The sequence below is a fragment of the Canis lupus genome, chromosome 32 (genome assembly GCF_048164855.1).
Source record: "Canis lupus baileyi chromosome 32, mCanLup2.hap1, whole genome shotgun sequence".
In the NCBI taxonomy this organism is placed as follows: domain Eukaryota; kingdom Metazoa; phylum Chordata; class Mammalia; order Carnivora; family Canidae; genus Canis; species Canis lupus.
Window position 1 is genome coordinate 3959617 of NC_132869.1, and position 72089 is coordinate 4031705.

At 37.7% G+C, this 72089-nt stretch overlaps 1 protein-coding gene and 2 pseudogenes across 1 annotated transcript; all 3 read right to left on the reverse strand.

Annotated features, from left to right (window-relative positions):
* Positions 1-28474: 28474 nt before the first annotated feature.
* On the reverse strand, positions 28475-29405 carry LOC140623228 (olfactory receptor 4L1-like; annotated as a pseudogene).
* Positions 29406-44963: 15558 nt separating this feature from the next.
* Positions 44964-47252, reverse strand: LOC140622659 (olfactory receptor 4N5). The gene has a single exon (XM_072808295.1). The coding sequence runs from the start codon at positions 46798-46800 to the stop codon at positions 45874-45876; it is 927 nt and encodes a 308-aa protein (XP_072664396.1). The 5' UTR covers positions 46801-47252; the 3' UTR covers positions 44964-45873.
* An 18252-nt stretch (positions 47253-65504) lies between these two features.
* Positions 65505-66438, reverse strand: LOC140622581 (olfactory receptor 4L1-like; annotated as a pseudogene).
* Between the last annotated feature and the right edge of the window lie 5651 nt (positions 66439-72089).

A 72089-nucleotide genomic window follows, 5' to 3' on the forward strand; every position in this document is an offset into this window, starting at 1 on the left:
TGAACAGGCCAATAATCAGGGAGGAAATTGAAGCAGTCATCAAAAACCTCCCAAGACACAAAAGTCCAGGGCCAGATGGTTTCCCAGGGGAATTCTATCAAACGTTTGAAGAACGTTCTACTAAAGCTGTTTGGAAACATAGAAAGAGATGGAGTACTTCCAAATTCGTTCTATGAGACCAGCATCACCTTAATTCCAAAACCAAAGACCCCACCAAAAAGGAGAATTATAGACCAATATCCCTGATGAACACAGATGCAAAACTTCTCAACAAGATACTAGCCAATAGGATCCAACAGCACATTAAGAAAATTATTCACCATGATCAAGTAGGATTCATCCCCGGGACACAAGGCTGGTTCAACACCCGTAAAACAATCAATGTGATTCATCATATCAGCAAGAGAAAAACCAAGAACCATATGATCCTCTCATTAGATGCAGAGAAAGCATTTGACAAAATACAGCATCCATTCCTGATCAAAACTCTTCAGAGTGTAGGGATAGAGGGAACATTCCTCGACATCTTAAAAGCCATCTATGAAAGCCCACAGCAAATATCATTCTCAATGGGGAAGCACTGGGAGCCTTTCCCCTAAGATCAGGAACAAGACAGGGATGTCCACTCTCACCACTGCTATTCAACAGAGCACTGGAAGTCCTAGCCTCAGCAATCAGACAACAAAAAGACATTAAAGGCATTCAAATTGGCAAAGAAGAAGTCAAACTCTCCCTCTTTGCCGATGACATGATACTCTACATAGGAAAACCAAAAGACTCCACCCCAAGATTGCTAGAACTCATACAGCAATTTGGTAGCATGGCAGGATACAAAATCAATGCCCAGAAATCAGTGGCATTTCTATACACTAATAATGAGACTGAAGAACGAGAAATTAAGGAGTCAATCCCATTTACAATTGCACCCAAAAGCATAAGATACCTAGGAATAAACCTAACCAAAGAGGTAAAGGATCTATACCCTAAAAACTATAGAACACTTCTGAAATAATTTGAGGAAGACACAAAGAGATGGAAAAATATTCCATGCTCATGGATTGGCAGAATTAATATTGTGAAAATGTCAATGTTACCCAGGGCAATTGACACATTTAATGTAATCCCTATCAAAATACCATGGACTTTCTTCAGAGAGTTAGAACAAATTATTTTAAGATTTGTGTGGAATCAGAAAAGACCCCAAATAGCCAGGGAAATTTTAAAAAGAAAACCATATCTGGGGGCATCACAATGCCAGATTTCAGGTTGTACTACAAAGCTGTGGTCATCAAGACAGTGTGGTACTGGCACAAAAACAGACACATAGATGAATGGAACAGAATAGAGAACCCAGAAGTGGACCCTGAACTTTATGGTCAACTAATATTCGATAAAGGAGGAAAGACTATCCTTTGGAAGAAAGGCAGTCTCTTCAATAAATGGTGCTGGGAAAATTGGACATCCACATGCAGAAGAATGAAACTATACCATTCTCTTGCACCATACACAAAGATAACATTGAAATGGATGAAAGATCTAAATGTGAGTCAAGATTCCATCACAATTCTAAAGGAGAATTCTAGGGTGTTCTCTAGAGGAGAACACAGGCAACAGCCTTTTTGAACTCAGCCAAGTAACTTCTTGCAAGACATCCACGAAGGCAAAAGAAACAAAAGCAAAAATGAACTATTGGGACTTCATCAAGATAAGAAGCTTTGTACAACAAAGGATACAGTCAACAAAACTCAAAGACAACCTACAGAATGGGAGAAGATATTTGCAAATGACGTAATAGATAAAGGGCTAATTTCCATGATCTATAAAGAACTTCTTAAACTCAACACCAAAGAAACAAACAATCGAATCATGAAATGGGCAAAAGACATGAACAGAAATCTCACAGAGGGAGACATAGACATGGCCAACAAGCACATGAGAAAATGCTCTGCATCACTTGCCATCAGGGAAATACAAATCAAAACCACAATGAGATACCACCTCACACCAGTGACAATGGGGAAAATTAACAAGGCAGGAAACCACAAATGTTGGAGAGGATGTGGAGAAAGGGGAACCCTCTAGACTGTGGTGGGAATGTGAACTGGTGCAGCCACTCTGGAAAACTGTGTGGAGGTTCCTCAAAGAGTTAAAAATAGACCTGTCCTACGACCCAGCAATTGCACTTTTGGGGATTTACCCAAAAGATTCCGATGCCATGAAATGCCGGGACACCTGCACCCCAATGTTTCTAGCAGCAATGTCCACAATAGCCAAACTGTGGAAGGAGCCTCGGTGTCCATCAAAAGATGAATGGATAAAGAAGATGTGGTTTATGTATACAGTGGAATATTCCTCAGCCATTAGAAATGACAAATACCCACCATTTGCTTCGAAGTGGATAGAACTGGAGGGTATTATGCTGAGTGAAGTAAGTCTATCGGAGAAGGACAAACAGTGTATGTTCTCATTCATTTGGGGAATATAAATAATAGTGAAGGGGAATATAAGGGAAGGGAGAAGAAATGTGTGGGAAATATCAGAAAGGGAGACAGAACATAAAGACTCCTAACTCTGGGAAACGAACTAGGGGTGGTAGAAGGGGAGGAGGGTGGGGGGTGGGTGTGAATGTGTGACGGGCACTGAGGGGGGCACTTGATGGGATGAGCACTGGGTGTTATTCTGTATGTTGGCAAATTGAACACCAATAAAAAATAAATTTATTATAAAAAAATAACTTCACAAAATCATAAAAAAAGAACTTCACAAACTCTTAAAAGATTAAGTGTGTTTGTTTTTCAGCTGTAGTATATAGTTCAGTCTGTATCAATGAACAATGTTGGTCGGTAGCTTTTTTATTTTGTGCTGTCTTTCATATCAAGGTAAAATTGCACTCCAGAATGAGTTGTGAACTGTATGCTACTTCTCCATTTTCTGGAAGAGTTTTTGAAGAATTGGTCTTACTTCTTTTTTTCTTTTTTTTTTTTTGTTTTTGTCTTACTTCTCTAAAAATTTGGCAGAATTTATCAGTGAAGCCATCAGAGTCTGGGTTTTCTTTTGGGAAGTTTAAAAAAAATTCTAACAGTATCTCTATTTTTCATGTCTTTTTAGATTTTTTTTAATAGACTCCATGCCCAGAGTGGAGTTGAACACAAGGTGAATTCATGACCCTGAGATTAAAGCCTGAACTGAGATAAAGAGACATTTAACTGATTGAGTCATGCAGGTGCCTCGGGATTTCCTATGCTTTATTATGTATTTTCAGGCATTTGTCCATTTCATATAAATGTTCTAATTTGTTGGATATACCTTCTCATAGTGCTCCTTTAAAATAATTTTTATTTTTGTAGGGTCATTACAAATGTTTCCACTGTAACCTTAATTTTGCCAAAAATAGACCCTGGACATAGATTTTCTGTGTTGCTCTTCATATAAATTATCTTCCTCAGGCAGGGCTTCCATGCCCCTCTTGTCTGCAGTGCTCCACCTGGGCAGATCTCCATACCATGGAGGCAGAGTTGAGAGGGGAGATGGGAGCCACTAGTTATCAAGACCAGCCTTGGTACTACTGGGATACATTCTCTTTGTCCCACTTCTGGATTTTGGGGGGACAGTGGGGCTGAATCTCCTTATGGGATGCAGCACCTATGTACCAAAGAAGTTTCATAGCACAAAGTGGGGAGCCCGATGTGGGACTCAATCCCAGGACTCTGGGATCAGGACCTGAGCCGAAGGGAGACACTCAACCACTGAGCCCCCCAGGGGCCCCAGTATTTGTCATATATTAAAATGACAAGGATTTGTATCTATATCACTGCTGCCCAAAAGAACTTCCTATGATGATGAAAATGGTTTATATCTGTCTTGTCCCATATGGTAGCCACTATTTACATACAGCTATTAAACACCTGAATAAGGCAAATCTGAGTCTTCATTTTTATTTTAATTTTGTTTATTTTCATACATTCAAATTAGCATTTAAACAAACATATATGGGGACACCTGGGTGGCTCAGTGGTTAAGAATCTACCTTTGGCTCAGGTCGTGATCCTGGAATCCTGATATTGAGTCCCATCAGGCTCCCTGCAGGGAGCCTGCTTTCCCTCTGCCTGTGTCCCCGCCTTTCTGTCTGTGTCTTTCATGAACAAATAAATAAAATCTTAAAAAAATAAAAATAGACATATATGTTACTAGCTACTGTATTGAGCAGAGCAGAAGTACAGCATGCAAATCACCAAAAAAAGCATAGGAAACTTATTTTAAGTGGGCCAAGTCTTAGAGTCATTGGTAGAAAAGCTTGAATAGCTAATAGGTATGAGAGGGGCACCAAATTCCCTGATAATCAGAAAAAAAAGCATAGTAAAGCAACAAGATATTATTTTATGGAAACAAAAAATTAGAGAGGCAAGTTATGCTAAATTTTGTAGTGGGTACATGAGCAATGGGAATTTTGCTCTGTAGTTGGAATTCGATTCATTTTGGAAAGCAGTCTGTACTATTTAGTGAAATAATGTGGGTAAATGTTTTATCATCCATTTTTTTCTCTTCTGGGTATTTATCTTAGAGAAATTCTAAAGCTACATAGAACTGTTGAGCATATATTAATTATGAAATCATTTATGATAATAGGAAATCATAAGCAGCTTAGCTGTCCATCATTTGGTGAATAGGTAGTAAACTGAGTTTATTTTCACTATTGAATAATAGCAATTCTTTGAAGTAAAGAGCTCTCTTTATGAAACAATATGAATTGTACTCAGGGAAAAGAAAATAGAATGGCATTTTTGTAAATTAAAGCACATAGATTCATAAGATAACAGCTGCCATTTCATAAAGAAATTCACATATTTAAAGGGACATAAATACATTTAGAATGAGAGAATTGCAGTCAAGAATTAATTCAGGAAGAAGAGATGAAAATAAATAGACTAATGTACAATTAAACTGAGGTATTGTTTTTATCTCAATGCTACAAAAGGGTTACAATAGAAAAGATGGGGGGAAATGACTGATATATGTCATCTGGTGTTCTAAATCTTTTCTTCCTGCATAAAATATAGAAACAATTAATTAATTAAGTCCTGTCATGAAGAAGAGTGTCTCTCAAATTTTTGGCTAATAATTTCTCTTGAAAATTACACAGAAGAATGAGCTTATGTATCTGACAAAGTAAATCAGTGATGCCTGCAGTCAAATCAGTCACTTAGTCAAGCAGTGTTTATTAAGTAACTACCTTATGGTGGGCACACACTAAGAATATTCTAGTGAATAAGGTGGAGATAGTCCTTGACTTCATGATTCCTTTATGTCCTAATGGGAAATATAGATAGATGCAAGATTTGATTAAATAATTTATGACAAGACAACCACTACAAAACAAAGTTAGGCTGCTCTAAAGTCCTAAAACAGAGAGTTCTACTCAAGTTGAGATGGCTAGGGAAGGCATCTCTCAGAGGATGAGGTTGAAGCCTTCCTGAAAAGTGAAAAGTCTTCAGTGTAGAAAAGATGGTGATAGGCGGAGAAGCTTATACTCAACTTCTAAAGATAAGGTTTCCTTAGTGTATTTGAAACTGTCTTAGACAATAGAAAAAGAAAGTTATACAATGAACAACTCTAAAACCAACAAAAATAAGAACAACTAGTAAATTAAATTTGGAAAGATGAAAGGTGAAAAAAAAGCCATATTATTACAAACTGGAGTTGAAACTAAAAAATCAAGGAAATGTTGGCAACATTAAGTCAATCCACCAGTATAACAGATTAAATGAAGAAAGATACAATTATCTCAAAGTGTGCATAAATTTTTACAAATTAAACAATCATTTATGATTTTAAATAGATTGGAAATTAATTAAATAAACATATCTTAATTTTAAGAGAGTAGAGTCCATAATATTATTTTAGAAATGAACACTATAAATTCAGGGGAAAAAATGCCTTCCCTTCATCATTATACTGGTGGTTTCATCCAAATACAATACAACCTACCAAAATATCACCAAATATTATAAAATAAAATGTACCAAAATAAAAAGATATGTTACACTGATGAATTGGAATAATCAAAATCATAAATTTTTTTTATTCTTTCTAAATTAATCTATAAATTTTTATTTCAATTGCTATTCTAAAATTCTTTTGGTAGAATTTGACAACTTATCCTAAAATCATCTGGAAGAGTTAATTGACAAGAACTGGGATATATTTAAAGTAGAGCAATTAAAAAGGCAGATTCATGATGACTGATAACAACTGTTTCAGATGGTATAGGTTTCACTGAGAAACAAAATGACCAATGGAAGGATTGACAGAGGCCAGAAACAGACCCAAGCATTCAATGGATTCTTGATATGACAAAGGTGACATTTCAATCATTAGGGAAAAGCTATTTGGTAGCTGGTCTTTGTATATCTGTTTATATCCACACAATAATAAATTAGACTCCTATCAGATACCAATACAAAATTTAACTTCCAGTTGGATTAAATAACTAAATTTGATAAAAGAAAAGTTTAAAATTATAAAAAAGAGAACACAGAATATTTTGGGCAATCAATTGTAAAAATGTATTACATAGAGACAAAACCACAAACCTAAAGGAAAAAAATTAAATAACTATTTCAAATTTTGTGTATTTATAAACATCACAAAGTGTTAATATAGGAGTGAAGATATTTTCAGTTCATATATATAGTGAAAAGGCAAGCTATAGAATGGAAGAAAATATTTCCAAATTATACATCTGATAAAGAGTTAATATTGAAAAATAAATGAACAAACAAAAAAGCAGAATCAGGTTTAAAAATGCATGGAACAAAAAAAAATGCATGGAACAAACCAATGTTTGCCAGAGCGAAGAGTATTGGAGGGTTGGGCAAGATGGGTGAAGGGAAGTGGGAGATACAGGCCTTCAGTGATGGAATGAGTGAGTCACAGGATGGAAGGCACAGCATGGGGAATATAGTCAATGGTGATAGTGATGTGTGGAGACAGGTGGCAGGTACACTTGTGGTGAGCACAGCATAATACATAGCCTTGTTGAATCACTACATTGTATACCTGGAACTAAGGTAACATTGTGTGACAACTATATTCAAATAAAGTAAGCAGAGTTAATATCCAGAATATATAAAGAACTACAATTTAATAACAAAAACAGTTTAATGGGCAAAGGATTTGAATAGACATTTATCCACGAAAAACACATTAATATCCCACAAGCATATGAAAAAAATGCCCAACATCCCTCATTATCAGGGAAATGCAAATCAAAATCACAATGAGGTATTGCCTCACACATGCTAGAGTGGACACTATCAAAACAACAACAACAGCAAAAACAAATCCAGAAAATAACAAGTGCTAATAGATATGTAAGATAGGGAAGAATTGGAAACTTTTGAACTGTTAGTAAGAATGTAAATAGTGCAGCAGCCCTGGAAAAGTATGGAGGTTTCTCAAAAAAATTAAAAACAGAGTTACCATATTATACAACAATCTGGCTCCTGGGTATATATCTAAACAAATGGAAAACAGTATCTTGAGGAAATATTTGCACACTCAAGTTCATTGCAGCATTATTCACAATAGCCAAGAGGAAAAAGCAGCCTAAATATCCATCAATGGGTGAATGGATGAAGAAAATGTGGCATGCACCTACAAGACTACTATTCAGCCTTAAGAAAGAAAAAAAATCCTGTTCCATACTACAATATGGTTAAAGTTTGGAGACGTTATGTTAAGTGAAATAAGCCAGTCACAAAATGACAAATACTGCATGGTTCAGTGTTAGAAATCTAAAGTAGTCAAGATGGCGGAAGAGTAGGGTCCCCAAGTCACCTGTCCCCACCAACTTACCTAGATAAATTCAAATCATCCTAAAAAACTTACGAGTTCTGTCTGAGATTTAAAGAGAGAACAGCTGGAATGCTACAGCGAGAAGAGTTTGCTCTTCTATTAAGGTAGGAAGACAGAAAAAAAGAGAAAGAAATAAAAAAGCATCCAAGGGGACGGGCCCCCGTGAGGACCCGGGCTAAGGCCAGGTGGCAGGAGCCCCCAGGACAGGAAAGCCCAGGCCCGGAGAAGCAGGAACTTTACCAACCTTCCCGTTCGGAAAGGCGCTCACAGGGAGCTCGGGCAGGATCCCAGGAGGGGCAGGGGTGTCCACGGGCTCCCAGGGGCACTAACAGAGGAACTGCGCCCCAGGGGAGAGCGCGCCACACACTGTGGGCCAAGCTCCCTAAAGGGCTGGAGCACGCACCCGGCGAGGCTCTGGTGGTGGCTCCGTGTGGAGAGGGCTCTGAGGCCCGGGAGCACGATTCCAGGTGCAGGCCCTGGAGCCCAGGGCAATGAGGGACACAGCCCAGGATCCGACGCTCCCCCCGGATCAGGCAGAGGCCAGGAGGACACAGGACAGCAGGGACGCTTCTGCCGCCCGGCGGGCCTGAGCTGTGCAGATCCGCACCCCTGGCCCCCGGAGCATCCAGGCCCCTGCGACTAAGAGCTGCAATAGTTACTGCAGGAGCTAACTCTAGAGCTGAACAGCTGGCCGCCCACACTGTTATTGTCCCTCCTGGTGTCACCTTGTATCTGGGACTGAGCAGAGGCTTGACAGGATAAACAGCTCCCACTGAGCCGTGCACCTGGAAGGGGGCTGGGCAGCTCCCCCAGGTGCACACACCTGAGAATCAGCACAGCAAGCCTCCTCCCCCAGAAGACCAGTTAGAAGGACAGGGGAAAAGCAAGTTATTGACCAAGCAGCACTGGAAACTTCCAGGGGAAGTCGAGGGATTTACAGTATATAGAATCAGAGGATACTCCTCCTTGTTTTTTTGTTTTCTATTTGTTTCCCGCCCTTTTTAAATTCTCTTTTTCTCCTTTTTCCAGTACAACTTGTTTTAGGCTACTCTGCACTGAGCAAAATGACTAGAAGGAAAAACTCACGACAAAAGAAATAATCAGAAACAGTCCACTCTGCCACAGAGTTACAAAATTTGGATTACAATTCAATGTCAGAAAGGAATTCAGAAGCACAAAAATAAAGCTACTGGTGGCTCTGGAAAAAAGCATAAAGGATTCAAGAGACTTGGTGACTGCAGAATTTAGATCTAATCAGGCTGAAATGAAAAATCAATTAAATGAGACGCAATCCAAACTGGAGGTCCTAACGACGAGCATTAACAAGGTAGAAGAACAAGTGACTGACATAGAAGACAAGTTGATGGCAAGGAGGGAAACTGAGGAAAAAAGATAAAAACAGTTAAAAGATCATGAGGTTAGGTTAAGAGAATTAAATGACAGACTCAGAAGGAAAAATCTACGTCTAATTGGGGTTACAGAGGGCGCCAAAAGGGACAGAGGACCAGAAAGTCTATTTGAATAAACCATAGCTGAGAAAGTCCCTAACTTGGGAAGAGAAACAGGCATTCAGATGCAGGAGATAGAGAGATCCCCCACTAAAATCAATATAAATCGTTCAACCCCTAGACATTTAATAGTGAAACTTGCAAACTCCAAAGATAAAGAGAAGATCCTTAAAGCAGCAAGAAACAAGAGATCCCTAATCTTTATGGGGAGAAGTATTAGTATAACATCAGACCTCTCCACAGAGACTTGGCAGGCCAGAAAGGGCTGGCAGGGTATATTCAGGGTCCTAAACAAGAAGAACATACAGCCAAGAATACTTATCCAGCAAGGCTCTCATTCAGAATAGAAGGAGAGATAAAGAGCTTCCAAGAGAGGCAGAAACTGAAATGTGACCACCAAACCAGCTCTGCAAGAAATAGTAAGGGGGACTCTGTAAAAGAAAGAGGATTCCCAAGGAAACAATACACAAAAAACAGGGACTGAATAGGTATTATGATGACACGAAATTCATATCTTTCAATAGTGACTCTGAACAAGAATGTGCTTAATGACCCCATCAAAAGGCGCAGGGTTTCAGACTGGATAAAAAAACAAGACCCATCTATTTCCTGTCTATAACAGACACATTTTAGACTGAAACATACCTACAGCCTGAAAATATAAGGATGGAGAACCATTTACCATTCAAATTGTTCTCAAAAGAAAGCAGGGGTAGCCATCCTCATATCAGATAAATTAAAGTTTATCCCAAAGACTGTAGTAAGAGATGAAGAGGGACACTATATCATACTTAAAGGATCTATCCAACAAGAGGACCTAAGAATCATGAATATTTATGCCCCGAACGTGGGAGCTGCCAAGTATACCAATCAATTAAGAACCAAAGTAAATACATACTTAGATAATAATACACTTACACTTGGTGACTTGAACACAGCGCTTTCAATAATTGACAGATCTTCTAAGCACAACATCTCCAAAGAAACAAGGGCTTTATGATACACTAGACCAGTGGATTTCACAAATATTCACAGAACTTTACATCCAAACACTACTAAATACACATTCGTCTCAAGTGCACATGGAACTTTCTCCAGAACAGACCACATACTGGGTCAAAAATCAGGTCTTAACCGATACCAAAAGATTGGGATCCTCCCTGCATATTTTCAGACCATAATGCTTTGAAACTAGAACTAAATCACAAAAAGTTTGGAAGGATTACAAACACCTGGAGCTTAAGGACCATTCTGATAAAAAATGAAAGAGTCAACCCGGAAATTAGGGAAGAATTAAAGAGATTCATGGAAACTAATGAGAATGAAGATACAACTGTTCAAAATCTTTGAGACACAGCAAAAGCAGTCCTGAGGGGGAAATACATCGCATACAAGCATCCATCCAACAACTGGAAAGAACTCAAATACAAAAGCTAACCTTAGGCCTAAAGAAGCTGGAGAAAAAACAGAAAATAGATCCTACACCCAGCAGAAAGACAATTAATAAAGATTCGAGAAGAACTCAATGAAATAGAGACCAGAATAACTGTGGAACAAATCAACAAAACTAAGAGTTGGTTCACTGAAAGAATTAAAAGATAGATGAACCATTAGCCAGCCGTATTAAAAAGAAGAAAGAAAAGACTCAAATTAATAAAATCATGAATGAGAGAGGAGAGATCACCATCAATACCAAGGATAACAAACGATCTTAAAAACTTATTATGAACAGCTATACGCCAATAAATTAGGCAATCTAGAAGAAATGGGCTCATTTCTGGAAAACCTCAAACTGCCAAAACTGGAACAGGAAGAAATAGAAAACCTGAACAGGCCAATAACCAGGGAGGAAATTGAAGCAGTCATCAAAAACCTCCCAAGACACAAAAGTCCAGGGCCAGATGGCTTCCCAGGGGAATTCTATCAAACGTTTAGGGAAGACACAATACTTATTCTACGAAACCTGTTCCGAAAAATAGAAAGGGATGGAATACTTCCAAACTGGTTCTATGAGGCCAGCATCATCTAAATTCCAAAACCAGACAAAGACTGCACAAAAAAGGAGAATTATAGACCAATATCCCTGATGAACACAGATGCAAAACTTCTCAACAAGGCACTAGCCAATAGGATCCACCAATACATTAAGAAGATTATTCATCATGACCAAGTGGGATTTATCCCCAGGATGCAAGGCTGGTTCAACACTCGTAAACAATTAATGTGATTGATCATATCAACAAGAGAAAAAACAAGAACCATATGATCCTCTCAAGAGATGCACAGAAAGCATTTGACAAAATACAGCATCCATTCCTAATCAAAACTCTTCAGAATGCAGGGTTAGAGGGAACATTCCTCAGCATCTTAAAAGCCATCTACGAAAAGCCCACAGCAAATATCATTCTCAATGGGGAAACGCTGGGAGCCTTTCCCCTAAGATCAGGAATAAGACAGGGATGCCCACCCTCACCACTGCAGTTCAACGTATTACTAGAAGTCCTAGCCTCGGCAATCAGGCTACAAAAAGAAATAAAAGGCATTCAAATTGGCAAAGAAGAAGTCAAACTCTTCCTCTTCACTAATGACATGATACGGATATATAGAAAACCCAAAAGCCTCCACCCCAAGATTGCTAGAACTCATACAGCAATTTGGTAGTGTGGCAGGATACAAAATCAATGCCCAGAAATCAATGGCATTTCTATACACTAACAATGAGACTGAAGAAAGAGAAATTAAGGAGTCAATCCCATTTAAAATTGCACCCAAAAGCATAAGGTACCTAGGAATGAACCTAACCAAAGAGGCAAAGGACCTATACCCTAAAATCTACAGAACACTTCTGAAAGAAATTGAGGAAGACACAAAGAGATGGAAAAATATTCCATGCTCATGGATTAGCAGAATTAATGTTATGAAAATATCAATGCCTCCCAGGGCAATTTACACGTTTATTTTTTTTAATAAAATAACTTTTATTGGTGTTCAATTTACCAACATACAGAATAACACCCAGTGCTCATCCCGTCAAGTGTCCCCCTCAGTGCCTGTCACCCACTCACCCCCACCCCCCGACCTTCCACCACCCCTAGTTTGTATCCCAGAGTTAGGAGTCATTATGTTCTGTCTCCCTTTCTGATATTTCCCACACATTTCTTCTCCCTTCCCTTATATTCCCTTTCACTATTATTGATATTCCCCAAATGAATGAGAACATACACTGTTTGTCCTTCTCTGATTGACTTACTTCACTCAGCATAATACCCTCCAGTTCCATCCACTTCGAAGCAAATGGTGGGTATTTGTCGTTTCTAATGGCTGAGGAATATTCCTTTGTATACATAAACCACATCTTCTTTATCCATTCATCTTTCGATGGACACCGAGGCTCCTTCCACAGTTTGGCTATTGTGGACATTGCTGCTAGAAACATCGGGGTGCAGGTGTCCCGGCGATTCATTGCATCTGAATCTTTGGGGTAAATCCCCAAAAGTGCAATTGCTGGGTCGTAGGGCAGATCTATTTTTAAGTCTTTGAGGAATCTCCACACAGTTTTCCAGAGTGGCTGCACCAGTTCTCATTCCCACCAACAGTGTAAGAGGGTTCCCTTTTCTCCGCAGCCTCTCCAACATTTGTGGTTTCCTTCCTTGTTAATTCTCCCCATTCTCACTAGTGTGAGGTGGGATCTCATTGTGGTTTTGATTTGTATTTCCCTGATGGCAAGTGATGCAGAGCATTTTCTCATGTGCTTGTTGACCATGTCTATGTCTTCCTCTGTGAGATTTCTCTTCATGTCTTTTGCCCATTTCATGATTGGATTGTTTGTTTCTTTGGTGTTGAGTTTAATAAGTTCTTTATAGATCTTGGAAACTAGCCCTTTATCTGATACGTCATTTGCAAATATCTTCTCCCATTCTGTAGTTTGTCTTTTAAGCTTGTTGACTGTATCCTTTGCTGTGCAAAAGCTTCTTATGTTGATGAAGTCCCAATAGTTCATTATTGCTTTTTTTTCTTTTGCCTTCGTGGATGTATCTTGCAAGAAGTTACTGTGGCCAAGTTCAAAAAGGGTGTTGCCTGTGTTCTCCTCTAGGATTTTGATGGAATCTTGCCTCACATTTAGATCTTTCATCCATTTTGAGTTTATCTTTGTGTCTGGTGCAAGAGAGTGGTCTAGTTTCATTCTTCTGCATGTGGATGTCCAATTTTCCCAGCACCATTTATTGAAGAGACTGCCTTTCTTCCAATGGATAGTCTTTCCTCCTTTATCGAATATTAGTTGGCCAGAAAGTTCAGGGTCCACTTCTGGGTTCTCTATTCTGTTCCATTTATCTATGTGTCTGTTTTTGTGCCAGTACCACACTGTCTTGATGACCACAGCTTTGTAGTACAACCTGAAATCTGGCACTGTAATGCCCCCAGATATGGTTTTCTTTTTTAAAATTCCCCTGGCTATTCGGGGTCTTTTCTGATTCCACACAAATCTTAAAATAATTTGTTCTAACTCTCTGAATAAAGTCCATGGTATTTTGATAGGGATTGCATTAAACATGTAAATTGCCCTGGGTGACATTGACATTTTCACAATATTAATTCTGCCAATCCATGAGCATGGAATATTTTTCCATCTCTTTGTGTCTTCCTCAATTTCTTACAGAAGTGTTCTATAGTTTTTAGGGTATAGATCCTTTACCTCTTTGGTGAGGTTTATTCCTAGGTATCTTATGCTTTTGGGTGCAATTGTAAATGGGATGGACTCCTTAATTTCTCTTTCTTCAGTCTCATTGTTAGTGTATAGAAATGCCATTGATTTCTGGGCATTGATTTTGTATCCTGCCACGCTACCAAATTGCTGTATGAGTTCTAGCAATCTTGGGGTGGAGACTTTTGGGTTTTCTATGTAACGTATCATGTCATCAGCGAAGAGGGAGAGTTTGACTTCTTCTTTGCCAATTTGAATGCCTTTAATGCCTTTTTGTTGTCTGATTACTGAGGCTAGGACTTCCAGTACTATGTTGAATAGCAGTGGTGAGAGTGGACATCCCTGTCTTGTTCCTGATCTTAGGGGAAAGGCTCCCAGTGCTTCCCCATTGAGAATGATATTTGCTGTGGGCTTTTCATAGATGGCTTTTAAGATGTCGAGGAATGTTCCCTCTATCCCTACACTCTGAAGAGTTTTGATCAGGAATGGATGCTGTATTTTGTCAAATGCTTTCTCTGCATCTAATGAGAGGACCATATGGTTCTTGGTTTTTCTCTTGCTGATATGATGAATCACATTACTTGTTTTATGAGTGTTGAACCAGCCTTGTGTCCCGGGAATAAATCCTACTTGGTCATGGTGAATAATTTTCTTAATGTGCTGTTGGATCCTATTGGCTAGTATCTTGTTGAGAATTTTTGCATCCATGTTCATCAGGGATATTGGTCTGTAATTCTCCTTTTTGGTGGGGTCTTTGTCTGGTTTTGGAATTTGGGTGATGCTGGCCTCATAGAATGAATTTGGAAGTACTCCATCTGTTTCTATCTTTCCAAACAGCTTTAGTAGAATAGGTATGGTTTCTTCTTTAAACGTTTGATAGAATTCCCCTGGGAAGCCATCTGGCCCTGGACTTTTGTTTCTTGGGAGGTTTTTGATGACTGCTTCTATTTCCTCCCTGGTTATTCGCCTGTTCAGGTTTTCTATTTCTTCCTGTTCCAGTTTTGGTAGTTTGTGGCTTTCCAGGAATGCGTCCATTTCTTCTAGATTGCCTAATTTATTGGCCTATAGCTGTTCATAGTATGTTTCTAAAATCGTTTGTATTTCCTTGGTGTTGGTAGTGATCTCTCCTTTCTCACTCATGATTTTATTAATTTGAGTCTCCTCTCTCTTCTTTTTAATAAGGCTGACTAATGGTTTATCTATCTTATTAATTCTTTCAAAGAACCAACTCCTGGTTCTGTTGACCTGTTCCACAGTTCTTCTGGTCTCGATTTCGTTGAGTTCTGCTCGAATCTTAATTAACTCTCTTCTGCTGGGCGTGGGGTCCATCTGCTATTTTTTCTCTAGCTCCTTTATGTGTAAGATTAGCTTTTGTTTGAGTTCTTTCCAGTTTTTGAATGGATGCTTGTATTGCGATGTATTTCCCCCTCAGGACTGCTTTTGCTGCATCCCAAAGATTTTGAACGGTTGTATCTTCATTCTCATAGTTTCCATGAATCTTTTTAACTCCCTTAATTTCCTGGTTGACCCTTTCATCTTTTAGCAGTATGGTCCTTAACCTCCACATGTTTGAGGTCCTTCCAAACTTCTTGTTGTGATTTAGTTCTAATTTCAAGGCATTATGGTCTGAGAATATGCAGGGGATGATCCCAATCTTTTGGTATCTGTTCAGACCCGATTTTTGACCCTGTATGTGGTCTATTCTGGAGAAAGTTCCATGTGCACTTGAGAAGAATGTGTATTCAGTTGAGTTTGGATGTAAAGTTCTCTAGATATCTGTGATATCCATCTGGTCCAGTGTATCGTTTAAAGCTCTCATTTCTTTTGAGATGTTGTGCTTAGAAGACCTATCGAGGGTAGAAAGAGCTAGATTGAAGTTACCAAGTATAAGTGTATTATTATCTAAGTATTTCTTCACTTTGGTTATTAATTGGTTTAAATATTTGGCAGCTCCCACATTTGGGGCATATTTATTGAGGATTGTTAAGTCCTCTTGTTGGATAGATCCTTTAAGTATGATATAGTGTCCCTCTTCATCTCTCACTACAGTCTTCGCGGTAAATTTTAGTTTATCTGATATAAGGATGGCTACCCCTGCTTTCTTTTGAGGACCATTTGAATGGTAAATGGTTCTCCAACCTTTTATTTTCAGGTTGTAGGTGTCCGTCTGTCTAAAATGAGTCTCTTGTAGACAGCAAATAGATGGGTCCTGCTTTTTTATCCAGTCTGATACCCTCCGCCTTTTTATGAGGTCATTAAGTCCGTTCATGTTCAGAGTTACTATTGACAGATATGAGTTTAGTGTCATCATGATATCTATTCAGACCTTGTTTTTGTGAATTGTTGCACTGAACTTCTTCTTAAAGGGGAATTTTAAGAGTCCCCCTTAAAATTTCTTGCAGAGCTGGTTTGGAGGTCACATATTCTTTCAGTTCCTGCCTGTCTTGGAAGCTCTTTATCTCTCCTTCCATTTTGAATGAGAGCTTTGCTGGATATAGTATTCTTGGCTGCATGTTCTTCTCACTTAGGACCCTGAGTATATCCTACCAGCCCTTTCTGGCCTGCCAGGTCTCTGTGGAGAGGTCTGCTGTTACCCTAATATTCCTCCCCATAAAATTCAGGGATTTCTTGTCTCTTGCTGCTTTAAGGATCTTCTCTTTATCTTTGGAATTTGCAAGCTTCACTATTAAATGTCGAGGTGTTGAACGGAATATTGATTTTAGGGGGGATCTCTCTATTTCCTGGATCTGAATGCCTGTTTCCCTTCCCATATTAGGAAAGTTTTCAGCTAGGATTTGTTCAAATACATATTCTGGCCCTCTGGCCCTTTCGGCGCCCTCGGGAACCCCAATTAAACGTAGGTTTTTCTTCCTCAGGCTGTCGTTTATTTCCCTTAATCTGTCTTCATGGTCTTTTAATTGTCTGTCTCTTTTTTCCTCAGTTTCCCTCTTTGCCATCAACTTGTCTTCTATGTCACTCACTCGTTCTTCCACCTCGTTAACTCTCGTGGTTAGGACTTCTCGTTTGGATTGCATCTCATTCAATTGATTTTTAATTTCTGCCTGATTGGATCTAAATTCTGCAGTCATGAAGTCTCTTGAGTCCTTGATGCTTTTTTCTAGAGCCACCAGTAGCTGTATAATAGTGCTTCTGAACTGGCTTTCTGACATTGAATTGTAATCCAGATTTTGTAACTCTGTGGGAGAGAGCACTGTTTCTGATTCTTTCTTTTGAGTGAGGTTTTCCTTCTAGTCATTTTGCTCAGTGCAGAGTGGCCAAAAATAAGTTGTCTTGGGAAAAGGAGAAAAAGAGAGAGAGAGAAGGAAAGAAAAGAGAAAAAGATGAAAGAAAAAAGGAAGAAAAAAAGGAAAAAAGAAGAAAAAGACAAAGAGAAAGGAAAAAAGAAGAAAAATACAAAGAAAAAGAAAGAAAGGTGAAAAAAAGGGTGGGGGAAGCAAACAGAAATCAAAAAGAAAAAAAACACATTGGGGAGTATCTTCTGATTCTGTGTACTTTAAGTCCCTTGACTTCCCCTGGAACTGGTCCGTCTAGCTGCTCTTCTGGGGGAGGGGCCTGTTGTGCTGATTCTCAGGTGTTAGCACTTGGGGGAGCTGCTCTGCCCCTGCCTGGTGCAGGGCTCAGTGGGGGTTGTTTACCCCGTGAGGCCCCAGGAGGAACAACCGCAGTGGCGGGGCCAGCTCTGCAGCCCTGGAGTCAGCCCCCGCAGTCACCATGGAGCTCTCGGTCTGCAGGGCCTGGAGGCTCCGGGGCGGGGCCGCTGATCTGCTCAGCTGGGGCAGGAGCGTCCTCGCTGTCCTGGGCCCTCCCGACCTCTGCCTGTCCCAGGGGAGGCCGGATCCTGGGCTGTGTCCCGGCGCCCTGTGCTCCGGGGCCTGCGCTGGTGGATTCGCGCTCCCGCCCCGCAGTCCCCTCCGCGGATCCGCCCCCGAGCCCCCGAGCTGCTTCCGCCCCGCAGCCCCCTCCGCGGAGCCGCCCCCGAGCCCCCCGAGCTGCTCCCGCCCCGCAGCCCCCTCCGCGGAGCCGCCCCCGAGCTCCCCCCCCCGAGCTGCTCCCGCCCCGCAGCCCCCTCCGCGGAGCCACCCCCGAGCCCTCCGAGCTGCTCCCGCTCCGCAGCCCCCTCCGTGGAGCCGCCCCGAGCCCCCCCGAGCTACTCCAGGTCCCGCCGTGCGCGCTGCAGCCCTTAGGGAGCTCGGCGCATCTCCCGGGGCGCAGGTGTCTGTTAGTGTCCCCGGGAGCCCGAGGGCATCCCTGCCCTCCCGGGTCCTGCTCCACCTCCCCGCGAGCCCCTTTCCGCCCGGGAAGGTCGGTGCAGCTCCTGTGTCTCCGGGACGGGGCTCTCCTGTCCTGGGGACACTCGCCCCGGTCTCAGCCCAGCTCCTCGCTGGGCCCCTCCCCCTTGGAGGCCTTTTGTTTCTTTCTTTTTCCCGGTCTTCCTACCTTGATAGAAGCGCGAACTCTTCTCACTGTAGAATTTCAGCTGTTCTCTCTTTAAATCTCAGGCCAAATTCGTAGATTTTCAGGATGATTTGAAGGTTATCTAGGTAATTTGGTGGGGACAGGTGATTTGGGGACCCTACTCTTCTGCCATCTTGCCCCTCCTCCCAATTTACACATTTAATGCAATCCCTATCAAAATACCATAGACTTTCATCAGAGAGTTGGAACAAATCATCTTCAGATTTGTGTGGAATCAGAAAAGACCCTATCTATCCAGGGGAATGTTAAAAAAGAAAACCAGAGCCGGGGGCATAGCAATGCCAGGTTTCAGGTTGTACTACAAAGCTGTGTGGTCATCAAAACAGTGTGGTACTGGCACAAAAAAAAACAGATACATAGATCAGTGGAACAGAATAGAGAATCCAGAAGTGGACCCTCAACTTTATGGTCAACTAATATTCGACAAAGCAGGAAAGACTATCCATTGGAAAAAGGACCGTCTCTTCAATAAATGGTGCTGGGAAAATTGGACATTCATGTGCAGAAGAATGAAACTAGACCACTCTCTTGCACCAGACACAAAGATAAACTCAAAATGGATGAAAGATCTAAATGTGAGACAAGAATCCATGAAAATCCTAGAGAAGAACACAGGCAACACCCTTTTTCAACTTGGCCACAGTAATTTCTTGCAAGATACATCCATGAAGGCAAGAGAAACAAAAGCAAAAATGAATTATTGGGACGTCATCAAGATAAAAAACTTATTCACAGCAAAAGAGACAGTCAACAAAACTAAAAGACAACCTACAGAATGGGAGAGGATATTTGCAAATGACATATCAGATTAAGGGCTAGTATCCAAGACCGATAAAAAAATTATTAAACTCAACAGCCAAGAAACAAACAGTCCAATCATTAAATGGGCAAAAGATGTGAAGAGAAATCTCACAGCGGAACACATACACATGGCCAACAAGCACATGAGAAAATGCTCTGCATCACTGGCCATCAGGGAAATACAAATCAAAACTACAATAATATACCACCTCACACCAATGAGAATGGGGAAAATTAACAAGGTAGGAAACAGCAAATGTTGGAGAGGATGCGGAGAAAGGGAACCCTCTTGTACTGTTGGTGGGAATGTGAACTGGTGCAGCCACTCTGGAAAACTGTGTGGAGGTTCCTCAAAGAGTTAAAAATAGATCTGCCCTAGACCTAGCAATTGTACTGCTGGGGATTTACCCCAAAGATGCAGATGCAGTGAAATGCTGGGACACCTGCACCCCGATGTTTCTAGCAGCAATGTCCACAAAGCCAAACTGTGGAAGGACCCTCAGTGTCCATCGAAGTTGAATGGATAAAGAAGATGGGGTATATGCATACAATGGAATATTACTCAGCCATTAGACAACGACAAATACCCACTATTTGCTTCATCGTGGAGGGTCCTAGAGGGTATTATTGCTGAGTGAAATAAGTCATTTGGAGAAGGACAAACATTTTATGGTGTCATTTAGGGAATATAAAAAATACTGAAAGGGAATAAAGGGGAAAGGAAAGTAAATGAGAATGGGAAATGAACAAGGGTTAGTGGAAGGGGAGGTGGGCGGGGGGTTGTGGTGACTGGGTGATGGGCACTGAGGGGTGCACTTGGCGGGATGAGCCCTGGGTGTTATGCTATATGTTGGCAAATTGAACTGCAATAAAAAAAATTTTTTAAAGAATTCTAAAGTAGTCAAACTCTTAGAAACAGAAGGCGGATGGTGATTGCTAGGAGCTAACAAGAGGTAGAAAGTTGAGTATTTTATAAATAGGGATAGAGTTTTAGTTTTGCAAGATAAAACGTTTTAGAAATATGTTGCAAAACAAGGTGTACATATTTAACACTACTGTAACTTAAAAATGCTTAAAATGTTACATGGTTTCAACCACAATAAAAAATGAACCAAAGCAGCACATATTAAACAGATAAGTCATTAAGACATAAAGTGAGTAAAAAAATATAATAATAAGTTTATAAGGATTCCATTTATATCAAGTAAAAACATTTAAAAAATTGTATGCCCAATATGAAAAATGAGGGACATAATTTTTAAAACATACCCAGGAATGGTACCTATGGAGCTCATGATAGTGATGATCATATTACAATAAAATAAATAGGTGTAGGTGATTGCTTAGGGGTCTTTATTATCTCTAACACTCTAGTTTTGTAGTAAAAGAATCAAATAAATGTGGCAAAATGTTAGAAATTTGTTAAAGCTACATGTTATATCAATATCTTTGCTTAAATCTGTGATTCAAATAATTCATAAGAAATAGATATATAAGAGAAGAGCAAGATGGCGGAAGAGTAGGGTCTCCAAATCACCTGTCTCCACCAAACTACCTAGAAAACCTTCAAATTATCCTGAAAATCTATGAATTCGGCCTGAGATTTAAAGAGAGACCAGCTGGAATGCTACAGTGAGAAGAGTTCGCGCTTCTATCAAGGTAGGAAGACGGGGAAAAAGAAATAAAGACACAAAAGGCCTCCAAGGGGGAGGGGCCCGCGAGGAGCCGGGCTGAGGCCGGGGCGAGTGTCCCCAGGACAGGAGAGCCCCGTCCCGGAGACGCAGGAGCTGCACCGACCTTCCCGGGCGGAAAGGGGCTCGCGGGGAGGTGGAGCAGGACCCGGGAGGGCGGGGATGCCCTCGGGCTCCCTGGGACAGTAACAGCAACTGCGCGCCCAGGAGAGGGCGCCGAGCTCCCTAAGGGCTGCAGCGCGCACGGCGGGACCCGGCGGGACCCGGAGCAGCTGAAGGGGCTCGGGCGGCGGCTCCACGGAGGGGGCTGCGCGGCCCCGGGAGCAGCTCGGAGGGGCTCGGGCAGAGGAAGAGGCTCCGTGCGGAGGGGGCTGCGCGGCTCCAGGAGCAGCTCGGAGGGGCTTGGGCGGCAGCTCCGCGGATGGGGCTGCGGGGCGGGAGCGAGAATCCACCAGCGCAGGCCCCGGAGCACAGGGCGCCGGGACACAGCCCAGGATCCGGCCTCCCCCGGGACAGGCAGAGGCCGGGAGGGCCCAGGACAGCAAGGACGCTCCCGCCCCAGCTGAGCAGATCAGCGGCCCCGCCCCGGAGCCTCCAGGCCCTGCAGACGGAGAGCTCCGGAGTTCCTGCGGGGGTTGAATCCAGGTTTCCAGAGCTGCCCCGCCACTGGGGCTGTTCCTCCTGCGGCCTCACGGGGTAAACAACCCCCACCGAGCCCTGCACCAGGCAGGGGCACAGCAGCTCCCCCAACTGCTAACACCTGAAAATCAACACAACAGGCCCCTCCCCCAGAACACCAGCTAGACGGACAACTTCCAGGAGAAGCCAAGGGACTTAAAGAACACAGAATCAGAAGATACTCCCCGGTGGTTCTTTTTTTGTTTGTTTGTTTTTGTTTTGTTTTGCTTTTTGATTTGTTTCCTTCCCCCACCCCGTTTTTTTCTCCTTTCTTTTTCTTTCTCTTTTCTTCTTCTTTTTTTTTTTTTCGTTTTTTTTCCTTTTTCTTCCCTTTTTTTTTCTCTTTCTCTTTTCTTTCCTTCTTTCTCTCCTCTCTTTTTCTCTTTTTCCCAAAACAACTTGCTTTTGGCCACTCTGCACTGAGCAAAATGACTAGAAGGAAAACCTCACCTCAAAAGAAAGAATCAGAAACAGTCCTCTCTCCCACAGAGTTACAAAATCTGGATTACAATTCAATGTCAGAAAGCCAATTCAGAAGCACTATTATACAGCTACTGGTGGCTCTAGAAAAAAGTATAAAGGACTCAAGAGACTTCATGACTGCAAAATTTAGAGCTAATCAGGCAGAAATTAAAAATCAATTGAATGAGATGCAATCCAAACTAGAAGTCCTAACGACGAGGGTTAACGAGGTGGAAGAACGAGTGAGTGACCTAGAAGACAAGTTGATAGCAAAGAGGGAAACTGAGGAAAAAAGAGACAAACAATTAAAAGACCATGAAGATAGTTTAAGGGAAATAAACGACAGCCTGAGGAAGAAAAACCTACGTTTAATTGGGGTTCCCGAGGGCGCCGAAAGGGACAGAGGGCCAGAATATGTATTTGAACAAATCCTAGCTGAAAACTTTCCTAATCTGGGAAGGGAAACAGGCATTCAGATCCAGGAAATAGAGAGATCCCCCCCTAAAATCAATAAAAACCGTTCAACACCTCGACATTTAATTGTGAAGCTTGCAAATTCCAAAGATAAAGAGAAGATCCTTAAAGCAGCAAGAGACAAGAAATCCCTGACTTTTATGGGGAGGAGTATTAGGGTAAGAGCAGACCTCTCCACAGAGACCTGGCAGGCCAGAAAGGGCTGGCAGGATACATTCAGGGTCCTAAATGAGAAGAACATGCAACCAAGAATACTTTGTCCAGCAAGGCTCTCATTCAAAATGGAAGGAGAGATAAAGAGCTTCCAAGACAGGCAGCAACTAAAAGAATATGTGACCTCCAAACCAGCTCTGCAAGAAATTTTAAGGGGGACTCTTAAAATTCCCCTTTAAGAAGAAGTTCAGTGGAACAGTCCACAAAAACAAAGACTGAATAGATATCATGATGACACTAAACTCATATCTCTCAATAGTAACTCTGAATGTGAACGGGCTTAATGACCCCATCAAAAGGCGCAGGGTTTCAGACTGGATAAAAAAGCAGGACCCATCTATTTGCTGTCTACAAGAGACTCATTTTAGACAGAAGGACACCTACAGCCTGAAAATAAAAGGTTGGAGAACCATTTACCATTCGAATGGTCCCCAAAAGAAAGCAGGGGTAGCCATCCTTATATCAGATAAACTAAAATTTACCCCAAAGACTGTAGTGAGAGATGAAGAGGGACACTATATCATACTTAAAGGATCTATCCAACAAGAGGACTTAACAATCCTCAATATATATGCTCCGAATGTGGGAGCTGCCAAATATATAAATCAATTATTAACCAAAGTGAAGAAATACTTAGATAATAATACACTTATACTTGGTGACTTCAATCTAGCTCTTTCTATACTCGATAGGTCTTCTAAGCAAAACATCTCCAAAGAAACGAGAGCTTTAAATGATACACTGGACCAGATGGATTTCACAGATATCTACAGAACTTTACATCCAAACTCAACTGAATACACATTCTTCTCAAGCGCACATGGAACTTTCTCCAGAATAGACCACATATTGGGTCACAAATCGGGTCTGAACCGATACCAAAAGATTGGGATTGTCCCCTGCATATTCTCAGACCATAATGCCTTGAAATTAGAACTAAATCACAACAAGAAGTTTGGAAGGACCTCAAACACATGGAGGTTAAGGACCATCCTGCTAAAAGATAAAAGGGTCAACCAGGAAATTAAGGAAGAATTAAAAAGATTCATGGAAACTAATGAGAATGAAGATACAACCGTTCAAAATCTTTGGGATGCAGCAAAAGCAGTCGTAAGGGGGAAATACATCGCAATACAAGCATCCATTCAAAAACTGGAAAGAACTCAAATACAAAAGCTAACCTTACACATAAAGGAGCTGGAGAAAAAACAGCAAATAGATCCTACACCCAAGAGAAGAAGGGAGTTAATAAATATTCGAGCAGAACTCAACGAAATCGAGACCAGAAGAACTGTGGAACAGATCAACAGAACCAGGAGTTGGTTCTTTGAAAGAATTAATAAGATAGATAAACCATTAGCCAGCCTTATTAAAAAGAAGAGAGAGAAGACTCAAATTAATAAAATCATGAATGAGAAAGGAGAGATCACTACCAACACCAAGGAAATACAAACGATTTTAAAAACATATTATGAACAGCTATACGCCAATAAATTAGGCAATCTAGAAGAAATGGACGCATTCCTGGAAAGCCACAAACTACCAAAACTGGAACAGGAAGAAATAGAAAACCTGAACAGGCCAATAACCAGGGAGGAAATTGAAGCAGTCATCAAAAACCTCCCAAGACACAAGAGTCCAGGGCCAGATGGCTTCCCAGGAGAATTTTATCAAACGTTTAAAGAAGAAATCATACCTATTCTCCTAAAGCTGTTTGGAAAGATAGAAAGAGATGGAGTACTTCCAAATTCGTTCTATGAAGCCAGCATCACCTTAATTCCAAAGCCAGACAAAGACCCCGCCAAAAAGGAGAATTACAGACCAATATCCCTGATGAACATGGATGCAAAAATTCTCAACAAGATACTGGCCAATAGGATCCAACAGTACATTAAGAAAATTATTCACCATGACCAAGTAGGATTTATCCCTGGGACACAAGGCTGGTTCAACACCCGTAAAACAATCAATGTGATTCATCATATCAGCAAGAGAAAAACCAAGAACCATATGATCCTCTCATTGGATGCAGAGAAAGCATTTGACAAAATACAGCATCCATTCCTGATCAAAACTCTTCAGAGTGTAGGGATAGAGGGAACATTCCTCGACATCTTAAAAGCCATCTATGAAAAGCCCACAGCAAATATCATTCTCAATGGGGAAGCACTGGGAGCCTTTCCCCTAAGATCAGGAACAAGACAGGGATGTCCACTCTCACCACTGCTATTCAACATAGTACATTCAGACAACAAAAAGACATTAAAGGCATTCAAATTGGCAAAGAAGAAGTCAAACTCTCCCTCTTCGCCGATGACATGATACTCTACATAGAAAACCCAAAAGTCTCCACCCCAAGATTGCTAGAACTCATACAGCAATTTGGTAGCGTGGCAGGATACAAAATCAATGCCCAGAAGTCAGTGGCATTTCTATACACTAACAATGAGACTGAAGAAAGAGAAATTAAGGAGTCAATCCCATTTACAATTGCACCCAAAAGCATAAGATACCTAGGAATAAACCTCACCAAAGATGTAAAGGATCTATACCCTCAAAACTATAGAACACTTCTGAAAGAAATTGAGGAAGACACAAAGAGATGGAAAAATATTCCATGCTCATGGATTGGCAGAATTAATATTGTGAAAATGTCAATGTTACCCAGGGCAATTTACATGTTTAATGCAATCCCTATCAAAATACCATGGACTTTCTTCAGAGAGTTAGAACAAATTATTTTAAGATTTGTGTGGAATCAGAAAAGACCCCGAATAGCCAGGGGAATTTTAAAAAAGAAAACCATATCTGGGGGCATCACAATGCCAGATTTCAGGTTGTACTACAAAGCTGTGGTCATCAAGACAGTGTGGTACTGGCACAAAAACAGACACATAGATCAGTGGAACAGAATAGAGAATCCAGAAGTGGACCCTGAACTTTATGGGCAACTAATATTCGATAAAGGAGGAAAGACTATCCATTGGAAGAAAGACAGTCTCTTCAATAAATGGTGCTGGGAAAATTGGACATCCACATGCAGAAGAATGAAACTAGACCACTCTCTTGCACCATACACAAAGATAAACTCAAAATGGATGAAAGATCTAAATGTGAGACAAGATTCCATCAAAATCCTAGAGAAGAACACAGGCAACACCCTTTTTGAACTCGGCCATAGTAACTTCTTGCAAGATACATCCACGAAGGCAAAAGAAACAAAAGCAAAAATGAACTATTGGGACTTCATCAAGATAAGAAGCTTTTGCACAGCAAAGGATACAGTCAACAAAACTCAAAGACAACCTACAGAATGGGAGAAGATATTTGCAAATGACATATCAGATAAAGGGCTAGTTTCCAAGATCTATAAAGAACTTATTAAACTCAACACCAAAGAAACAAACAATCCAATCATGAAATGGGCAAAAGACATGAAGAGAAATCTCACAGAGGAAGACATAGACATGGCCAACATTCATATGAGAAAATGCTCTGCATCACTTGCCGTCAGGGAAATACAAATCAAAACTACAATGAGATACCACCTCACACCAGTGAGAATGGGGAAAATTAACAAGGCAGGAAACCACAAATGTTGGCGAGGATGGGGAGAAAAGGGAACCCTCTTGCACTGTTGGTGGGAATGTGAACTGGTGCAGCCACTCTGGAAAACTGTGTGGAGGTTCCTCAAACAGTTAAAAATATACCTGCCCTACGACCCAGCAATTGCACTGTTGGGGATTTACCCCAAAGATACAAATGCAATGAAACGCCGGGACACCTGCACCCCGATGTTTCTAGCAGCAATGGCCACGATAGCCAAACTGTGGAAGGAGCCTCGGTGTCCAACGAAAGATGAATGGATAAAGAAGATGTGGTTTATGTATACAATGGAATATTACTCAGCTATTAGAAACGACAAATACCCACCATTTGCTTCGAAGTGGATGGAACTGGAGGGTATTATGCTGAGTGAAGTAAGTCAATCGGAGAAGGACAAACATTATATGTTCTCATTCATTTGGGGAATATAAATAATAGTGAAAGGGAAAATAAGGGAAGGGAGAAGAAATGTGTGGGCAATATCAGAAAGGGAGACAGAACGTAAAGACTGCTAACTCTGGGAAACGAACTAGGGGTGGTAGAAGGGGAGGAGGGCGGGGGGTGGGAGTGAATGGGTGACGGGCACTGGGTGTTATTCTGTATGTTAGTAAATTGAACACCAATAAAAAAATAATATAAAAAATAAATAAATAAATAAATAAATAAATAAATAAATAAAGAAATAAAGAAATAAAAAAAGAAATAGATATATATGCCCAATGATCCTTAGGGGCCTAGTTCCTATCCTCTTCAATGTGTCTTTTAAAATAAAATTTTAGTCCAAATATGTTGTTCACATATGGGTAGGAATACATCTTTAAACCACCCTTTAGTTTATAATTCGTATATTACACATATTGCTTAGAAGGCAATGATGAAAAGTATTGGATAAAAGCCTATAGAAAGGTTCCTGAGAGTTTGGGAGAGAGCAGGGCATTTGAATCTGATATCAAAGAGGCCATACAATGTCTTTTTCTTCTAATATCCATGAACCGTGGATGAAACATTTTAATTTAGTACTATCCTCTATACAACGTGGGCAGCTTGACTACTTCCTGTTTTGTTGTGATGTGATTGGCATATACAGGGTCTTCTTTATGTTCCTTTGTCTATGGGGATTGACAAACTTACTAGTAAAGCTCTTACTTGACTCGAGAGATACACGAGAATAGATATGTGAACAAACATGAATGAAGAAATAAGGTAAAATGAGCTGTGTTTCATATATACATCAAGTGGAATTTCTACTTTTTTCAGGAAAATATATGTTTCCTGTGAGTAGATGATTCTTAGATCTATCTACTCATAGAAATTAGCCAATGTACCTCATTAAAAAAGTTATAATTCTTACACATATTAGAATCTATAGACATGTGAGTTTATGTGTGAGTGTTTAGGAGACTTCAAGAGTTCATATGGTTTTATACACATTTAGTCAACTAGAGAATTTAACTGAAGATTCCTAATCTGAATTAAAAATAGATAAATTCCCAAATGATTCCTCTTTATTTATGAAATTTAGTCTTGCACATTTTTCAGTTTCCAACTATAGTTAATAAGCCATTTTTTCTGCTTCATTACATTAAAAAAGTATTAACCCTAAATGAATTGAATTTTAATTAAGATGTTTATTCTTCCAATAAAACCGAAAAATATAGAAATGTAAGGATGGAACATTTGATAATTTCAATATATATTATGAATATTTTAAAAATCTACAAAGTGAATTAATATCAACTTATTCTCGGGGCAGCCCCGGTGGCTCAGCGGTTTAGCACCGCCTTCAGTCCAGGGGTGATTCTGGAGACATAGGATCGAGTCCCACATCAGGCTCTCTGCATGGAGCCTGCTTCTCCCTCTGCCTGTGTCTCTGCCTCTCTCTCTGTGTCTCTCATGAATAAATAAATAAAGTCTTTTTAAAAAAAACCTTATTCTGAATTGAAAAACATGAGTTTTGCACTAAAAAGCTTCATCATCATGATGGTTGCCTAGAAGGTCTGTCTGGATCTGATGTGTTTGGTCCTCAGTCTATTCATGACTGCTTTCATCTCCTGTTTCCTCAGAGTGTAAATAATGGGGTTCACTAAGGGTGTGATAACTGAATAAAACACAGAAAGAAATCTATCCACTGAAAAGCCACTGAATGGCCAAGCTTAAATGAAGATACATGGCCCAAAGAACAGAGTGACCACAGTAATGTGAAGAGACAGTGTGGACAGAGCCTTTGAGAGGGCACTAGAGGATTGCCATCGGATGGTTACCAGAATGACAGTGTAGGAAATGAGCAGGAGCATAAAGCAGGTGAAAGACAACAGGCCACTGTCAGCAATTACTAGCAACTCCAGAACATAGGTCTCAGTGCAGGCAAGTTTTTGAATGAGAGGAAGGACAAAAAATATTGTCCACTATGTTGGAGCCACAGAAGGTCAAGGTGACAGTAAAAATCATCTGGCTCATCGTATGCACAAAGCCAACAGCCCAGGATAGCAGCACAGAGCCCACAAGGACCTGGCAGTTTATGATGGGTGTGTAGTGAAGAGGTTTGCATATTGCAATGTACCGATCAACAGCCATGACTATGAGAAGAGTCATTCAGTGCCCCCTAAGAGGTGGAGGTAGAACATCTGAGCCATACAAAGAAATCGTTCTGTTCTCCCTGAGGAGATCTATGACCATCTTAGGGGTTGTGATTGTGGAAATAGACATATCCAGAAAGGAGAGGTTTCCAAAGAGGAAGTACATTGGTATGGAGTACAGAAGTGAGTCAGAGGTCACAGTGACCATGATGAGAAGGTTTCCTGCCACAATCGCTGCATAGGACAACAAAAATATGAAACAAAGAGAAAATCTCAAGTCCCCAAGTGTTGGTGAGTCCTAACAAAACAAACTCAGGTTAATTGAACTATTAATTATATCCATCTTCTTTAGAAGATGTGGTATAGGGCAGCCTGGATGGCTCAGCGGTTTAGTGCCGCCTTCAGCCCAGGGCCTGATCCTGGAGACCCGGGATCGAGTTCCACGTCCGGCTCCTTGCATGGAGCCTGCTTTCTCTCTCTCTCTCTCTCTCTCTCTCTCTCTCTCTCAAATAAATAAATAAAATCTTTTAAAAAAAGAAGATGTGGTATATGTATACAATGGAATATTCCTCAGCCATTAGAAACGACAAATACCCACCATTTGCTTCAACGTGGATGGAACTGGAGGGTATTATGCTGAGTGAAATAAGTCAATCGGAGAAGGACAAACATTATATGGTCTCATTCATTTGGGGAATATACAAAAATAGTGAAAGGGAATAAAGGGGAAAGGAGAAAAAATGAGTGGGAAATATCAGGGAGGGAGACAGAACATGAGAGACTCCTAACTCTGGGAAAAAAACCTAGGGGTGATGGAAGGGGCAGTGGGCAGGGGGAGGGGGGGTGACTGGGTGATGGGCACTGAGGGGGGCACTTGATGGGATGAGCATTGGATGTTATGCTATATGTTGGCAAATTGAACTTCAATAAAAAAAATAATTATATCCATCTAGTCTAGTAGGGGTTTTCAGAAAGTTATTAACATGTAGAAAATCTGGAAAAAGTGATAATTTAACTTGTGATAGTATTGAAGATATAGACATATAGAAAGTATTTGATTCCTATAGAAAGAGAAACGATGAACATTTCTGAAAAATACATTTAATTAATTCAAGCAACATTCACATTATCAAATTTATTTTCAGCCAGAGAGGAACAAAATATAAGAAATTCATTGTAGAAATTTTTTTTTTTTAAGATTTATTTATGAGAGACACAGAGAGAGGCAGAGGGAGAAGCAGGCTCCATGCAGAGAGCCGGATGTGGGACTCGATTCCGGGACTCCAGGACCACGCCCTGGGCTGATGGCAGGCACTAAACCGCTGAGCCATCCAGGGATCCCCCATTGTAGAAATTTGTAAACAGAGTTTACAGGCATAGGTCCATCTCCATAGTGATTTGTTGTTTCTGTCATAGTTTATGAGTCGATGAGTCATGAGTTCAATAGGCTGATGAGTAAAAGAGCCAAATGACCATTAGTCGAATGATTGAGTTCAAGTAGATAGTATGTAGTTGTGTAACTTTGTGGTGCTAGGGCCCAGTATTAGATCTTTTGCATCTTCCCCCTTCCTAACTTAAAATACTCAAGTGCCTGGAAGTTGATATATTTTTCAGCAAATTGCTTCTATGAGCTCTAATGCATTATCACCCCTTTCTTTTATCCTAAATAGGTAAACCAATGATTTCACTTATTCCTGAAGCTTTAATCTGGTTACAACTTGTCATATATTCTTGTTGCCCCCCAAATTATAATAAAACAACCTTCCTAAAAAGTTTCTGGAGAAGACCATAAATGTTTCTCAGTGTCCGGGTTTCTGCCTTTCCTTCTCTCTCTCTCTCTCTCCTCCCCTCCCTTATATACTTCCTCACTCCCTTCCTTCTTTTATTCTTTTTCTTTCATTACTTCTTTTATTCTTCTTTCTTACTTCCTCCCCTCATCTTCCTTGTCTTCATCTTTTTTGCCCTCCTCCTCTTCCTTCTTCTGAATAGTGCTGTGTATCTAATTATTGATTTCTGAATATAACTTGTGACCTCCACTGTTGAGTCTTTTTGCATGTTTTCCTGAATCTATTATTGCTGGGTTCTCGACTGGAGTTTTCTTTCTGGTACCTTTACGTTGTATGCATAGATGATCTCTGAACAAACAACAGACCTTTAACAAGCAGTTTTTATGTTTCCTTGTCTCTTAAATGCTTATTATCCTTGTACCCAGTGCTTTCCTCAGATACAGTATCACACTGTGCAGACTGACTTGACTCATCTTGGCTCATACATCCTTAACAGTTGTACTCTGTATGTGTTTCCACATGGAGCTCATACTGTTGGCTCACTTTTATCTACATTTCATTTTGATTTAGATCTTTTAGTCTCAGCTTTTTTTCCCTTTCTTTTCTTCTTTTAAAAAGACTGTTGGTGATGTACACCAAACACCCAGATCCAGTCTCATACATATTAATCACAAAAGCACATACTTATATAACATTCTAGTTCTGGAGCACCAAATCAGAATGTGGAAAATCTACTCTCTAAAACACTGGGGGTTATTCTGTATGTTAGTAAATTGAACACCAATAAAAAATTTTTAAAAAAATTTCCTTTTTTTTTTTTTTTTTTGCTTAATAACTTATGAAATATTCAGATGAACGTGAAAGAATCCTAACTCTGGGAAATGAACTAGGGGTGGTGGAAGGGGAGGTGGGCAGTGGGTGGAGGTGACTGGGTGACAGGCACTGAGGTGGGCACTTGATGGGATGAGCACTGGTGTTATTCTATATTTTGGCAAATTGAACACCAATAAAAAATAAATTTATTAAAAAAAGAATCAGGGGATCCCTGGGTGGCGCAGCGGTTTAGCGCCTGCCTTTGGCCCAGGGCGCGATCCTGGAGACCCGGGATCGAATCCCACGTCGGGCTCCGGTGCATGGAGCCTGCTTCTCCCTCTGCCTGTGTCTCTGCCTCTCTCTCTCTCACTGTGTGCCTATCATAAATAAAAAATTAAAAAAAAATTAAAAAAAAAAGAATCAGGCTAAACAATTTTTTAATGTTTTCTTTATAAAATGTTTAAAAAAAAAAAGACAATCAAGAATAAAGATTTAAATTCTTGTCCTGGCCTCAACATTTCCTAGAGAAATATACTCTTAATTTTTTAAAAGTGATTTATTTTTCCATAAAAATGAAATGATATCTCACAGATTGCTATGAGACCCCAGGGTAATATATATAGAATATATTTGTATGTTTCATTAAGTACATGTAGGTCCTATGTATGTGCATTCATATAATTCTATCTTTAGCATTATCTAATTTTTTTGATGATTGTAAGATATTCAAATCAGTAAGAACCACAGAAGAATTTTTACTAGGGTAAAAGAAGACAGGGTTGATAAAAACATTTCTATCTACGAAATATAAATGATGTAATTACCTAGTTGTCTTTTATAAAGATAGAGTATCATCATTGGTGTGTAATTAAATCTACATACTAGTTATGCATGATATGAAATTAAGTCAGTGTTTCCTATTTTCTTGATCTGAAATGTTATTAGATTACATTTTAGACTTGTCACAGCTACTAAACTTAGTCCAGGAAAAATCTAATTTTTCTATTGTTTTACAACATTCTAAATTATTTTGTTTTTTTATCCCACGGAGATTAAACTAAATCAATTTAATATTGCAAAAACATAAACTTGAATTGTAGATCTGACCCCTAAAATCAGGAATGTCAGTGCTATTTATCAATCAGACTGGCTCTTCTTACTGGAAATAGATACATTTGTCCAGTTACTAGTTGACCAAAATTATTTTTTACTATTGCCCTCATGATCAGATAATATGCTTTTCATTCAGCTCTAAGTTTCTATAAAATTCAGTTCTGAATTTCTCTTTTATTAAACTGTACAAATGCAGTTTGTTATTAATACCGATATTTAAACCTACCAGTTCTAGCTGAGGAGTGGTCTCTTCAAACACATGCAGACACAGTGAGATCCTGCATATATATTGTTTATCTTTTTTACCCCCATGAATATATGTGACATTCATTTGCAGGTAAAAAAAAAAAAGGACAAGAATCATATACATAATGTGCTGACTGGTGATCAACACCCAAAGGGAATTATTAACATAAACATGCTAGTGTTCCCTAGAGTTCAGAACAAGGACTTACTCTCTCATTATTTAAGTGGATGGTGAATTCACCAAGTGGATCAGCCATGTGAACCTTTTCTATTAAGTGCTTTGACAAACTCAAGTGTTTTTGCTTGGAGCATGATGAATGCATTTGTAGAAAATGAATATTATAGATAATAGATTTGAAGAGATTTTAATTCTATCAATTTGATTTAATCATTATGAATATTCATGATTAATTTGGTAATTGAATTCATTTATTCAAGTAAAATTAGAATAGTGCCCACACTGAGCAAGACATATAAGGAAATTCATGGTATGGACCAGTTCTTAACAGAGATAAATCTCTTTTTACCATGTTAAGGGGAGAGAGAGAGTAGAGAGAGCTTGAGTGAGCAAACAAGGGAATCTTTACCTTGGTAATCAATAAATGATTAATGGTAATCAATAAATAATTACTTAGTGGAATTTTGCAATCAACCATTCTAAAGATACAGAATTTTGCTAGTTCTTTATTAATTATATAGAACTTCATGATGACTCAAAAGTATTAAGAAAGATCTGTAGCAAAAACTTTATAAAACAATGAAGTTAACCAAGTAAAATTCTAAAGGCCAATGACATAACAATATATGAATGCAGATGAGTTCATACGCTACAGAAATTTTTCTGTATTTACTCATATATAACTTTTCCATGTTGCTCCAATTAAAATTCTCTTGAAAAGATTACAAGAAAGTGACGGTAGTAAATATACAATAAATCTGGTGTCACATTCATTTCCTAAGCCCATAGCAGACATTGTTAATAGATTCCTCATACTTTTTGATCCTTCCCAGAAATTTTTTTAAAAATTTAGTTCCTTATCCTCATACTTTTAGATACCTCCCAGAAAATTTTTTAAAAATTTAGTTCCTTATCCTCATACTTTTTGATCCCTCCCAAAAATTTTTTTAAAAATTTAGTTCCTTATACAGCCACTAACAATTAGAATTACCATGAAAAATAAACCTTTTAAAAATATTTATGGATGAGTTGCTTGGGTGGCACAGTCAAGTGTCTGCCTTCGATTCAGGTCATGACCCCAAGGTCCTAGGATCTAGTCCCTCATTGGACACCTTGATCAGCAGAGTCTACTTCTCTTTCTCTCTGCTGCTCCTCCTCCCCCCTGCTCTCTCTCTGTCAAATAAATAATAAATTAATAAACAAATAAATAAAATCAATCTTAAAACAATATTTATGGAGGGGAAATATATGCCACAGTTTAGTGTGGCATTTTAGGAGATGATTACAAGAAGAAGATTCTTAAATATAGAAATCATAAAGATAATAGTAGAACAATATTTGGGTGCTCTGGCTTGATTACCCAAACCAGTTGGTAAGGATGGTACACATAGAATTTTTCAGAAGAAATCTAAACTATTAAGAACACATGGTCTAGGGCCAAACCAAAGTAGAGCAAAGACACTCACAAAGGATGAAGAAGGGAATAAGGAGGGAAAATATGTAAATTTCATATTCAAGGTATATTTCAAAGCTCTTGCACAGCAAAGGAAGCTATCAGCAATACAAAAAGGTAACCTACTGAATGGGGGAAGATATTTGGGAGTGATATAGCCAATAAGGGGTCAATATCCAAAATATGTAAAGAATTTAAACAACTCAACACCAAAAAAAAAAAAAAACAAACAGTCCAATTAAAACGGGCAGAGGAAGAATCTATACTCTAAAAACTACAGAGCACCTATGAAAGAAATCAAGGAAGGCATAAAGAGATGGAAAAACATTCCAAGCTAATGGATTGGAAGAATTAATATTGTAAAAATGTCAATTATCCAGGGCAATTTACACATTTAATGCAATCCCTATCAAAATACCATGGACTTTCTTCAGAGAGTTGGAACAAATAATCTTAAGATTTGTGTGGAATCAGGACAGCCTGGGTGGCTCAGTGGTTTATTGCAACATTCAGCCCAGGGCCTGATCCTGGAGACCTGGGATCAAGTCTGATGTCGGGCTCCCAGCACGGAGCCTGCTTCTTCCCCTGTCTCTCTCTCTCTCTCTCTCTCTCTCTCTCTGTCTCTCATGAATAAATAAAATCTTAAAAAAAAGATTTGTGTGGAATCAGAAAAGACCCTAAATAGCTGGGAGAATATTGAAAAAGAAAACCATAGCTGGGGGCATCACCATGCCAGATTTCAGGTTATACTACAAAGCTGTGATCATCAAGACAGTGTGGTACTGGCACAAAAACAGACACATAGATCAATGGAACAGAATAGAAAATCCAGAAATGGGCCTTCAACTCTGTGGTCAACTAATATTCAACAAAGCAGGAAAGATTATCCACTGGAAAAAGGACAGTCTCTTCAATAAATGGTGCTGGGAAAATTGGACATCCATATGCAGAAGAATGAAACTAGACCACTCCCTTACACCATACACAAAGATAAACTCAAAATGGATGAAAGATCTAAATGAGAGAAAAGAATCCATCAAAATCCTAGAGGGTAACACAGGCAATAGCCTTTTTGAACTTGGCCACAGCAACTTCTTGGGGAAACAAAAGCAAAAATGCACTATTGGGACTTAATCAGGATAAAAAGCTTCTGCACAGCAAAAGAAACAGTCAACAAAACTAAAAGACAACCTACAGAATGGGAGAAGATATTTGCAAATGACACATCAGATAAAGGGCTAGTATCCAAGATCTATAAAGAACTTACTAAACTCAACAGCCAAGAAACAAACAATCCAATCATGAAATGGGCCTAAGACGTGAACAGAAATTTCACCAAAAAAAACATACACATGGTCAACAAGCACATGAGAAAATGCTCCACATCACTGGCCACCAGGGAAATACAAATCAAAACCACAATGAGATACCACCTCACACCAGTGAGAATGGGGAAAATTAACAAGGCAGGAAACAACAAATGTTGGAGAGGATATGGAGAAAGGGGAACCCTCTTGCACCGTTGGTGGAAATGTGAACTGGTACAGCCACTCTGGAAAACTGTGTGGTGGTTCCTCAAGGAGTTAACAATAGAGCTACCCCTACGACCCAGCAATTGCACTGCTGGGGATTTACCCCAAAGATACAGATGCAGTGAAACACTGGGACACCTGCACCCCAATGTTCATAGCAGCAATGTCCACAATAGCCAAACTGTGGAAGGAGCCTCGATGTCCATCAAAAGATGAATGGATAAAGAAGATGGGGTATATGTATACAATGGAATATTATTCAGCCATTAGAAACAACAAATTCCCACCATTTGCTTCAACGTGGACGGAACTGGAAGGTATTGTGCTGAGTGAAATAAGTCAATCAGAGAAGGACAATTATCTTATGGTTTCACTTATATGGGGAATATAAGAAATAGTGAAAGGGATTATAGGAGGAAGGAGAAGAACTGAGTGGGAAAAATTAGAGAGAGAGACAAACCATGAGAGATTCCTAACTCTGAGAAACAAAGGGTTGTGGAAGGGGAGGTGGGTGGGGGGATGGGGTGACTGGGTGATGGGCACTGAGGAGGGCACTTGATGGGGTGAGCACTGAGTGTTATACTGTATGTTGGCAAATTGAATAAAAAATTAAAATAATAAATAAAATAAAAAACTAAAATAAAATAAAAAATTAAAATATTTTTAATTAAATAAAAAATTTTAAATAAAAAATTTTAAATGAAAAATTAAAATAATAAATAAAATAAAAAACTAAGTACTGAAACTCAGAAAAAAGTGGGCAGAGGACCTGCATAGATATTTTCTAAAGCCATGCAGGTGCTCAACAGACCCATGCAAAGATGCCCAACATTACTAATCAACAAGGAAATACAAATCAAAACCACAATGACATATTACCTTACACATGTCAGAATGGCTAGAATCAAAAAGAGATGTAACAAGTGGTATTGGTGAAGACTTAAAAATAAAGGAACTAGGGATCCCTGGGTGGCGCAGCGGTTTGGCGCCTGCCTTTGGCCCAGGGCGCGATCCTGGAGACCCGGGATCGAATCCCACGTCGGGCTCCCGGTGCATGGAGCCTGCTTCTCCCTCTGCCTGTGTCTCTGCCTCTCTCTCTCTCTCTCTGTGACTATCATAAATTAATTAATTAATTAATTAAAAAAAAGGAACTCTTGTGGTATGTTGGTGGGAATGTAATTGATGCAGCCCCTAAGGAAAACATCTCAAAAAATTAAAAATGTAATTACAATGTGACCCAATAATTCCATTTCTGGCTATTTAATTAAAGAAAATGAAAACACTAATTTAAAAATATATATCTATCCTTACATTTATTGCAGCATTATTTACAACAGCCAAGATATGGAAGCAACCAAAGTGTCCCTTAGTAGATGAATGGATAAGGAAGATATAGTATATATAGACAATGGAATATTACTCAGCCATCAAAGAGAATGAAGTCTTGCCATTTACAATAGCATGGATGGACCTAGAGGGGGTTATGTTAAGTGAAATGAGTCAGAGAGAGACGAATACCATATTATTTCTCATATGTGGATTCTAAAAAATAAAACAAATGACTTTAGAAAACAAACAAAAAGCAAATTAGACATATAAATACAGAGAACAAAATGATGGTTGCCAGAGATAAGGTCAGTAGGGGGATGGAAAAATAGGTGAAGGTGAGTGGAAAATGCAGGCATATAGTTAGGGAAAGAACAAGTCACAGGGAATAAGAGGCACAGCATAAGGAGGAGTCAATAATATTGTGATAGTGTTGTATGGTGACAAATGGAGTTACACTTCTGATGAGCATAGGATATATATAAATTTGTCAAGTCACTATGTTGTACACCTGAAACCTATGTAATACGTGTTTCAATTATACTCAAATAAATTTCATGATAAAAAAACAAAAACATATTAAAATATTTTAAAAACTGAGAATTTAATTTTTAAAGTACATCAAAAGAGATGATCCCCAAGATGTTCAAGTAATTTTAGGTTTTCTATTTGCTTTTGGAAGTCTTTACATCCTCCACAAACTCATGTATTATTATTATTGTTGTTATTATTTAAATATTACTTAATGTTATTGTATTTAATAAATTCACACTTACTATCTGAAAGAGCCCACTATTCCCTCTGCTTTTACTTTTGCTACATTATATTCTTTACTTAAGAAGATGGAGATATACCAAACTGTAATATACATGGGATCCCAACCTTCTCATTCTCAAAGCATATTAATGATTTTATATTGACAATAAAAAGGAATCCACTAGCCTGAAAATGCTGGTATTTTCCTTTCTATAAAATCTAAGCATAGGTACTCTCTCTTTTATTCATCAATCTCCTTTATAAAGGTCCGTCTTTAATACTTATGAACTCCTTCTCACTTAACAGTATCTAGGTGCACTGGCCTTTGCCTGGAGTGCTCCTTTCCCTGCTTAAGTGTCTAATTCTAGAGCTTTTTAAATGTGTTGGTATGACTGTCTCCCCTTAAAGTGGTCTTCGGAGACCACCACACAGAACATAGATCCCTCCTGTTGGTTACTCTCTCTGCAACAGGGACCAGGTCTGTATCTCTAGCCATGTACCTGTATTGCTTTGGACAGGGTTGGTACCTACTAATGAAGAATGGGAGAAGGATACTCAACAGTCTTTGCTACATGGTCTAGCCTCATTGCTAACCTCTTCACTGATGATGATGCTATCTCTAAAAATTTTTTTCAGCTTCATGAGCATTTAACTGCTTATCCATTTTCAGACTGTTGCCAGAGGAAAGTTGAATTTTCTTATGTTTTTCTAATAATTCCTAACAAGTATAATGACAGTATCAGTATTTTATGAGTGGTGACATTCTATGATTTTTAAAGTCATGAATCAGACACTTTATCCTTGCATTTCTACAATTTCTCTCTCTTTTTAAATAATTGGATAAATTATTATATAAATAATTATATATATATAATTATATATATATTTGAATTTTATATATATAATTCAAAAAGTAAGATTATTCAAACTGATAAGGATAGTTAAACAGTTTGAACATCCTAGATTTTTTTCTCTAAGAATAATTTATTTGGCTTGGATTGCTGGATTATTTTTTTAAGATTTTATTTATTTATTCATGAGAGACACAGAGAGAGAGAGAGAGAGAGGCAGAGACACAGGCAGAGGGAGAAGCAGGCTTCATGCAGGGAGCCCGACGTGGACCCGATCCCAGGTCTCCAGGATCAGGCCCTGGACCGAAGGCGGCACTAAACCACTGAGCCACCCTGGCTGCCCGATTGCTGGATTATTATCTTAATTTCCAGTAGTCATTTGTATAGTGTTTCTGATTTTTGTATTTTTCCCAGTTGTAAAAAAATCAGATATGTTCCAGTTTAATTTTCCCCTATCAGCTCTCCCTTCAGTTATCATTTTGGCATTTGTATTTATCACTTATGGATACATTTAAGGTTTTTACTGAAAATCATGTGATGTGGTCTGTAGGTAGACTAACAGGTCAGGATAAGTAACCTACCAGTTTGCACTTGGACTTCAGAAGTAACATCAACATGAGATGGATGCTTAATCTTCATCATCCAGTGATTTTATTTCCTGCTCTGAACTTCAGAAGACAGCAGTGTATCAATGTGTCCCTTGGTAGGAGGCACAAAGGAGAAAACTCATTTGATTGTTTTAGATTCCACAGAGACTAGTGGTAAAAAAAAAGTAATTGGGATTGTTAAAATAGACTTTGGACATTATAGAAATGAGACACCATTTTTCATTCATAAAATTGATAATACTTTAAAAACAATATTCAATACTCAGGTGGGCAGTGGAAATAGAGGACTAGAGTTGAATGATGAGCATTGCATGAGGTTTATTCTTTTTTGTAGTTTGTTTTCTACAGAGAGTTTTGGTAAATGTGATGTTTAGGAAAATATAAATATTCCAGATTATTTTAATTCTAAATTACATTAAGGCTGAAATTTTCACAGTTAAACTCTACTTTCTCTGGAATTTATTGACAGATAATGTGAGATAATTTTTTATCATTGCTATTAAATAACAATAATTCAGCCCACTAAATTCTTAGTGAATTTTTTATGCTTTCTTTATCACCTTTTAAATTTGCCAATAGACCCCAGTCTTTAGGTATGTTCATTATTGTTTTGTTTTCTCTGATAATATTTGAGGAAATACTACATATTTTACTATTCATTATGTTTATAGTATATTTAGTATACGGAAGATCAAGTCTGCCCTCATTGTTTTATTCATTCACTATTTTCTTGGCTATTTTCATATCCTTTTATTCTAAATTACATTTACTTTCTTTTTTTAAAAAAAAGATTTTATTTATTTATTCATGAGAGACACAGAGAAAGAGAGGCAGAGACACAGGCAGAGGGAGAAGCAGGCTCCATGGAAGGAGCCTGCTGCGGGACTTGATCCCAGGGTCCCAGGATCATGCCCTGGGCTGAAGGCAGGCGCCAAACTGCTGAGCCACCCAGGGATCCATACATTTACTTTCTAAAGTTAAAACAAGTTCTACTGACACTTTGACATCACAGTATAAAACTTACAAGAAATGCAGAAAAATGAACAGAATTACGAAATTGAGTCTTTCATGCAAAAGGATTTTATGTGACTTGAAATGTTTGCCTACTTATGGCATAATTTTCTCACCTTTATTACTAACATATTTTTTAGCACAACTTTTGTTATATGTAATTTTGCCTATTTCCTACTTTGATGCTTTATTTAATGTGATCTTTTTCTTTATAATAATTGATTTTATTGCTTTTGTTTCCATTTTTTCCATTTTAAAGTTATAAATGGTATCACTGTGGAAATCTTATTTGTAATTTTTTCCCAATTCATTGTCTTCTTTGTTTCAGGTTACTTGTAAAAATCATCTACAAATATTAATAACATATTTTTTTCTAATACATTTCTTGTACCTCATGCCATTAACTAGAGTTTTAGAGCAATGTTGAATGACAGTGATAATAACAAGCTATTGCAGAACTTGTTAATCTCCCAAACATGACCCTTCCTTCTTTCTTGAAAATGAAAGCTAATTTTCTTGGGATCAGGTGTCTGTGCACTTCCATGGAATCTCCAGTCCCATCCACAAAGCTGCATCTCACTATTTGGGGCTAATCACAGTTTTCATTTTCCTCATCAGTGACGAGGTTAGCAATGAGGCTAGACCATGTAGCAAAGACTGTTGAGTATCCTTCTCGCATTCTTCATTAGTAACAGACACCTCAATTCATTAAGTGTTATTTGTGAAGCCTTCCCTGCAAGTAATAATGGCCAATAACATAAAAGTAAACAATATTATCAGGCAGGTACTTGCTTAAAATTCTTTATAAGGGCTGACTCCTGGGAGGGTAATGCTCTTTCCCTCTCCCCAACTCCATATTTACCCAGGCCTAATTGGAAAAGTGTTAGTTTTTATACTAATATTAAATAATATAAATGCTTATAGTTTAATGCTATCAGTTAAACATTGTACAAACAGAAGGATGTTAAGTAATTTCTCAAGTGACAAAATATCTGAGTTGGTAACAGGAAATGTCCAGGGAAACCAAAGGTGAGCATCTACTGGAAGAAACCACCAAATCTAAGCTGGAGGGACAAGAGAAGACAGTCTTACCACAGTCCAAGGGTGTGGTCATATGTTCATTTTCTTCTCCCTGAACAAATTTCCATAAACATAGAGGCTTCATCGTACTCAAACTTGGTATCTCAAGTTATGTAGGTCCAAAATCCAACATTGGTCTCACTGGGATACAGTCAAGTTGTTGGCAGAACTATATTTTTTATTGGAGGCTTTGAGGGAGAAACTTTCCCAGACTCATGCTGGCTATGAGCCAAATTTAGTTCCAGATGGTTGTGGAATAACATTTCCTTACTGATTTTTAGTCAGGGGTTATTCCCACTTTCTGGGCATTGCCTACATGACTTGGTCATATCTTCTTCCTCTTCAAAGCCAAAAACAGTGCATCAACGCCTCCTCAAGTCTCATCCTACTTGGCTTCTTTTTTCTTTCTATGGATTCATGAAAGATTCAGTGCCTTTAAATATTCATTAGATTGAGTCCGTCCAGATTATCCAGGGTAATCATGCCATCTGAAGGTTTATAAACAATCACATCTTCAAAGTTCATTTTTCCATATAAGACAACATATTCATAAGTTCCCTGACTAGGGTGTGGACTTCTTTGGGAGACCATTATTCTGGTTATAAAAGCTTATATACAAAAAATAAAAAAATAAAAAAAAAATAAAAATAAAAAAAAATAAAAGCTTATATACAAAAGTTGGAAGTGTTGTGGCCCATTTCACTAGGAGAGCTAGAGCCGTGGAAGTGTTTCTGAGTTCCGGAGGGAGCCACAGAAGAAGTACTGCAGATGTTTGGGCTAAGGCAGTGTGTGTGTGGGGTGGGGGGTGGGGGTGTGTATTCTTTGTTTTCCTTTTTTCCCACCCTATGTTAATCTAGTGACACTTATTTGTAAACACCTGGAGGTCAAGTGACTTAGGGTCCTGGAAATGCGGTTTTCGTGGATAAGGACTGCTTATAATATGGAGCAAACTTTTAGAAGTAAAAAGGATGGATTGGAAGGAAAGTGGGCCTATAATGGCACACATCCTTTATTATGCAGTCTTTCTAGAATACAAATGTGGTGTGGTGAATTTTTATAGACATTTTGTGACAAATTATTTAAAAAGGCCACACATACAGGAGGTTTTGGAGTCTCTGGTGATACTGTGGCACTACTATAGCAACATTGGACTAAGATGTTATGAATTTGTTTTATACTAGAAAATAAAACTCTGTCTAATTTAATTATAACACTGGAATCCTGCTTAATTATTAGCAGACCCACAGCTAATAACACAGTTTTAGTCAAGGACATGTGATATACAGTTACTTAAGGAAAGTTAAGAGAATTTTCAATATTCCTAAATAGCTCATAAGAAACACAACATTTTCCCTTCACAGATTAAGTCACTGTGAAGGATAAAGTATGAGGACAAAAACCTCATTCACTGAAGATGGCAGGGTCCTGCCACATTTGTGAAATTTGTGGGGGTTTATATAGGGAAGTATGCTGAGACATCAGCTTAAAAGTTAAAGTATTGCATCTTGCACCTCAATCACTATACCACTAAGAAGAAAGCATAATGTCTGCTAGTCTTCTCCAAGTTCTAGAGGCAGTATATTCCAGCTTATATATATTGCTCATTTATTGATTTATCTGAGGATTCTAGTGTTTGTGAACTTAGTTCAGGAAAAGCAGCCTAGTAGATTTAGTACAAAGTGAATGTAGCCTTACTACTATGGCCATAGGTCCAGGCAATTTCTACAGTATTGAAGTTATCTATGCTGGGAAACAGACCATTTATAAAGTTTTCCATGCCCTCATAGGAGAATCATAATGTAGTTTCATAAGATTATATAGCAAGCCTATGCCATGTGCAGCAGAGAATTATGCATGAGTGGAAATCAGCTCCTGTCTTTCCTCTATGCCCAAGGAGGAAAGGACCATGTGACCATAGAACTTCAACTGTCTTTTGAGATGGAGCTATTCTTCATGTTCTGTGTTGTTTTATATTAAGACTGACTAGAGGGCATCCCAATTTTCAAATCATATGCTGCTATCTTGTGATGGCATCCTCTAGGATGTAGTGTACACTCTTATTTATTGACATTATATATAATTTGTTCCCAATAAGAAGAATCTGCAGGCCTTCATGGAATATTCCCCATATATCTTCATTCCCTGTAAAACATGTGTAGAATTTATGCTTTCTTTTCCACAGCTTCAGGCTCTCTATTTCTAGTTCTGGGATATGCTTTCACCAGTAATGCAGTAAGATTTCTATTAGCTTTAAGCTCAATCACTTTTCAATTTTCTTTCCCAGAAGCACAGAGGCAAAGAAAGGTGTTACCATCTTATAAAGGATCATTTACCTTGATCTCTCGAAAAAGTAGTACTGCTACTATACAAGGATCATGGAAGATTTTTCTTAAATCCAAATTGAAATGTGCAATTGAACTATTCTACTTCTGATGTGAAAAAAGTGCATTGGATAGTATTACTAACAAAGATGACATTGAAGAAGAAAAGATTAGTTAACATGAAGACATAGCAGTAGCACTATACAAATGAAACAGTAGAATAAAAATAATTTTATTATATAAATCTCTTTAAAAGATAAATGACTATACATAGCAAAGATAATGGCAATATATTGTTTAATATATTATCTCAATAGATAATCATAGACATTAATACAAAACAATACAAACATCAGGGCCAAGAGAAGGAAGTACACTATTGTAACTTTCTTACATGATATCTGAAAAGATAAAATTTGAAGTTAGACTGTTGATACCGTAAAATGTTCAGTATGTATTTGCAACCCTAAAATAAACACTAAGAACCTCAAGAAAAAGATAGCTAAGAAGTCAAGATTATTAATATGAAAAAAACTAAAAGGTAGAAAGAAGATAAAAGTAACACTCAAGTATCCAAGAAAATACATAAAAAATACAAAACTGAAAAACTCCAGATAATAAAATATAAAGATCATCAATTTTAAGTGAATTGTGTCTATTATCATGATATTGTAAATGAACTAACAATGTATTTAAAGGCAATGATTATTGTATTGGATAGATATATATTACCACCACTAAAAATAAAGACCTATGTAGATGAAAAATAAAAGGATAGTGAAAGAAAAATTGTTAATATATTACTATCTAACCAGATTGTGTTATAACAACTTACTCTTGCATTGTAACAAATTACCACAAACTCAGTGACTTAAAATAGCAAAAATTTATTATCTTATAATTCTTTAAGTTCTCCTTGGGCTACACTCAGAGTTATCAGAGTTGCATTCCTTTCTGGAGACCTTATGAAAAAAATCTCTTTCCTTGTCTTTCACAATTAAACCAAAAGGAAGGGGAAAATGTGGAAAAAATATGAATAAATATAGAACGTTTGACAAGAAAGCAAAACATAATCCAATCATATCAATAAGAATCCTATTACAGGTCTATTATATAGAATAATTGTCAAGCATTTCCACATATATATATAAAACTATACAAACCCAACAAGGCATCATACTATTTTTGTACAGTCAGTACTTAGTATATACTTAATTACATATATCAACATATTTGACAAACTACTACATTCCTTTCTGTCATCTTGAAATGTACCAATTCATAAGATCTTTGTACCCTTGCACTTGTCATCCTCTCTCTAGAATTTTCTGTCCCCATGTAATTCCACGGGTATTTCTTTCAGGTTGTCTGGATATCAGCTAACCACCACTCTAAAAGACCTTGCTTAACAACCAAAAGCAAAGTAACAACCATCTCCTGGTCAAACTCTATCATAAAATTATTTTTATTTGCTTCAGTTCACTATCTCTTTTGGATATCATGGGTTGCTTTTAATATAATAGTTTAATCTATGTTTATCCACTTGACTATAACCCCAAGAGACCTGGAATCTTACCTGCCTTATTTACATAGCTAGAATAGTGCCTGAAAATTGCAAGTACTTAATAAATGTAGTGTTGGGTAAAATGACTGATTCAGTGCATTAATGAATAAATTATTTCATTAATTCCTGCTATATTTTCTCCTTTGTTGCTTGTCCTATCATTCTATTCCATTCAGCAAGCCATGTGACGACTCAATAACCTCTTCATGGAAGCTTTCACTTCTTGGTTGCGAAGCGTATAAATCACAGGGTTCATCAAAGGAAAGATGACTGTGTGAAAGAGAGAAACTACTTTGTCAGCTGGGAAGGCTCTGAAGGGTCGAGTGTAGATGAAGATGGCAGGTCCAAACATGAGAAACACAATGATAATGTGTGTAGTACATGTGGAAAGAGCCTTGTTCTTCCCTTCAGAGGAGTGTCCCTTCACACGGCAGAGGATGACTGCATAGGAGGCCAGAAGTCCCAGGAAGCACAGCAGAGTGAGCAGGCCACTGTTGGAGACCATCAGGAGCTCCACCACAAAGGTGTCTGTGCAGGCCAGCTTGATGACTTGCGGCACATCACAGAAGAAGTTATCCAACTGGTTGGGGCCACAGAACGGCAAGTGGAGAATAAGGGCTACTTGTACAATGGAATGAGCAAATCCCCCAAGCCACAGGGCCAGCAGCAAGGTGTAGCAGACTCTAGGGTTCATGATGGTGGAATAGTGCAAGGGATGACAGATGGCGATGTAGCGGTCAAAGGCCATCACAACAAGAAGGAACATTTCCCCCGCCCCCAGGAAGTGCAAGAAAAAGAGCTGAGTGATGCAACCTCTGTAGGAGATTATTTTCTTCTTGGAGAGGAAGTCCACCAGCATCCTGGGAGCCACAATGAAAGAGTAGGATGCATCCAGGAAAGCCAAGTTTCCCAGAAAGAAGTAGAGGGGGGCTGTGAGGCCAGGGTCTGATCTGATGGTGAGGATGATAAGGAAGTTTCCAGGGAGGATGATGAGATAGAAACCTAAGACAAGCACGAAGACCAGGAGCTGAACATGTTGAGACTGGGTCAGACCCAAGAGAATGAAGTCTGTCAACACTGTGCTGTTCTCTGTCTCCATCCCTCCTCTGTCTGCAGAATAACAGAGAACAAAATATATCTGTTATGATCACCTTTCCATCTACTCCATAGCTCTTCTCCAGAGAAAAACATTTATCACATCAAACACTTGCCTAGCTGAAAAAAAAAATGCATGTCCCAAAACAGGTGACGTTTGAGTTGACCTTTCTACTCTTCCCTTCTAGATCTCCCCCTAAGATGTTGTTCTCATAACCACACTCATTCCCACTTGCCCATGTGCTTCTATATAATTGTACTCCTCTAGGACTCTGGCTATGTTGCTTGAGGTGTAGTCAGAATTTCCTGATTAAAACAAAAGTTAGAGCAGCCCCGGTGGCTCAGTGGTGTAGCGCCGCCTTCAGCCCGCAACAGGATCCTGGAGATCCGGGAGTCCTGCATCAGGTTCCCGGCATGGAGCCTGCTTCTCCCTCTGCCTGTGTCTCTGCCTCTCTCTCTGTGTATCTGTCATGAATAAATAAATAAAATCTTTAAAACAAATAATTAAAACAAAAGTTAATCATTATTGTATTTGTCAGGGTTGTTTTTTTTTTTTTTTTTTTTGAATAGTGTTGGCGCACTGTCTCTAATATTTAGGTTTGTTGCTGGGTTTGGGTCAGTTCTCTTCATTCTCACAGAGCACAGTGCTTTTCCAAGTGCTTCTTTTCTTTGGTTCCTATAAAATCCCCAGTTCCTGGTTGGTAGCTTTATGTCTTGTTTTCTAAATGTGTCTTCCTTACTTGTTCCTATTGCACTGTTCTGCTTCAGTGCCTTTGTGCATCTTTGTTCCAAACTGGTTTAGGGTCTCAAATAAGAATCTTACATTCTGCTAACACAGAGGTATTCCCCTAGGTACACCCTTGGTTGGCTCCCAATCCTGCATCCACTACACACCCTTTTCAAAAATCCTAATTTTTAAAAAAGATTTTTTTTATTTATTCATGAGAGAAACAGAGAGAGAAAGAGAGGCAGAGACACAGGCAGAGGGAGAAGCAGGTTCCATGTAGGGAACCTGATGTGGGACTCGATCCTGGGTCTCCAGGATCATGCCCTGGGATGAAGGTGGCACTAAACTGCTGAGCCACCCAAGCTGCCCCAAAAATCCTAATTAACGAATCCAGTTTTATTTGCTTGCCATGCATCCATTACCTACTCTTTCCTCAGATCTCAGAATGATAGCCAAATGATATCCTTCCCACAAATATTTTCAAAAAAACTTATCAGAATATATAAAATATTTTGAATATCTCAGCTAACAAAATCAAAACATGATAGCATTGAAATTGGCCATATAGAATATTTAGTATGACATACTCATTGAATAGATGAGAAAAATAAAGCAATTGCAGTTAAGATTTTTAGTGTTGCAATCACTTCTTCATTCTCATTCACAAGTGGTAAGAAAAATAAAGCTGTGTATTCCTCAGTTTAAACTTATTAGGACATTAATAATTATTGTCTATACATTGATATTATTTAGGTAATCACAATTTTGCTTGCATAAATATTTCCCCTCTTGAGGCTGTAATCTGGTCTAAATAAGAATTCTATTTAGAGATTTATTTACTGGTTATTTTCTAATTTGTATATTACTATAATTGTAGAAATGTATTTTATAAGTAAAGATTCATATATTGTGATTTTTATTCATGTCTGACTGTTGGTGTGAATTATTTAAAAAATGAAAGATTGCTAATTGTAACAATATGATATATAATGTGATATATAACAAAATTTGTCTGGATTTTGAATTATATGTAATGTTGTTTTTCAAAAGTACTAAGAATACAATGGAATACAGTTTGACAATAAAGAGGAATGACAGATTGTGACATGCTACAACATGGAGAAACTAAAAAACATTATGCTATATGACAGGAACCAGGCACAAAGGACCATGTATTGTTCTATTCAATTTTTGAAAATCTGCAAACAAGGTAAATTGATGGAGACAGAAAGTAGAAAACTGGTTGCCTAGGTCTATTGATGGAATAAAGAGTAACTGCTAATATGAATTTTCTCTTTGAGGTGATGAAAATGCTCTAAAATTTATCACGGTGATACTTGCATAACTCTGAAAATACACTTAAAACCATTGAAGTATACACCCTAAATGGTAAATGGTGTGCTATGTTGATTATAGCTCAATAAATCTTTTTTTAAAAAGATGTGTTTTTTTATTGAGGGAGAGAGAGAAAAGGCACGGCGGTAGGGCCAGAGGGAGAGAGAGAGAATCTTTAAGCAGACTCCCTCAACTGAGCATGGAGGTGGATGCAGGGCTCAATTCCAAGAACCCAAGATCACAACCTGAGCTGAACCCAAGAATTGGACATTCAACTGACTGCATCACCCAGGTACCCCTCAATAAATCTTTTTTTGTTCCTTTTCAAGTGCTATTATAGGTGGAGGGGAAAACTGGAGAAGGAGAAAGTCCTGACTGAAATTTGACAGAAATTTTTGATGGCATTTCTATAAAGAAAAGATAAGAAGAGAGGAAAAAAAGAAAAACTAAAGGAATATCAACTTTAAAAAGTCCATAAAGAAATTTATGGGAAATGTAAGCAATATGCTGATGTTTTCAGACACACATCTAAGAAACATCAGAATGTATATTCTAGGTGATTAGTAACATTTCTAACTAGCAGCCAAATATGGGAAAGGAATTTATAATACATTGGCACGTGTGTGGGATACTTACTCACATATGTATAAACACACGCATAATGAGTATAAGAAACAAAACTAATGGGCAAAGGGGAAAAAAGAAAGAGAAACAGACTCTTAACAAGAGATCTCAAACTGGTGGTTACCACAGGGAAGGTGGAAGGGACTGGGTTACATAGGTGACGGGGATTAAGTTCTACACTTACTGTGATGAGCACCGGTAAGTACGACGGGTGTCATATGGAAACGCTCAATCACTATCTGTACATCTGAAAGTAAGATTACACTGTATGTTAACTAACTGGAATTGAAAAAAAAAAAAACTAAAAACAAAAGAAATGGGGAAAAATTACCTTTGGTGTCCTTGAAATTGCTTAGGAGCTTCCTTCTGTCGTTTACCCACTTAGATACCTATTGACCTCCACATCCATTTCTCACTCTTCCTTTAGAAACCTGCTCTTAGGAAAGTAAGTCAGTAGCTCCTTCTGCCGGTTCTTAGGTTTTGTGCCTTCCAGGTCTCACTTACAGTTACTTCATGCGTCTTTGAGTTGACCATTCCAAGCCTCAGGGAGCACTCTGAGAGTCACAGTCTCTCACTCTTCCTCTGCTTCTATTTCCCCAGAACCCCCTCTACCCCATGTTACTAATTGATGGAATTGCAGACCACTTCCCCTCTCTCCTATACTTCCTTCTCCTGTTCTCAGTTACATACCTTCTGTTCCTGTGATTTCCAAATTGTGCTCAACAAGAGACTGAGGACAGACATTCATCTGATGAACATTACTCTACATGAAATGAATTCCTGAGGAAAGAAGCCCTAATAATGACTCTCACAGTGACCAGTGTTTTGCTGTAGTTGGGGAGGGTGAAGCATTGTCAGTGTGGGCTGGGACAGAGATCTGAATGTCTTCATCATCCCTGACCTTCCTTGTTATTTCAGCTGATACAAAAACACTTCTGGCACTGAAGATGCACAGGTGGAGAGGGGACTCACATCCTTACCTCCTTCTGAGATGCAGACACCTGGCATCCACAGGCCACACCGAGCATGTCTAGATTCCAGCTGCTCTCAGACTGGCTCCTGGATCCAGGTTTTGGGGACTGAGCACCTTTCTAGCACCTCCTCCTTCATCTCTATCCATTCATTTCCTCTTGCTCCTTAAAAAATTTTTCCTATTTGCCCATTCTCTTCCTGCTAATTCTATTTTGCACACTCATTTGCTATGTTATTCTTTTTACATTTGCCTTAGCTTATTTTATTATTTGTAATTTTTCTCCATCAACCTTTTGCTTTTCCTTCCTCATTGCATTCTGTTCATTCTCTTTCTTTCTCTCATTTGCCCACATTCTTTGAGCCTTAATTCATTTTCACTTTGTTTTATGCATGTGTTCTACTTCATTATATCCAATGCCTGTGTTTCCATTAATTCTGAGGCAATAGATTGTTTTCTCCCAGGTAGAAGGAGCACAGTACATGCTTCCTAAGTGTTCCATTCCATTGGGTTTTTCTACAGTTTATAAAGCTTGGCTGGGTCTTCACTGGACCTTTTTCTTGAACATTATCCTCTTTGAAATTTACTTAGTCTTACCCACTTATTAGTTACCTCACATTCTCTTGAATATTTTGTCTAAATCATGCTGATAAGCATAAATTGATTTATTTTTGTGCTTTAAAGTAAATCTCCTTAAAACTACCCCTGCCAACACAAATCCAATTAATGAATATTTGAAAATGACAGTGTGGTTTTTGGAGTGCCTGGGTGACTTAGTTGATTGAGTGGCAAGCTCTTGATTTTGGCTCAGGTAATGATCTCAGGGATGTGGAATTGAGAGCCCTGCATAGAGGTCAGGGCTCAGCAGGGAATGTGCTTGAGATTCTCTCCCTCTCCCTCTGGCCCTCCCTTGGGTGAGCATTCTTTCTCTCTCTAAAATAAATAAATAAATCTTTAAAAAAGAAAAGAAAAAAATGACAGTGTGGTTTCTGCCTCTGTATTCATACCCTTTTTATGATTATTAAAAAACACTCTTACTCATTTCTATGAATTTTGAAAAATGTGGATCAAGCTGAAGAACATCAAAAATATTTAACTGATACTGTAGTTGAGGATTAAATAAAAGTTTATTGAAAAACACAAATATTCACCCACACAGCTACTTACCAATTCAATGGGATAGCTAAATTGGATGATGGAAACCTCTATTGTTCTTTAATATTTTGTAGTTTTAGACAGTGTCATGAATGTTCCAGGAAGAACTTTGCTTTGGGAATTATTATATCTTGTTTATGTTCCTATTTCTGCAATTTGGTAAGCATATAACTTTAGGCAAGTCTTAAGTCCTTTAAAATCTGAATTTTTGATTTATAAGGGACAAGTAATATATCCACTCTTTCTACTGCGTAGGGCTGACATGAAGATCAAATGAGATGGTTAGTCACCACATCACGTCTATACAAACTGAACTAAGAAAGTGCTCAGTGATTAGACAAATTCTAGTAAAAAATGCTAAGTGGACCCTGTATCAGTAGATTTTGTTGTCACTGTGCTGGAGTTAATCCCAGAGATGGTGACTGCCTAAATCTGAGTCATTTCGAGATTAAAAATTTGTGTTGTTTCAAGGAGGAGTGTAATTGTTTATTTGTATTTGTTTTTTTTTTTTTATTGGTGTTCAATTTACTAACATACAGGACAACATAAGTAGTAAGCCTGGGGAGGTTATTTTAGATATTTTTATATAATTCAGTTAGTATTTGTGAATCGAGTCTGCCTTGTTTTAAGATCCCTAATTCTGAGCCTCATATTAGGACCATATGCAAGAGAAGAAACTCATGACAGCGGAGTGTGGTAACCAAGAGGTTTGTAAACTTGTGAAATCAGTGACATTTGTCTCTGACTCAGCCTACCTGTTCTAACTTGTGATTCCCAATTTTCTTCTTTGTCTTATCTCTGATTTACAATGGAAAAAACCTGGTAATTTGTGTGATACTCAAATGTAAATCCAGGTAGAAAATCTCCCAAAGCTCTGACATTTTCACTTCTTTATAATAGTGCAATTAAAGATTTTCAATCCTTTTAGTATAATACTACACATCAGGAGGACTTGTAGGATGTGTATTTTGAGGGACAAGGTAGAGAATGCTATATGTGTGAATTTAGATCTTACCTTTTTTTTCTGTTTCTGCAGGATTACTCTATTTTTATGCATTTTAAGGTAGCAGATGTACCAGACAAATAGTATTACTTTTTATTCTTCCTCTCAATTTCTTTTCAATATGAAGGATGACCAAAATTTTCACCTCCTTAGGAATCCACTGCTACTCTCAAACAAGGGGCTATCCACTTCCTTCTGATGAAAAGATTACCTGTTCATTTCTGAATTTTTCCTCAAATATATGTCCTCATGGTAGGACATCATAAATTCTGAAATCTGCTCTCTAATTTGTGATGCAATAGGGAATATGCTTTGGGGTTTTAGTTAGAAGCATGCAGAGTGCTTCCAATGGGAATTAATAGAATGTCAAGTAGAATTAGAAGAAGAAAAAGATAAGAATATTATAAGGATTAAAAATATTCAAAACATGTGTTAGCTAAGACCCCTACTGGGTCATGTCACTATTTTAAACTTGATATTTTAACAGTGGCAATTAAAATGGAGTGGCAATTACACATGTTTTTAAGCATAATGAAAGTAGTAAGCCTGAGGAGGTTATTTTATATCTTTTTATATAATTCATATAAGTTATAAGAAAGCATTGGTGTTTACTAAGAGGTTAATAGTGAGACTAACTCAGTGCTGAGTATGTTAGTATCTGCATATTTTGGGATTCAAAAAAGTTAGGTAGATAGATTGTATTAGGCTAAAAAAAGATTTTTCAGGAATAACTCCCCTCTAATAAGAGAACTTCATGTCTTATACACTAGTTCTTTTGACCTCTCAAAGAATTACTCTATTATGATCTTGGTATTAATTATTATTCACTTTTTTGAATATGTAGTTCCTGTATTCTGCATTAGTAAATGAAGGTCTTTCTCTTTTTCAAATAAAGAATATTACATAAAGAAAAAATATTCATGAAAAATCCATTTATTTTAGTTTCTTCGTCATACATTAAGAGACAAGATGGGATAAATCTGAGTCATATTAAAAATAGTAACAAACTTAACTTTTACAAAAGAAATACAATATACAGTCAGGTGTACATCCATTCAAATTTATGTCCAGTTCAGACAACAGTGTAGTGGGAGATGATGAAAAGTGGAGGAAAGAGGTAAAGAGATGGAGATAATATTGTTTGCAGTTTTTTTCCTATTGCTGCAAATAGCTAATTTCGCTTCTTGAAAGATTAGAAAGCTAGAAATATAAGATAATTGGAAGAAAGAGTAGAGCAGCAGAAAAGAAATGATAAGATACATATGGACAAAATGGAGAAAAGATGAAAGGACAGAGAAACCATGCCTCCAGAGATGCCTATACCACAAACCACATGTGCAGATACCAAAACAGGAGGGCTGGTAGAGAACTAGAGGAAGGAGGGGAAGAGAAAGGATGAGAGATCTTTAGAAATAGAGAAGTCTTTTTGTTTTTTTGTTTTTTGCTTTTGTTTTTGGTGTTGTCCTTGTTGCTTCATCTAATTACAGACTTCCCCAGGTCTCCCTTCTCAGAATTGACCACAATGCTTAGAAGTAATTAAAAATAATCTGGTGATTTAACTAGTCTATAGTGGGCCTCTCCTCTCAGCTGAGAAAGCTTTTACATCTTAGGCAGCTTTTTAGTATTTTAGTATTTAGTATTATTTAGCATTTAGTATTTATTTAGTATTTAGTATTTATTTAGTATTATTTTAGTATTTTATTTATTTTAGTATTAAAAGAAAGATATGTGTGTGTGTGTGTGTGTGTGTGTGTTTTAAGAGGTGTATCTCATGATGCCTCAATTATTTTACTACACAAGGCATCCAGTAGTGATGAAAATACAAGACTAGAATTCAGAATACAAGACTGTAGTCCTGGCTTCACCCATGATGATTACTTTTGGGAAACTGCCACAGATATTTCCCAAGGAGAAACCATGGAAAGGCGTTTTGAGTATCTATCATTTGAAGGCTTGTTGTATGGGTGGGTCAGTAATTCAACAGTGATTATGGTACACAGGATCCTTGGTGTCAAGGATTTAACATTCCAATGGAGGGAGCCAGTCAAAGAGCAAAGAAGATAGGTTTAAATACGTCAAAAATGAAAGAATATAACAGAATTCTCTACATTGGAGAATGAATGGGGACAAGTAGGATGTTCTTTGAGTTAGATGTTGGAACAGTCTATTTTTGTGGAGGTGACATTTAAGCTAAATAACTAGATGTCTAGCCCTGAGGAGGTCTGAGGAACGGGCCTAACAGGCAATGGGAAGAGCAAGAACAAAGAACATGAAGACAAGGGAGCTGGTGCTTTGAGGAACAAAAAGGAGACTCTAGTGGTGACTAGGTGATGGGCAAATGGGGGGAAAGTATAAGGTCATGTATGAGAGGTAGGCAGCAGCTGCACGGGATGTGGCATTTAGTCATTACAATAGGGCTTTGGCAATCTCAAGGCCACTCTGGCCACCATGGAGAACAGATTTGAAGAAGGCAAGTGTTAAAGTAAGGAGAACAGTTTAACGATTTTGCAATACTATGCATGGGAGAGTTTGAGGAAAGCCTAGGGGAGGGTGGAAGAAGGAAGTAGGGAGCAGAAAGAAGAGAACTCAACTTGTATTTCTAAGGTAGTCATTTGAACTTGCCGATAGACATGATATCTGAAAAGAGGAATCAGGAATACTCAAGAATTTAGAAGGATTAGCTCTGAATAGAATTGCAATTTAACAACATGGAAATGACTCAGACAAGATGAGTTTAGTAATAGGAAAACACATGCTGTTTTAAATATACATTTAATTTTTGCATAGGAAATATGTTTGCATAGTTACACATATTTTTAGAGTAAAAAAATATGTTCTGTGAGGAATCTTCCCATCATAGTCCATATCCATAACCCATGATACAAGTGAGGAAACAACCAATTTTTATGTAAAATTTCAAAATTGTGGCTAAGTAATATTTATATACATTCCTTTTTTCCTCGTTTGAACATAAACTTGAAATGTATCACACAATGTCTTGTACCTTATTTTTCACTTACAGTATATCTTGGAGAAGTTTTTGTGTTAATGCTTAATAAGTTTCCTAACTCTTTATATGGCTGCTTATTATTTAGTTCTTAATATACTATTCAGTTCTTTAATTTTTTCTCCTAATGAGGAAAATATAAGCTATTTATATTTTTTTGCTATCCCAATGTGTTTTGTAATAATTAAACCTAAATGTGTCATTCTTTGAATATATCAAGGACAAACTCTCAGAAATAAAATTAGAAGATCAATATTAGTGTACATATGCAGATACATGGTACTTTTTTCTATAGTTTACTGAGTTGTAATTTATATACAATAAAATGAACAAACCTTCAGTATACAATTAGATGAGTTTTTGAGCATATATGTACCTTCTGACCATGATAAAAAATAAAATATAGAATATTTCCAACATATCAAAAAGTTCCCTTGAACTCCTTTTCAGCCAATGACATCCCAGAAATAACCACTTATTTTTATTAACATAGATTATGTTTGTGTGTTTTTGAAAATAACATAAATTGGACCATGGAATATGTATAATTTTGTACCTGGCTTTTTAAATTCAATATATTTCTTTTGAGATTAATCCACATTTATTGCTGATAAGTATTCCATTTTCTAAATATATAAGAACTGAAGAGGTCTTTTTTTTCCCTGAATTTGGGAGAAATATGAATAAAGCTAATTCGAGCGTTAATTCTGTATAAATCTTCCTGGACATCTGTTCTCATTTCTCTTGTGTACACACTTCTGAGTTGGGTTGCTGGGCTATAGGGTCAGGATATTTTTAATACTTGAGAAATGACCCCGCTTTTCTATAGTGGCTATAATATTTTACACCTCTACTGTCAATATATGAGAGAAACAACTGTTTTGTATCTTCACAATAATTTGTATGTTTAGTCTTCTAATTTTTTTTTTTTGTCTTCTAATTTTAGCAATTCAAGTCAGTGTGTAGTGACATCTCCCTGAAGTTTTGGCCTACATATCCCTGATGTGCAACTTTTCAAATGTTTGCTACTTGGAGGTCATCTTCTTTGCAGAGTCCTTTTAAGCCTTTCTCTAAGAGGACTCTATTTTGCACTGTCTGTCCTTTTTAGTCCAATTTAACTCTTGCTTTGCCAGAATACTTCTCTTAAAAGCCTCATGCATACCTTAGGAATCATTTTGTGTATACTTCACGCTCCAAGAGTCACATCCATAATTCTTTCTGAGACAGGTATTTTTCTGCTTTTAGTGTTTTTAGCTAATGTGGACAAAACTTCTAAGATTCTTGGAGATCCTTTCTTCCAGCCAGGATTCTACTAGGCACTGTCTGTAGTGTTGCTGAAGACTTATCAAAGAGGGGTCAGAGCCACATCATTGATTTATTCTTTAAAGTTATTTCTCGGGCAGCCCAGGTGGCTCAGCAGTTTAGCATTGCCTTCAGCCCAGGGCCTGATCCTGGAGACCTGCGATTGAGTCCCACGTCAGGCTCCCTGAATGGAGCCTGTTTCTCCCTATGCCTGTGCCTCTGCCTCTTTCTCTCTCTCTCTCTTTCTCTCTCTCTCTCTCTCTCTCTCTGTGTCTCTCATGAATAAATAAATAAAATATTTTTTAAAAATAAAGTTATTTCTCTCATGAGGTTTTTTTCTGTTTTTGTGAGCTGGAGGGACTGTCCTGGGCCTTCCCTATTTTTTCTAAAATCTTTTGAAAACAGATATAAGTATTTCTGCTTAGGATCTCTGTCTTCCTACAAATTATCACACACAGGATTAAAATAATCATCTGGTGCTATAAATATCCTGTCTACATTATTCTTGAGCCATGCCTTTAAGGAAACTTATATTTTCCACACTCCATATTTATTCTGAAGACACTTCACCAAACAAGTCACCGTGCTATGCAAGGCGCTTCTGTTTTCTACCCTCCAATGTTTCTGGAGCAATGCATGAGTGACCAACTAGATTGCTACCCACTGGGAACTGTATAGGTTACATCTCTCCAAATCCTAATAATGAAAAACACCTTTCTCTAGGATGGTTTTATTTTCTTATTAATCTTTTTTCATGTTTTCAACTTTAGTAAAATGAGCTATTTAAGTTGAAATTTTAAAAAGGTAACTCAATTTTGAAAAATAAACTATCTCCATTTTTACAAGATGTAATAGCAAACAGTCTATCTTTTATATTCAAGTTAATAAAGAAGGAATGACTAGATAACAATGATATTTTAATATTTTAGGCAAGTCATAGAGGTCTTGATAGTGTATCACAACCTGTGACTTGAAAATCTCTTTTAATTTAATCATAAATTGCTGATATTGAAAGCAGAAGAAATCAATAGCTTAGAAAAAAGAAAAAGAGAGAGGGAGAGAAGAAATCCAAAAAGACTTAAAGAGGTGACAGAGAAGATGGGTGAGTTGGTTAGTAAGTTTGGTGTTTCAGTGGCAGGTTTGGTGGCTGTGGTGGAGGCTTTTATAGGAATATTACAGGGGTAGCTGTGAGGTTATTCTCTGATACCTGTTTCCCCTAGGCTACCCTCCTTATTAAAGCTGTTATTCCAGCCATATCCTCCATGATTCAGGCTTGCTCTCTGCTTTCTAGCATTCCGGAAGATTCCTTTTCTTTCTTCTATTTTAGTTCCTGAATCCATATGCTATTTTGAACTTAGTAATACATCATTACTTTACAGTTAGGTTTGTTTTTGTTACAAATGAAAAATTTTAAGAAAATATCCCTGTGTAATAGCAGTGCACCACTTTCAAAAGTCATTCTTTTTAGTAACTTTGACCTTAGTTATATGAAATATAGGGTGACTAAGTAGAAGTCAAGCTTGCTTCAATACAATGATGTTAATGTGACAGGACAAAAATAGATGCTATCATTTCATTATTTGTGTATATATATTTTTTCTTCTTTCTCTTGCTCTTTTTTCTTTACTTTTTATTAGATGATGTCTGATATTTTGGAGAAGTCAATTAGTTTATCATTTCTAGGCAGGGAGGAGTCAATACAAAATTCAGAAATTATAACTCAAAATCAGTCTGCAAGGTCTTAAAACAAAAGCCACATTACTTACTATTGAGGAAAAAAACAGATCACCATAGGAGAAAGGGAAGAATATTTTGCATTCCACATTGTACTTTGGAAGGCAAACTAACTTCTCAATTAAAAATAAAAATGTTTTTGGGGAACTGCATGGTTCAGCAGTTGAGCATCTGCCTTTGGATCAGGTCATGATCCCATGGTTCCAGGATCAAGTCCCACATTGGGCTCCCTGCATGGAGCCTGCTTCTCCCTCTGCCTGTGTCACCGCTTCTCTCTGTGTCTCTCATGAATAAATAAAATCCTTTAAAAATTAAAACGAAAATGTTTTTAGATGAATAGAACCTCTAGGATTGTTCTTACCAGTCTTTCATCTTTACTTATAACAAGACTGTGACAGGAATCTATTTTCCTCAAATTACCTTTTCAAATAAGACTAGAGCTCTATCTAATGAAATGACATAATTTTTGATGACTATGTTTTTCAGTTTGAACTGAGACGAACACTGAGTTTTTAGTTTTTTTGTTGTTGTTGTTGTTGTTTTTTTTTTACTTTTGTGAATACAGCTTCTATAACCATTCATGTTCAGTCTGTTGTGCGGACATATGTTTTCTGTTGCATACATATTTGGAGTGAAATTGCTAGGTCCTCTAGTAACTGTATGTTTCACATTTTCAGGAACTGCTAAAATTCTCTCCAAAATGTTTGCATCATTATACATTCCACCAGGAATGTACTAGAGCTCTGATTGTTCTGTGTTCTCATCTGTCTTTTTGGTTATTGCCATCCTAGTGGATAAGAAGTGATAGGTTACTGTGATTTTATTTGTATAGCCTAGTGACTAATGATATTGAGCATTTTTGCATGTGCTTATTGCCCCTTTGAATATCTCTGTTGGAGATGATTCTACTTAGATCCTTTGCCTATTATTTAATTATTTCTCTTTCAATTCTGGAATTGTAAGAGTTATTTATGTATTCTGGATCCATGTCCCATTTTTTTTAGACTTTGTGATTTTATTTTTTTTAATAAATTTATTTTTTTCTAGTGTTCAATTTTCCAACATACAGAATAACACCCAGTGCTCATCCCATCAAGTGCCCCCCTCAGTGCCCATCACCCATTCACCCCCAACCCCCACCCTCCTCCCCTTCCACCACCCCTAGTTTGTTTCCCAGAGTTAGTAGTCTCTCATGTTCTGTTTCCCTTTCTGATATTTCCTACCCATTTCTTCTCCCTCCCCTTCTATTCCCTTTCACTATTATTTATATTCCACAAATGAATGAGAACATATAATGTTTGTCCTTCTCCGATTGACTTACTTCACTCAGCATAATACCCTCCAGTTCCATCCACGTTGAAGCAAATGGTGGGTATTTGTCGTTTCTAATGGCTGAGTAATATTCCATTGTATACATAGACCACATCTTCTTTATCCATTCATCTTTCGATGGACACCGAGGCTCCTTCCACAGTTTGGCTATTGTGGACATTGCTGCTATAAACATCGGGGTGCAGGTGTCCTGGCGTTTCATTGCATCTGAATCTTTGGGGTAAATCCCCAGCAGTGCAATTGCTGGGTCGTAGGGCAGGTCTATTTTTAACTCTTTGAGGAACCTCCACAGAGTTTTCCAGAGTGGCTGCACCAGTTCACATTCTCACCAACAGTGCAGGAGGATTCCCTTTTCTCCGCATCCTCTCCAACATTTGTGGTTTCCTGCCTTGTTAATTTTCCCCATTCTCACTGGTGTGAGGTGGTATCTCATTGTGGTTTTGATTTGTATTTCCCTGATGGCAAGTGACGCAGAGCATTTTCTCATGTGTGTGTTGGCCATGTCTATGTCTTCCTCTGTGAGATTTCTCTTCATGTCTTTTGCCCATTTCATGATTGGATTGTTTGTTTCTTGGGTGTTGAGTTTAATAAATTCTTTATAGATCTTGGAAACTAGCCCTTTATCTGATACATCATTTGCAAATATCTTCTCCCATTCTGTAGGTTGTCTTTTAGTTTTGTTGACTGTATCCTTTGCTGTGCAAAAGCTTCTTATCTTGATGAAGTCCCAATAGTTCATTTTTGCTTTTGTTTCTTTTGCCTTCGTGCATGTATCTTGCAAGAAGTTACTGTGGCCGAGTTCAAAAAGGGTGTTGCCTGTGTTCTCCTCTAGGATTTTGATGGAATCTTGTCTCACATTTAGATCTTTCATCCATTTTGAGTTTATCTTTGTGTATGGTGAAAGAGAGTGGTCTAGTTTCATTCTTCTGCATGTGGATGTCCAATTTTCCCAGCACCATTTATTGAAGAGACTGCCTTTCTTCCAGTGGATAGTCTTTCCTCCTTTATCGAATATTAGTTGGCCATAAAGTTCAGGGTCCACTTCTGGATTCTCTATTCTGTTCCACTGATCTATGTGTCTGTATTTGTGCCAGTACCACACTGTCTCGATGACCACAGCTTTGTAGTACAACCTGAAATCTGGCATTGTGATGCCCCCAGATATGGTTTTCTTTTTTAAAATTCCCCTGGCTATTCGGGGTCTTTTCTGATTCCACACAAATCTTAAAACAATTTGTTCTAACTCTCTGAAGAAAGTCCATGGTATTTTGATAGGGATTGCATTAAATGTGTCAATTGCCCTGGGTAACATTGACATTTTCACAATATTAATTCTGCCAATCCATGAGCATGGAATATTTTTCCATCTCTTTGTGTCTTCCTCAATTTCTTTCAGAAGTGTTCTATAGTTTTTAGGGTATAGATCCTTTACCTCTTTGGTTAGGTTTATTCCTAGGTATCTTATGCTTTTGGGTGCAATTGTAAATGGGATTGACTCCTTAATTTCTCTTTCTTCAGACTCATGGATAGTGTATAGAAATGCCACTGACTTCTGGGCATTGATTGATCCATGACTATAAATATTTTTCTCCCATTTCATGCATTGTCTTTTCACTTTCTCCTGACTGTCCTAATTGCTGGGATATTTTTGTTTGTTTGTCTTGTGATTTTTTATTGTGAGTTTTTATTTATTTTTATCTTTAAAATTTATTATTTATTTATTTAATTTACTTTTTGTATATTTTTTATTGGAGTGCGATTTGCCAACATATAGTATAACACCCAGTGTTTTTATTTATATTATTTTATACATTTCTGTGAGAGTTCAGTGTAATCTGTTTTCAAGGAACATTTTTTTCCATTGAGTATTTGTGTTTACTTTTGCCAAATGCCTGAACCTATTTCCTTAAGTAGCAAGTTAAAAGAAAATTCTCACACTGATGTGTGGGAACATACAAAGAATGTGATGACAAGCCCAACCTTGTGAAGGACCCATTTATTTTCATCTATATCCAGAATCAAGTTTGGGTAACTTTTTTTTTTTTTTTTCTGTTTTCTCTGTTAGGCAGGCTTTCTTCTAATAATCTCTCTCTCTCTTCCCAGACTCTGTGCACTCAGCATGGCACTCTGTTATGGTGCAAAACCCAAACCACAGTTCTCTCCCAAGTTTGTAGGATATCTAGGCAGCAGAATTCTGTAGATGTTCTCAGAGTGGGCAATGGTTCAGTGCTGGTCTACCCTCCTGGGATGGAGCTGAAGCTTCATACTGACCTCAAGTGAGACATTTACCTTCTTTTAAAATCTTCAATTGATATTTTTTTTTTTTATCCTTTTGGGAAAGGATTCTTCTTTCCTAATATCCTCATTTTTTTTCATTTTTGTTTTTTTTTGTGGGTTTTTTTGTTTGTTTTTTAAATTTTTTTATTGGAGTTAAATTTGCCAACATATAGCATAACACATAGTGCTCATCCCAAGTGCCCCCTTCAGTGCCCATCACCCAGTCACCCCAACCCTCCCCTTCCACTACCCCCTTGTTCATTTCCCAGAGTTAGGTGTCTCTCATGTTTTGTTACCCTCACTGATATTTTCACTTCAATTGATTTTAACAGTTATTTTACATGATTCTAGCAGTCTTAGATGTTTTGTAACTAGAGGGATTTCAGGATTTTGATTGTGCTATGCTGCAGACACAAAAATCTTATGTAATATTTTATCAGTTTAGAGTATAATCCCATCTACCATTGGAATTATACTTTATATGGTCATGATTTATTTAATATAGAGTGTGCTATAAAGTAAGACTGAAATTTTATGTTTACTGTGTTAGAAATAAGAGTAGAATATAAGGTTTATAGCAAATATTCTTTTTTTTTTGCAAATGTTCTTAACTTACTTTATTTTCTTCCATTTCCCTGAAATTTTCATGTATTCTATGTTCCTTTTCTTCATTTTTTTTTCTTTACAAGTTTTTATTTAATTCTAGTTAGCTGACAAAAATGATAAAGTTGGTTTCAGGTGAGGAATTTAGTGATTCATCACTTACATATATACCCGGTGCTCATCACAACAAGTGTTCTGCTTAATATCCATCACCCATCCAGCCCATCCTTCACCCATCTCCCTTCATGAGCCCTCAGTTTGTTTTCTATAGTTAAGAGTCCCTTATGGCCTGCTTCTCTCTTTCTTTTTTTTCTTCCCCTATGGTCATACGTTTTGTTTCTTAAATCCCACATGAGTGAAATCATATGGTATTTGTTCCTTTTCTTTAAGTACAAGGCTTTCATCCCTGTAATTACTAAAATATATGAGTAATATATGTCCTTATGTATTGTAATTTTTTAAAAGATTTTTAAAATTTATTCATGAGATACACACAGAGAGAGGCAGAGACACAGGCAGAGGGATAAATAGGCTCCCTGTGATGTAGGACTTGATCCTGGAACCCCGGGGTTATGCCCTGAGCCAAAGGCAGATGCTCAGCTGCTGAGCCACCCAGGTGTCCCTGTATTGCAATTTTTTAACAGATAATATCTCACAATAAAGTGCACATATTCCTTAGTTGTAGGTTAACTTAAATAATATTTCACCAGTATATAAAGTATTTCATCTTTTCTTTCTTCATTCAATAAATATGTTTGAACTGCTGAGTGCCAATATATATGCTAGATACTAGAGATGCATAGAATTTAGCCTAAAAACAAAGCTGACATTAACATCTAACTGCAAATAATTATGCCATAATTTATGCAAAGGATGGAAATCACAGCATGCTGTAAATAAGTAAAATAAAGAAATGTGAACTGGCCAAGGGCATACAGGAAAAGTGTTCTAAAATGTAAGATTGTGAGGGGTTTGTGGGTTGTTCAGTCAATTAAGCTTCTGATTACTTATTTCATCTCAGCTCATGATCTCAGGGGCCTGGGATTGAGCCCTGAGTTGGGCTCTACGCTCAACAAGGAGTCTACTTGGGATTTTTCTCTCTCTCCCTCCTCCTCTACCCCTCCTTGCTTCTCAAATAAATAATCTTTTTAAAAAAACTTAAAAAATTAATATTTTGTCCAGATTATACCCCTAGGAAGAAGTAAGCTAGGTGTAGAAGTAATGGAAGGTCATTCTAGGTGAATGGAACAGTCTGGAAATAGTCCTAAACTAAGATTCCTGATTCTTTTGAGAACTTATAAGAAAGTAGATATGATACAACATTATGAAAAAAAATAGATTGGATTGGTAGATTAGTAGATTCCAGAGGCAGATTGGGTTTTGAAGGCCAGTGAAGGATATGAACCTGTGTCTCTTAATGTCACTAAAATAGTTTTACCCAAGGAAGAAAAATTGAGAATTGCATTTTAATCACATCACTGGGTGCTTGTGCAGAATGCATTCAGGAGAGTAAAAAGAACTTATACAGTGGTTTAGAATCCATTAAAAAGCTGTTGTCTAGAGGAAGCAAGAAATGTTGGTGACTTGAATTCAGAGAGGATACTTACGATCACCATCAATGACTATGGGATTCCCAATTTAGCATGCACTACCCCCTCTTCAACAATAACAAATCAGATTTAGCTGATAATTACAATAAGGATTACATGCTTGCCAAAGGCAAATTTAAGTATAATTTTATGTAAAGCACTTGGAAAGAAGTTACATGATACAGTGCTTAAAATCAAGACATATGCAGAAGCATATTTATTTATTGAGGTTTGAAAGGAAACCTGTGCATACTTATAATATGTCTTGGAACATTTGGTTTCAAGGCTGCTTTTTGTAGCTCTACTGAAATTGTCCTTGCATTGGTTCCTTCTCTCTGGTATCTTACATTCTCTCTAGCACCTTACATTGACTCTACTGTCAAATTTAATTATTTATTCTTATTTTTTTCTCATTGGATCAAGAGTTTAGAATCATATTTTCCCATTGTTGTACCCATTATTGCACACATGATTTGTACTGGTACCTCATTTAAAGACAGTATAAATTTATGAATGTTATTAACAATCCATATCTATTAAAATCATCTCTATTAGTATTGACCATATTTTAAAATATTGATTTCTTCACTAATAAATATATATTGAATATCTACGGAAAAGGGCTCAATGATTTTAAATGTGTATTTTGCTGTAGGTCACTCATTATCATTATGTGTTTTAGCAGCAGTAAGGATTAATTAAAGTATTTTATTATTTTATGCACAGGTTTTGCTTCTGCACTGGTCACTCTAACATAAGAAGAGTGAAACTGTGGGATCCCTGGGTAGCGCAGCGGTTTGGCGCCTGCCTTTGGCCCAGGGCGCGATCCTGGAGACCCGGGATCGAATCCCACGTCGGGCTCCCGGTGCATGGAGCCTGCTTCTCCCTCTGCCTGTGTCTCTGCCTCTCTCTCTCTCTCTGTGACTATCATAAATAAAATAAATAAATAAAAATAAAATAAAGAAGAGTGAAACTGTGTATTTTATATAACCTATTCAACTTCTGTTAGCACAGTATTTGTAAGTTGTCTTAATTATATAGTGCCCAAATCTAGAAGTTCTGTGTCAAGATAACACATTGGAACTGTAATTTTCTCAATTTTCTCATGGCCCCTTGCATCTTCTGATTTCTTAGTGTATAAATAATAGGATTCAGTAAGGGTGTGATAACAGTGTAAAATAAAGCAAGGACTTTATTGCTTGCAAAACTATTGAATGACCAGGCATAGAAAAGATACAAGGCCCAAAGAACAGAGTGACCACAATGATGTGTGCAGACAGTGTTGGCAGAGCCTTGGCGAGCCCCCTGGATGATCTTTGTTGTACAGTGATCAGGATGACAGTGTAGGAGACAAGCAGCAAGATGAAACAGATGAATGAGAGCAGCCCTCTGTCAGCAATGACAAAGAATTCCAGGGTATATGTGTCCATCAAGCAAGCCTAATCACAAGGTCACAGAATATATTGTCTATGACATTGGGGCCACAGAAAGGCAAGTTGACTGTTAAAACCATCTGGCTCATGTTGTGTACAAAACCAATTGTCCATGATAGTATTATAAACCCACTCATCAGCCTGTGGCTCACGATTGTCCTATAGTGCAGGGGGTTACATATGGCTACATATCTGTCGAAGGCCATGGCTATCAAAAGAGTTGCCTCAGCACCCCCAAACAAGTGCATAAAGAACATGAGTCATGCAGCCCCGTATGGAAATGGTCTTGTGTTCATTGAGCAAGTCCATGATCAGGTGTGGTGGCAGTGAAGAGACACGTATCCAAAAAAAAAGAGGTTTCCAAGGAGGAAGTACATGGGAGAATGAAGGGTGGAATCAAATGTTACTGTGACCATAATGAGAATATTTCCCCACACGGTAGCGCTGTAGATAAAGGAGAATGTTACAAAGAGGAAAATCTGAAGTTCCCATCGTCCAGAAAATCCTAGTAAAATAAACTCAGTCACTACAGATCCATTTTTAAGATCCATTTACTTGATTCACAAAGGCTCCAGAAGTTCTTTTATACAATGCCTCGGTGGCTCAGTTAACTGTCCAACTCTTTTTTTTTTTAATTTTTTTATTTATTTATGATAGTAACAGAGAGAGAGAGAGAGAGAGAGGCAGAGACATAGGCAGAGGGAGAAGCAGGCTCCATGCACGGGGAGCCCGACGTGGGATTCGATCCCGGGTCTCCAGGATCGCGCCCTGGGCCAAAGGCAGGCGCTAAACCGCTGCGCCACCCAGGGATCCCGAACTGTCCAACTCTTGATCTCAGCTCAGGTCTTGAGCTCATGGTCGTGAGTTCAAGCCCTGCATTGGGTTCCACTTAAGAAAAAGACCAAAAAGATGAAAAATAAATAAAGCCACAATTAGCACTGATGTTTTCTATTTTATTTGATGATAATAGTTGGTGATATGAGAAAATATAATTTTAAATATATCAGCATCACCATCTACAATTTAAAATTATTTTATGGGTCACATCACTTTAAAACAACATTCTTATAACTATGCAGCAATTAAAAGCATTTGAAGGAGTGGAGGTTTTTATTTTCTATTGTTTTATTCTATAAAATGATACTCTTATCAATTGGTCTTGACTGCCACTAATTTTCTCACTTAGAAAAATTAGATAAGTAGTTACATTAGTATTTTTTGTCTTTTATTATCACAATGGCTGTCACCTCTCGAGATCATGTTACAACAATATATAAGAAATATAGAATTTCCTAATTTGGAAGATTAGGAAATTGTATTGTCCTGTATCTCCGAAGTCATTTTAAGATCTTTCAATGTTTCTAAAGTAAACAAAGAAAATGTAAATGTGCATACACACATACAAACACACACATACAACTTAGGGGTTAATTTGTACATGAAGGAAAGCCTTTAATTCATTAAAAATAATTTGCTCTTGCAGTGCCTGGGTGGCTCAGTCTGTTAAGTGTCTGTCTTCGGCTCAGGTCATAATCTCAGGGTCCTGGAATTGAGCCCAGCAATGGGGAGTCTGCTTCTCCCTCTCCCTCTGATCCACTCCCCTGTGCATGCTCTCTCTTTCTCTCTGCCTCAAAAACAAATAATAAAATCTTTAAAAAAAAGATTTGATTTTTATTTTCTATTGTATAATATATTGAGAATTTTTTAAAATATGGACTCATCCTCAGATCTTTATGAACTTTTTTTCTCAATTCCTGTATTACTATTATTCACAGTGAGATGTGTGTGCATTGTGTATAAATGTATGTATGTGGTGTTTAAGAAGTAAATAGTGAAATGATTCAACTTAACCTATAGATTTTGTTTTGGTTGTAAAGTATCATACTAAATTTTCTTTACTTGGCTTTTTAGACATTGTTCATAGGATCTAGAGTGATCAAAAATGATCAGTAACTATTAAGTGATTGCTGTATGCTAAACTGTTGTTAAGCGTGTCACATACATTAATGCATTCAATGCTCATAACAATCCCTTGAGGGGTGTATTATTATTATCTTCATTTTGCATTAAGGAAACTATAGTATAGAAGTCTTTCATGACTTACAGTAATGCAGCTAACAGTGGTCAAAACTGGTATTCAAGCCCAGTCAGTCTGATCCTGAATTGGGTACATATATACATATTGCCTCCAAAATTAAAGGAACATATATTTATGATCAAGTTATCAAGTATTGATTGAGTTCATATGTTCCATGTGAACTGTTGAGATCCTCCTGTGTTATGGTTAATTACACTGTACTTTTTTAATACAGAATGAATCACTGTCCCACCTCTAGAGACAATCTACACATACATAATTATAAACAAAAATAGCAATTAATCAAGTAAAAATATTTAAGTTAGTACATGGTATATGTGATGAAGAATTTTGAAAAGATGGAGACCAATTCTAAGTGACTTCAGGTTCACTTGTTATTGTCTTCAAAACACTTAAAAAATAAACACCATCCTCATGGTCAGTAAACAAAAAATGAGGCTTGGAGAATATGTGAGAATTACTAGGAAGAAAACATTAAGAGCAGTGAGTAGGAGAAGTGATACATTTAGAAGAGGGACTGAATGCAGATAAGAAGGTGACTAATAAGTGTCTGTTCTCTTTTCTCCAATGAACTGTAACTTTCTCCTTGTTTTCATTTCTACTCAGGCCCGTGTGAAAACGTCCTACCACCATTATCCAATCTTAATTCCTTCCATTGCTTTCCTATCTTAGATATTTTAAGAATTGGAGGGATCCCTGGGTGGCGCAGCGGTTTGGCGCCTGCCTTTGGCCCAGGGCGCGATCCCGGAGACCCGGTATCGAGTCCCACATCGGGCTCCCGGTGCATGGAGCCTGCTTCTCCCTCTGCCTGTGTCTCTGCCTCACTCTCTCTCTCTGTGACTATCACAAATAAATAAAAAATTTAAAAAAAAAAGAATTGGATAATGCATACAAATTAGGGAAACTAAAGATGAAAATTATGGAAATAGAGATGGTCAATCTCCAACAGTAGACAGAGTGGATGCTGAATGATGACAATGTGTGGAGGAACACACGGAGGACAGCCACCCACCGCACCCTCTTCGAAGGACTGTGTTACATGATTATTGGGTGTGAGCAGACATTTTGCTTTGGAGACCTTTGTGACAGTAATTCTAATAATTCAATGCACTTTGGAGAAATGCAAGTCTTGATAATTATTAAATGAAATGAATATCCCAGCTACAATTTGGGAATGAATATCTTTGCTACTTGGAATTTCATGTCCCATGATACAATTACAAAGGAAAAACTTGGATATGAAAGGACTACAGTTAAGTATAATGCAATTAATACAAATAAAGTCTACATTACAGCTTTATTTAGCTTTTTCATTTTATTTTAGAAGGAAAGCTGGCATTCATTTATTTTTTTATTTATTTATTTTTTAATAAATTAATTTTATATTGGTGTTCAATTTACCAACATACAGAATAACACCCAGTGCTCATCCCGTCAAGTGTCCCCCTCAGTGCCCGTTACCCACTCACCCCCACCCCCCGCCCTCCTCCCCTTCACCACCCCTAGTTCGTTTCCCAGAGTTAGGAGTCTTTATGTTCTGTCTCCCTTTCTGATATTTCCCACACATTTCTTCTCAATTCCCTTATATTCCCTTTCACAGCATTCATTTATGCTGATAGTTTTCCCAGCATTTGTTTCTCTTATTCCTCTCCTTCCTTTCCCAATCAAGTTTCTAAAATTATTTCTTTAGTTCTACACTTAATATACCTGTTATTACATTATGAGCGAATAAAATCAATATAAATGAAAGGAAAGAAATTATATAGTTTAGACAGAAATTTATTAGTGAAGAAAATTTTCTTCCTCTTGAATAATCAATTGCATAGTTTATTATAACTACTTTTACTCAATTTATGATGTGTTTTGGAGGAAATTGAAGGAAAAATAATTATACATTAGACAAGGATGTACTTTGTAGTTGTTTATTTCTTACATCTTATTTAGCAAATGAAAAATCTAGGTCCGTATAATTAAGTAAATTTCCTGTATGTTAGATGTAGGACCACCCTAAAGAGATGTGGTATTAGGTGAGATGGTATATGTGTAAGCTGCTTGCTGGGTACCGAATGAGTGGGTAGATGGCATGTGCTGAATCTGAATCATTCACTGAAATTCAAGATTACAATCCAGAGAATTTTCCATATAAATTCCTAGTAGGAAAGGAGCAGGCCAAGTCTCGTTTTATTAATTAGTGGAATATGAGCATTTCTGCTCTTGCTCTGTGTACAGAATATATATCACTTAATATAAAAGTAACTGAGTCTCTTAACTATAGAGAACTGAGTATTACCAGAAGGGAGGTCAGTGGGGGGATGGGTTAAATCGATGGTGAGGACTAAGGCATGCACCTGTCTTGATGAGTACCTGGTATTACTGGGAAGTTTTGAATTGCTATATTTACACCCGAGACTTATATTATAATGTATGTTAACTAACTGGAATTTAAATAAAGACTTAAAAAAAAAAAATATATATATATATATATATATAATTGAGTCAAATAAATATTTTTTTTCATTGAAGGCACTTTAAGAAAAGAAAAATTTCAATCTTGATTGATTTTATGTTTTTCAAAAGTTATGAATACTTATGCTAAAGTACTGAAGGATCTCAAACACAGTATGTGAGGTGAAAGAATCAAGACTCAAAAGGCCACATTTCTGATTTTATTTATATGAAACATCTGGTGAATACGAATCTATAGAGACAGAATGTACTTTAGTGATTACCTTGAGCTGGGGAGTGGGTATAAGTGGGCAAGGTTTTCTTTCTGTGATGATGAAATGATCTAAAATAATTTTATGGTGATTGTTGCATGACTATGTGAATATAATAATAATAATTGAAATAATGAAATAATTTCAATTATTGGTTTTCCAGGTATGCACCAATTTCTTCTAGATTGCCTAATTTCCTTTTGGCGTCCAAAAGGAAATGTCACAGGACAGACTAAGCAAGGTTTAAAATACCCTGTAAGTTGCTTTGTAGCTTAGTTAGGACACACGGTCTTAAATAGGTCCTGATTTATTAAAATTGGTAAATTTAAGAGTATATGAATTATATTCAATGAAACTATTATACATTTTTCGCTTTTATTCTAAGTTAAAATTATTGAATGTTACTTTAGTATTTTTAGTTTTCTAGTGCTATCCAGCTGCTTTTACTCAAATATATTCAACTGTGAAACAGTTGATGACATACTGCATATCTAATTCAACTTAGGTTTAAATTTCTTAATGTCCCTTATTTGAATTTATTTTTTTATTATTTTTTGTATCTGGAAGCTTGCCATTCTCTGTTTCTATTAGAGAGGTTTGTTGATAGTTTCTGTACTATTTTAAATACTCATAATTGAGTTTCCTGAATTATTCACATTTTTATTCATTGCTTTGTATATGAACATTTTGTAGAAACTTCTCCATTTGTTTAAAAAAAGATTATTTATTTATTTATTTATTTATTTATTTATTTATTTATGAGAAGGAGAGAGGGAGGGCAGGCAGGGGGAGGGGCAGAGGGAGAATCCCAAGCAGACCTTGCCTCTAGCATGGAGCCTGATGTGGGGCTCAGGTCAGGGCTTAATTTTACAACCTGGAGACCATGACCTGAGCCGAATCAGGAGTTGAATGCTTGACTAGTTGTGCCACCCAGGTGCCTCAGGAATTCTCTCTTTTTATTTATTTATTTAAGATCTTGTTTATATTTATGGTGTAATTGTCAGTTTTATACAGAGATTTTTACCTAGCTAGTTCTGGTCATTAATTCTCCCTTTCCTGCTTCTCCTTGAACTCTCATTATGATATGCTTATTAACATGTACTGTCAACACCTGAAGTGACGAAAAGAAATAATTGAATTTTTAGTGATTTCATTGTTTTCAGTGCTAGTATGAGTTACCAGGATGCTCATAATTTGCTTTTCTTAATTTTATTCATCAGTTTTAATCATTGACCACCCACTGGCAAGTTTTACTCTTGAATATCATTTTGAGAGCATATATCCTTTAAATTTAAAAAAAAATTCTTGGTCCTAGATCATTGTGAAATAGTAAAGTGATGTCCCAGTGAGAGAGGACTTAATGTTTCAAAAGCCTCAGCCTTTTTCT

Excerpts from the sequence above, each read along its gene's own strand:
- LOC140622659 (XM_072808295.1), bottom strand. The coding sequence starts at position 46,800 with ATGGAGACAGAGAACAGCACAGTGTTGACAGACTTCATTCTCTTGGGT.